This window comes from Cajanus cajan, chromosome 3, assembly GCF_000230855.2.
Source record: "Cajanus cajan strain Asha chromosome 3, NIPB_CcT2T_4, whole genome shotgun sequence".
Taxonomy (NCBI): Eukaryota; Viridiplantae; Streptophyta; class Magnoliopsida; order Fabales; family Fabaceae; genus Cajanus; species Cajanus cajan.
This window is the reverse complement of record NC_138519.1, coordinates 65,531,125-65,603,213: the sequence shown is the minus strand read 5'-3', so window position 1 is coordinate 65,603,213 and position 72,089 is coordinate 65,531,125. Positions and strand designations below refer to the sequence as shown.

General features: G+C 33.2%; 5 protein-coding genes, 1 long non-coding RNA gene and 1 other non-coding gene across 7 annotated transcripts in view; 4 read left to right on the top strand and 3 right to left on the bottom strand.

Moving 5' to 3' along the window:
* Positions 1-6,143: 6,143 nt before the first annotated feature.
* On the bottom strand, positions 6,144-6,225 carry TRNAS-AGA (transfer RNA serine (anticodon AGA)). The gene has a single exon. It is a non-coding gene; the product is annotated as a tRNA-Ser (tRNA).
* Positions 6,226-15,981: 9,756 nt separating this feature from the next.
* On the top strand, positions 15,982-16,714 carry LOC109787705 (10 kDa chaperonin, mitochondrial). Its single transcript, XM_020346257.3, has 3 exons — positions 15,982-16,204; positions 16,292-16,431; positions 16,512-16,714. The coding sequence occupies exons 1-3, from the start codon at positions 16,100-16,102 to the stop codon at positions 16,558-16,560; spliced, it is 294 nt and encodes a 97-aa protein (XP_020201846.1). The 5' UTR covers positions 15,982-16,099; the 3' UTR covers positions 16,561-16,714.
* Positions 16,715-26,972: 10,258 nt separating this feature from the next.
* Positions 26,973-27,846, bottom strand: LOC145955848 (mitochondrial import inner membrane translocase subunit TIM17-2-like). The gene has a single exon (XM_083071098.1). It carries the CDS (start codon positions 27,793-27,795, stop codon positions 27,184-27,186), a length of 612 nt encoding a protein of 203 aa, XP_082927224.1. The 5' UTR covers positions 27,796-27,846; the 3' UTR covers positions 26,973-27,183.
* Positions 27,847-36,217: 8,371 nt separating this feature from the next.
* LOC109787701 (O-fucosyltransferase family protein) lies at positions 36,218-43,373 on the top strand. The gene is made up of 10 exons (XM_020346252.3): positions 36,218-36,805; positions 38,129-38,198; positions 39,332-39,399; positions 39,502-39,590; positions 40,193-40,390; positions 40,797-41,001; positions 41,095-41,262; positions 41,470-41,637; positions 41,719-41,909; positions 42,509-43,373. Exons 1-10 carry the CDS (start codon positions 36,434-36,436, stop codon positions 42,669-42,671), a joined length of 1,692 nt encoding a protein of 563 aa, XP_020201841.1. The 5' UTR covers positions 36,218-36,433; the 3' UTR covers positions 42,672-43,373.
* Positions 43,374-44,684: 1,311 nt separating this feature from the next.
* LOC109787694 (uncharacterized) lies at positions 44,685-46,983 on the bottom strand. Its single transcript, XR_002238619.3, has 2 exons — positions 46,701-46,983; positions 44,685-44,949 (listed from the first exon to the last, which is right to left on the bottom strand). It is a non-coding gene; the product is annotated as an uncharacterized LOC109787694 (long non-coding RNA).
* Positions 46,984-47,448: 465 nt separating this feature from the next.
* Positions 47,449-51,298, top strand: PAHX (phytanoyl-CoA dioxygenase (PhyH) family protein). The gene is made up of 9 exons (XM_020346253.3): positions 47,449-47,605; positions 47,682-47,806; positions 47,901-47,961; positions 48,046-48,114; positions 48,860-48,978; positions 49,852-49,999; positions 50,110-50,254; positions 50,371-50,457; positions 51,094-51,298. The coding sequence occupies exons 1-9, from the start codon at positions 47,560-47,562 to the stop codon at positions 51,134-51,136; spliced, it is 843 nt and encodes a 280-aa protein (XP_020201842.1). The 5' UTR covers positions 47,449-47,559; the 3' UTR covers positions 51,137-51,298.
* Positions 51,299-69,901: 18,603 nt separating this feature from the next.
* The window catches only part of LOC109793166 (WUSCHEL-related homeobox 1), a 2,670-nt gene continuing 482 nt past the window's right edge, over positions 69,902-72,089 (top strand). The window contains exons 1-4 of the mRNA XM_020352629.2: positions 69,902-70,642; positions 70,889-71,179; positions 71,484-71,560; positions 72,015-72,089. The exon at positions 72,015-72,089 is cut by the window's right edge and continues 482 nt beyond it. Coding sequence (XP_020208218.1) covers positions 70,486-70,642; positions 70,889-71,179; positions 71,484-71,560; positions 72,015-72,089 — 600 coding nt within the window. The 5' untranslated portion in view covers positions 69,902-70,485. The remainder of the gene's footprint in view (positions 70,643-70,888; positions 71,180-71,483; positions 71,561-72,014) is intronic.

Here is a 72,089-nt window from a genome sequence, read left to right as displayed (position 1 = left end):
CGGTTACATTTGGTATCAGAGCCTGGACCCGGGCCGGTGTGCCAGCGAGGGCGCTGGACTCCCTTGAGGGGGGTGGATTGTGGATTGTGAAGTCCCACATCGGTTAGGAAGGAGAACGAAGCATGCCATATATATGGGTGTTGATACCTTCCTAGTGTGGAGCGTTTTGGGGTGGCATGCGTGCCATTGCCAGAAGCAAAACCGTGAAGGTTGCGGCCAAAGCGGACAATATCCACATGCGGGTTGCTGGGATGTTACAATACACCAATGATGTGTTGGGATAACTATGTTGACCAAGTTTCACCCTATACACACAACAGGTGGGAATGAGACTCCCAAACCCAGTTATCCCCGAGGTTATGAATCCCCAAACTTTTACACAAGGGGACTTTCCCTAATAGAGTATTCCATGTTGTACCCATCATAGAAACACATTATGCACATGATGCGTGTCACATAAGAATCAATGCATATTCATATCAATGCATATTCATATCAAGCATATTCATCATCACATACTTAATTTTAAAGTCACAACAATCACATCCTGGCTAGGCAATTTCACCTAGACTTTTACACTACTAAGTTAGACATAGACTTCGCAACATATGACCATTACATGGTTCACACACAACACACCACATTATTATCACACATGCAAGCACATTATGTCATCATCATATAGACTTCGATTAGCAAGTCCTGATATTTAAGATCAAATCTTAACCTACCCACTCAACTTATCACTTAATCATTCTCGTATCACTATTAATATTATGAATCATAATTCTAAGTCATGCAACAAAAATACCTCAATTAGAGTCAAATACTTAAAGAGTAAAGTTATTCATAAGATCAAATACTTAAATACTGTATTTTTGTAACTTAATCTTCTATGACCTCTTGTAGTCCAAACATGATATTTAGAGCTATATATATGTTATCAAGTTGATCTTAATTTCTTTTAGAAATCTAAGACAATTATCTACAACTTTTATGTTGACCTCAAAAGTTAAATTTTGTTATCTACTATTTTAAAAATTATAAAATCACATTGTTTCAACCTAATTTTGATAGTTTGACCTCCACTCACTAATTTGATCATAACTTAAATTCTAAACATCCTTTTTAGGTGATTTCAATGACATTAGAAAGCTACCATCCAAGGGTAAAACTATCATGAAGATTACAAAACCTAATCCGTTCATTAAGTCTTCTCGCAAGGCTTAAAACATATGCATGTTACATTTCATGCACAAAATATGATGTTCATCTTTTAATTCACATAACTTGGTCATTCCTTAACATTTATATGTGATTATTGAGTATAAACTATAGTCCCAAATGTCTAATTTCTAACCCAACAATTGAAGCTCAATATAATTTGGTTAATCACACACAAAGAAATTGTATAAATACCAAGGTATCATACTAGAATTTTCAAAACAAAGCACAACTCACACTCAAACTCATTTCGCTCAATCTAGTCGGTAAAAACATAAATTAAAGTCTAAAACTACTCTATTGTACCATAAATTAGTCAAGTCTAACTTTAATTTCAAAACATGTTCTTACGATTTCATTAGTACTATAGGGGTCTAGAGTATAATTAATTTGTCATAACCTTTAAATCTTCCTATCCACATTTGGTTTTGCTTTGTATTAATCCTAAGGGATTCACCTAAAAACTCACAAACACTCATAGATTCACAAATAGAAATAATCCCCCGTATAAAAAATGAAATTATAATTTAATAATAAATTTAGAACACGAGCAATCTATAGACAGTACAAATTTACTATTTCACTCAAAACTGGGGTTACTCCCTCATGCATCAAACAAAAACAAACGAAATGAGGGGCTAATCTTACTAGCCATAGTTTACCCACACCCCAGAGCAAGATTCTCACTCCTTCCGTTCACCTTGATTGATGCCAAACTCTAGATGTTGATCTCCAAGGTCATCTTCGGCTGCCTCTAAGTCACCCCCCCCCCCCCCCCCTTTTAGATCACAAGAGCATGCATTAATAAGGTGAGGCAACCATAGGTTTACTTATATGTGTGTGTGTGTGTTGTGTGTGTGTGTGTATATATATATATATATATATATATATAGAGAGAGAGAGAGAGAGTATAGAGAGAGAGAGAAGGGTAACTAAATCCTAGCTTTGCACATATATATCCCATCGGTAAAAGTCTGTTAATCTGTTGTTAGTTATTCCTCTCTTGAATTTCAAATAATTATATATAATAATTAAACTAAAAAATATTATTTTTTAACTTAAAATATCTTTAATTTATGCTGAAAAATTTAGGATGTTACAATACAAAAACTATTGAATACAATTGAAGTTCAAATCAAATGTATTATAAGCATGATGAAAATCAAATTTTCAAAAAAAAAATATAATTTCCTATTATTTTCTATTTATTCATGGGATGTATTTTTCACACAATTTTTACTATGTTTATAACCTTTTTGGATTCAAATGCTAATTGCATTTTATAGTTCTTATATAGGTAAATCTAATGTTATAAATTTCATATTTTGAATCCGTAAAAAATTGATTCAAAATTATATCACAAAATTGAAAATATTCATTGTTTTAAATGAACCAAATTGATTCAAATATACAAATAAATAAATAAATAAATAAAATGAACATTTTAATACATAAAAGATCAAAATAAATCTTAAAAAATAAGATAAAAGATTAAAAATATAATTTAATCTATTTCACAACTTTCATTTGTGAAAACCCTTTAGGTCAATGACAATTACAATACTGTAAATTCAATAGATTAGAGATTTTCAAAACAAAAGAAAAGAAGTGTTCACAAAATTCTAATACCTCCAATCCTTTTTATATAAAAAAAATCACAATTTAAAATAAAGTATAACTTGTTTTTATAATAATGACCAGAGATAATATCTTGAAGGCTTATCTTCTTATTTCAAAATTCAAAACTTAACAGGCTATTGCTTCACTCTCATCTCTATGGTTGGACTGTCCAATGCAATACTACTCTTGAAGTTCACTTGGGTGAAGAACATCTTCGTTGATGAACATCGCTAATTGATTGCTTATAACAATACTTCATCTTTGTAATTTGATTTTAAATTCCATTAAGGTTAATTTAGTGGTAGAGATGAGATAAATATATGAAAACTTAATCATAATTGACATTTTTAAAAGCATGGTTATGGAAACAGATACACTTTCTTCGGTTGAGAAAGGAAAGGAGAAGGAAATTAAGAAAGTTAAAAGAAAGAAAGTGAAAAATGAGACGATATTTTTACTTGTTTGATAGAGAAGAAAGTAGAAAAAAGAAAAATATAACTTTTCTTTTTGAAATTGATAATAAAATGAGAATAAAGAAAAGATATAACATGTCAAATGACATGAATATCCTTGAACAAAAATGAATGTAATAAAAAATAAATATAACATAAAATATGTTTTCAAATAAAAAAAAAAAAAACAAGACAAAACACAAGATACATTAAATAAATATTTTACCACTTAAGATAACATAAAATATAAATTAATTAGAGAATTTTTTGTCTTTTTAATTTAAATTCACGTAAGTGTTTTTGTTTTTTTTTTCTTTCTCAAATTGGAAAGAAAGAAACTTTGGTGTCTATCCAACCAAAATTTTATTGCCTTCCTTTATTTGCAAACCAAACCAAAGGAAACATATTCTTTCGGCTCTTCTTTTTCTTTTGTATTTTCATTTCAACCAAAACATAGTGTACAGTTGTAGTGAAATATCTTATACCTAAACTTATGAGAATGTGATCCACAACCCCTAAATTAAAATTGACCTAATAGAAGTATATATCTATTAACCGTCTTTTCTTTTCTTTTTTCTTTCAAGAATCCACAGTCTGAATTATAATATCACATATGCAACGATGCAAATGACTAAAGATTCTTTTTTATCTAAATGGAAATCATAAGCAGATATGAGACAGAGTTTAAAGATAATAATAAAGAAGGAAATTCAACCGATCGAGAGCTTCAGATTAATTAATAAAAGTTTAGAACGTTGACAACCTGGTTTGCAGATTTTGTTGTTGCAATTAAAATGGACTATAGAAAAATAGTTTAAGATAGACAACACATTCCATCAATTGTCACAGTGATTCACATGCAAACATACATATAGAGGATGAGCATGTGATTAGAAATTTGTCATTGCTTACTGACAAATCTGTGACTAAGCGAGCATGCTCGTTCAAATAATTACAATAAACATTTCACTAATCGAGGAACATTGTTTCTTGTTGTTTAACATTATTGTCATGACACAAAAAAGTTGAAACCAACAAAATGTGGCCTTTACGAGTTACAATAATGTTTTCAAAATGTTGCATGTAGATTAATACTACTTCTCTAACTGGATAACGCTATACATATTTTTCTATAAGAAAAGCAACTAAAAAGATATATTAATTATGGAAAAGTGTTGGATATGAATGAGATATATATGTGAAGACTGAGGAGTGAGACGTAAAGTGATAAAGGAAGAGGAATTGATTGGAACTGTGGGACATATCATATGATGCTTTCTTATACCCGCCCAGATTCTGTTAAAGGGTAACCGTCCATTGTTACTTTCGCCCAACCTCAAAAAATGTGGTTGTGGCTCACAGTTTAATAAGCATTTGTTGTTGCTGTTTGTGATTGTCACACCTTGATCCATTATATCCATAAATGTGTAAATCAAAAATTTAATGAAGTTCGGTTTCGATTCTTCTGTCGGGAAATGATGAAGAATCAGAAATATACGAGAGAGAAATTAAATTAGGCACACCATCTATATAGATAAAATTAAATTGGTTGGGGTCTGGATATCCTTAATTCAAAAGTAAAAGTTTGTATTAAATTAAACACTATTAAATTTTGATTATTTATATACTTAATTCAAAGATGATTCTCTATTCGACAGTCACAGGAATATTACTAGTATCCTCTATCTAATATTTTTACTCAAAAAAAAAATCATATACAACATGCACCTATTTTTCTCCCTCTTCACTTGTTTTTTAATCTTGCTCTAACTTCTAAAACAACCTTCACATGAAAATTGTTATTATTTGGTTCTCAAGTGAAGGCCAGGGTTTGATAGGACTTTTGCTTCATCAATTAGAGGTTCATCAATTAGAGGTTTGATACTATCATCACATAATGAACATAGTTGACCAGAATTACTTCCACTATCTTTAAATATAAGAAGGGATTGGATGAAAGGTATGATCGATATTTGTGTTCTCAGTTAGAGGTTCATTATTATTTTGGTATTGTCAATCAAGATGTTTCTGAACATAGAAATGACAGAAGAGTGGCAGTACACAGTTAACACGTGTAAAAGGAAGAACCGGATTGGAAGAAAATAAAGTCAACTTGTCATCAACTTTATGTGGTACGCAGTATACATCAACTTTAATCATAAATCTTCAAAAAAAAAACAAAGGGGGAAAAAACTTTATAAGTCAGCAAACCCCGTTTGATTAAGGTGTTTCTATCGTAGTGCATTTTTGTGCATGAGTTTCAGAGTTGGGACACATTATATATCTGTCGTGTGTTTGGATAAAAGTACTTTACAGTGGGCTAGTAATGCCCAATTAGCACCAATAATTGCCTTTGCTATGGCCTATAAGTGAAGAATCTCCAACGTGCTACTAAAGAGAGAATTATGAAAATGAGGGATCGAGCAAGAGTTTTAGTGGCCCCATGACCAAAAGATCAGCTTTATATATAGAGCTCCACTTCTTAGTTGGATGCAGTGTTAACTACATTAAAATTAGTAGAAAACATATGATTCAGCTGCAATTGACATTGGTCAACTGTCTAATTTATGTTGTTTCTTTTGGTAGTTGACCACCTTGTCATACAAGTCCAATAAGGAAGGAAGTACTATAGTAATGGAAGGGTTGATGCATTTTCTTCTTGTTATAATTGAACTCCCACTAGGAACAGGAAATTATGAGATCGGTTACAAAAGATCAAATATCATATTTGTTTTTTCTCCTCTTTCATTGTCAAGCTAAGTTATTGTTTTTTCTTCTCTTTTATTGTCAAGTTAAGTTAATAAATGTTGAAATAAAACATTGGGAAAAAGTAATTACTAAAATTACCGTGAGCGGCAGGATTCGAACCTGCGCGGGCAGAGCCCACATGATTTCTAGTCATGCCCGATAACCACTCCGGCACGCCCACTTTATTTGTTTTGTTAAAACTTACCCTAATTATACTTAATATAATATTATAAAGGTATATCAAAATGAAAGGAGATACATAACACACAACCAGCTAATTTTAAGAGCACTTATTCAAGCCATCTTTGGTTAATGCAGGAAAAAGAGGAATCTCTCACCAGAAAATCTCTCAAGTCTTACCTAACATAAAAATTTTAGAATTTTGAATATAGATTCATCACATGCCAAAATATTGTAGTAGGTGACCCTTTTCTTTCTCTAATTAGTCCTGCAAGCATTAACCACTTAACCACATAATATCAATATCTAGTGGACCAGTTAGAGATTCCGGTATCTATATACAACCCCACAGATATACCCTCAAAGGAAGGTTATGGAAGCAATAAGAGTCTTGCAATTCGTACTACTATACATTAGGGTTGAAACACTTTTTTTTTTGTTTGTATAAAGGTTATAAATGAATCTGACATGATGCACTAAAGTTTTCCCAATAAAGCTCATCATGTTCTCTTGTTTTATATAATGTGAATGTCAATCGGTTAATTGAATAATTGGATTAATCAATTTTGTATTTATCATGTAATTGGCCCACTTAAATCCTTGAATTCCTACATGTAATTATGGTTTAGACTCTTGGCTTTCTTAAAGCATTTATCGCCTAAGCAACTAAATTGTCAAATCATATACATATGGAACTAAATTATGACCAGAATCTTGAGAGATTCCTTGTCAAGAAAGAGGGACAATGTAGAAGGCAACGTCTATATGCACCAGAACCACATTTCGTAAAGTCACTGCACTCTTCAAAAGATAACACGCTAATGAAGGACGTGCAATTCTTTTCCTTGAGTTTAGTTTTGGGCCTCAAATATTGGCCAAAAAGCTGATGTAGTGACAAAGTGTGTTGGGTAATGCAAGAATTGTGGTCCTCAGAATTAATGTCAACCATGCCTCTAAAAGACATATAGCTGCTAAAATGAAGTGTTAAAGAATCTTTGCTTCTGCTACATAACAATATAGATTTGAGGCATATAAGATTCATGCATGTTTAACCTTAGCTCCAACCACTTGTTAGCATCATGCGTGGTATGCCAGAAAATTGGTTTTTTGTTGTTGGCTCTAATAAGAAAAACTTGGTGGGAGTGGGATAATGTTTATCTAGTTAAAAGTTAATATTGAGATCGTGGTTGTCCATTTCATGGTCTTTGTGGCTCTTGATATAAGTTAAGATGGGTGGATTAGGGTCACAATATGCTCAACTCAAACTAGAGTCGTATAGAGTATGAAGTGTGAAAATATGGATTTTGTTCTATCTAAGATGTTCCTAAAAAGTTACCTTGGGTCTCAATAAAATAGTCTGAAACTGAAATTTCTTTAATCTGTAGTTGCAAGCCAGTTTATAGAAGTTGCGAAAATCTAACAAAAGTAACAAGATTTGATCCTCACATGCTCGCTATTCCAATAGCTTTTGCCTTTTCTTTCGTTCCTTTCTTTGGTGACACTAAGAGCCCCACTATCACACTCACAATGGGTCACAAAACTTACTAAAACGGGGCAGGGGAGGGGCCGAGGGGGCAAATGCCATATGATTTATAAATAAAAAAATTTCTTAGATCCAAATAAAAAATATTTATTTGGATGAGAAATTTTAAAAATTTAAGAATTTTAAAATTTTAAAAATTTGAATTACTTTCATTTCAATTTTTATTATTCTTTAAATATTTTGTTTGGATAAGTTTATTTAAATTTCTTAAATTTTAAATTTCTAGTTTAAATATGAAAATTTGATTTTCATCATGATAAAATTAATTTTAAATATATATATATATATATAAAGATTTTAAAATTAAATTTTATAAAAATAAATATTAAATTTTTTAAAATATTTAAGTTTTCTTAAAAGTTAATATTGGATAATATTTAACAATTAAAATATTTTTAAATATTCAATAATAATAAATTATTGATTTTTTATGTTGATTTTTTTTTTTTAAAAAAAATAAGGAAGTACAAATTCTTTATTTCTATAAAATTTAAAATTTTACTATTTTAAAGAATTTCATAAATGCTAAGATTTCAAACTCTTTGTAAGTTCTCTATCCAAACAAAATATTTCATTTTAAAGCATTTGAAATTCTTAAAAAAAATGAATTACTTCATTTAAATTCTCCATCCAAACACACTGTAATTTCTGTTTGACGTAACATTTTTCATCTTTAACTAAAGATAAAATAATGAAATATGATTTACTTACTTTAAGGGTAAATCTTGATAGAGTTATTTTTCACTCAATAATGATTCTACATTGAATTTCAATAATTCAATCTTTAAATTAAAAGTTATCCATTAATAGATCAAGTTTATAATTTTTTACAAAATTTAAAAACTATTTGATATTTCGTTATATTTAATCAAATAAATGTGTATGCTCAAAAGCATACTATACGTTAATTTGAATCTACATAACAAAGTATCAAACAATTTTCAAACTTTACAAAAACTTGTAGACTTGATTTATTCATTGAGAATTTTTAATTCAACAATTAAATTATTGAAATTCAAAGTAAAACATGATTTATTGAATGGAATAACTCTACTAAGACTTATTCTCATACAAAGTGAATCTCTTCCCAATAATAATAACTAATATCTAATTAAGAAGTTAAAAGTATTTTTTTAATATAAATAAGGTATTTAGTAACCAACAAGTTGTAGATGCAAGTGGTATTGGGTTCCATTTGTTAAGTAAAGTTTCTTGTTCAAGTATTGTGAATAAAAAAAATGTGGTTGGAAGGGGAGATCATACTAAAGATAATCAACCAAGTTTCTTGGCAAAAATTAGTTATTAACAAAGTTGACGAATATTTCAACCTATAATATGGTTAAAAAAAACATAATATTTAATAATATCAATACATTTTCATACTGATCAATAATTCAATATAGTTTAATATGGTTGACAAATTACTATATCCTTTTAACCATGTAGATGAGTTTGATTTTCAAGTTTGTATATATAAAAGAACATTTATTAGAATATATTAGAGTAAGTTGTTGTTGAGAATTAATAGATGTAGTTTCCACCTTTGTGAAGGCAAAATATACACTATGTGAAAGCAAAAATAAAAATTAAGAAGTAGAAGAATAACATCATGATCTTTTATCTACACAAATTTTGTTTCTTTACATCTTGCTTCCACTCCTTTGTGTGCTCCTTACCATACTTTTAATATCCATATTCCTCCACTAGTATTTGATGGTGATACTTTCTGTATTTGCACCATTGTTAGTTTTTGGGACATGTGGCTTTACTCTCTTATCAAGAAAACTTTTGACACAAAAAGTTGCATCATCATTAGCTACTAGGATTTGTCACTTTACTCTCTCCATCTTGAGTTACACGAGCTAAAAACACTCTTAACTAGGCAAGCACCGATACTACTATTGGGAATTAATTGATCTAGTTGCCACCTTTGTGATTGCATAATAGGTGCTATGTAGAAGTGAAAATAAAAAACAATAAATAGAATAATAATACTAGAATTTTTATGTGAAAAATATTTTCAATGTGAGTAATGAAAAAACATAAGACCTAGTGAGTAAAAGATCTCAACTATGAAAATAAGATTAGAAATAATATTTGTTTATCAAAAGAATTACTCAAAGAATTTCACTCCTCCAACATTGTTATCTCTTAATTCTCACCAAATGTGGTGGGAACTATTGTCTCTTTCTCTCAAAGAGAAATACAAGAACTTTCTCATTCTATTCAATTGGACAGAATCAACAACTTCACCACTTCACAAGTCTCTATATTTATAGGGGATGGAATGACCCTTCATTCATTACCCTTAATTCATGGCTCTCCATGAAATATAATTCTCCATTCATGACTCTTCATGGGATATAGCTCTTCATGAAGTGTTTCATCAATTAAAGAATGAATTTCATCCATTATAGTTTTCTAAGGATCCAAATATTAGAAAAATTTATAGGATATAAGAAATGGGTGATTTTCACTATATTAGGAAAAATACCTATTTTTCTCATACGTAGGACTTCTATAAAATATCTAGTGCACCTTAATTTGCTTAGTGGATGAAGAAAAATAAGATTTTAGTTCTTTGACTCTTCTTATAAGTCTCTCATAATTTGTGATGGTAAGGGTTTTATCTCTTCATTCATAATGGTAAGGGTTAAGTTAAGAGAGCACCTTTTATATTGAGAAGAGACCTTCTCTCTTGTTAGTGGGCATTAAACCTTTTAAATTATTACTTTCATCACATAACAATTATCTTTAAAAAATATTCCAATTTAATTCATTTACAATTTAGTCATTATTTATTTATTTATTCATTTAATTCTCTCCTAATAAGTCATAAATCTCTCACATGATGTAATGACTCGTCATAATCTTTATACCTAATAATTCAACTAATAGTAGTGAAAAAACATATAGAATTACCTAGAATTAATATATAAAAATACTTGAATATATGCATAATATATATATATATATATATATATATATATATATATATATATATAAACACATGTAAATCAATGAAAGCAATAAAAAGTAGCCATATACAAGCTATACAAATATATGCAATAATCTAATACTAATAATAAAAATTATAAGTTGTAAGTCAAACAATAACTATACCAATTGATTACATCAGAGTAACCCAACCAATACGTCCTTATAAAAGAATCCCGTCTCCAGCCTAATCATGCCCTACTCTTATGTAAACATGATTATCAATGTCCAACCATCAAAAAATATGTAAGGAGTAAGCTAGTGTACCAAAGAATAAACATATAGTAAGTATAGAAGTAAAATAATTATACTATCAATAATCTCATGTAAACCACACACAACATCACCTTATGGCTTACAACATTCTAACACCACAACAATTACATTTCAACATGGCATTCAACTACCTAAAAAAGTAAAGAATCAATGTTATCCAACATTAATCAAATCAAACCAAACAACATATGAACAACATCAAAATCATCACAATATATGCATAATACCTTAATTACATGCATCATCACACATTCACCTACGAAGATCTCCTACAACAAAGGTGAGTAGTCTAAGTGGCTTGATCCTGCCAAACCAATATAATCTTTTTACACTTGCTAGATCAACAACCAAATTGGGATACAAATCCCTAACAACATTATTTTTCGAATGCCGCCACTTAAACTAGGAAGCCTAGTATTAATGTCAAGCTAGAACAGCTTAAGTATGAGCCTACTATGACATTAGCTTGCAACACTAAGTCCCCTATGAGATTATTCTACCGATTACCCTCCATATATTACGCCTTTCTAGTACTCAATTAAGGACTAAACCCCCAACTTTGTACCTTACTCGATTGGTTATTTTATACACGCATGTCTCAACCTTGCCCAAACATAAGTCAATATTGATCATTTATAGTCAATATGCCTTGATCTGGTCCACATACCACATCAAATAAGGTCTTAGAAGAGACTCAACTATCTACTTCAAGAGTTAACTACTCAAGAAAGATTTTTCAACAATTGGGTTCGTAGAGCACCACATCAATATCCACACAATGATATATTCAACTTTCAAAAACACCTACTCCTTTATTCCTAAGTTGATCAAAATAACATACCTAAATGTCTAAAGCATTTGCAACATTATGCCTCAACATTTCAACAATATAAACATATATATATATATATATATATATATATGTATATATATATATATAATTCCATATCAATATACATAGAACTAACAACTCCTATCAACATACAACATGCAATAGATTCACCTAACATATCCATTTTCACCGCTTAATCATTCAAACAATGTTTTTACAATGTAATTCACACCTGGCGCCATACATCTTATGCTTGGGGCCATTGATATAGGAAGCTCTCTATCTCACCTATGCCTAGCGTTATTCAACTTGCACCCGACGTGGATGAGCTAGGAAACCCCTAAACTCTCACACCTAGCATGGAAAAGCCCACACCCGGCCCTATTTCAAACAAAACACCTCTACTTGACTCACGTTCGGCATCACTCCATTGGTGCTTAGTGTCAATCCAAGTAGAAACGATTCATTCTCGTCACGTCCAATGTCATTCAACTTCATGTTCGGTGTGACCAAGTCAGAGACAATTCCCTCTCTTTATACTCGACACTACTAATCATGTGCTTGATGCGAGTAAGACAAAGGGCCCCTAATTTGCGCCACACCTGGCATCGACGTGATGGTGAATTTTACACTTGTAGATTCATAAAATTTCTCTTCCTTCACTTGAAAGACAGGAAACCAAATATGCATTACACCTCTACGTGACTCACGTTCGACATCACTCCATTGGTGCTTAGTGTCAATCCAAGTAGAAACGATTCATTCTCGTCACGTCCAATGTCATTCAACTTCATGTTCGGTGTGACCAAGTCAGAGACAATTTCCTCTCTTCATACTCGACACTACTAATCATGTGCTTGATGCGAGTAAGACAGAGGGCCCCTAATTTGCGCCACACCTGGCATCGACGTGATGGTGAATTCTACACTTGTAGATTCATAAAATTGTTCTTCCTTCACTTGAAAGACAGGAAACCAAATATGCATTACACCAAAACATATCTACAATCACCAACAACTCATATAAAACAAGAAATTCAACAAGAAACCATCAATTTGATCAAAACCAACAAGTTCACTTCAAACATGTTTCCAAGCACCAAAACTTAACTTTAATCCCAATCTAGCCAACATGATAACATTTTGATGAAAAACAATCAACATACATCTCAAATAACTTGAATTCAACTTTGAAATTAACATGCAACCAAGATCATTCAAATTCAATGATTTCTCCACTTTGGAAAACTAAGAACACCCAAGCTCAACCACAAAGCATCAACATTATGCAATCTCACCACATAATTACAAATCATTCATGCATAGCAACTTAACACTCAACAATAATTTCGGTTTTAGCTTCCCTTACATTGAAATCAAAGGGAACTAAGGAAGAAGGAAGAAGAGAAATAATGAGCTCTCAGAAACTCCAAAGCTTTGCACCAGTCTCAAATTCTCTACTCCAATAGCTTTGAATCATTGACTAGCTACTCGACTAAGAGCTCCTATGACTCTTGGGGGCTAGAAAGAAAAAGAAAAAAGAAAGGGGGGGGGGGCTTAGAACTCTATAGCTCCTCTCACTACTCTCTCTCTCTAAATTTCTTTGATAAATGAGTTTATGAAGCTCAAGTCTCAAAAGAAACCTTACATGTTTCTCTCTCCTCTCATGGTCAAGCTGAACTTCTACTTAGAGAAATCTTTTGAACCATCTAAACTCAACAAAATTCCTAAATTCTTAAAGTTTTTCAACGATCAATACTCAAAAAGCACCACAATAATATAATTATTAATAAAACAACAATAATTCACAAAATTGTACAGTGTTACACATGAGCCATTAAAATCTTACAATTAGTCCTTTAAATAAACGTTTTTATCTTGAAAGTTGATTTTCAATTAAGAAATTCTCCAAATTCATAAGAAAATATACTTTTACATTAATTTTACATATAAAACATTTAAATATAGTATTTTTAAAAACATTTATTATTAAGACCCTAAAAAACTGGGTAGAAAAATAGTTAAAATTGTTTGATAGATCGATGTTTTCTCTTAAATTAAACCTTCATGGCTAAACGTTCCATATTCATGTGCCCAAATCTCAATCTTCAATCAATTATTTGCATTGCCCAATCCCAAAAGTATCATTTGCCAGCCAATGTCTTTGAAGGCAAGCAACTAGACTATTAATGAATTGCCCATAACTATCACGAATGACCTGCGTTCTTTGCTTTACCACACCCAGCTTAAGCCAACTCGGTGAGTTGCCCATGATGTTTCTTGCCAACACACTTTTTATTCAAAGGTCGTGTATTTGAAAGAGAGACATCAGATAGGATGGGAAAAAGAAAAGGCAACTATTTTTTCTTTTCTTAATACAAGAGCAAACTAAATGCCAAATACCATCTATATCGAAACTCCTTTTTTGTCTTTTCTTCATTAAGAAAAACCTTTTTTTTTAACAAAGTTGTGTTCAATCCAATGTCTCCTCTTAACAAAAAATATGAAACATTATTTTAGGATACAAATTTATTATCACATGTCTATTCGTATATTACATTCCATTCATTTACAGTTACATCAACCACTTGAGAATAATGTCTTTTCTATTGCTATCATTCAATAATATATATATTTTGCATGATAACCTGGTTTTATGAATTGATCAATCTAAAAAATATGGCTTTAAGAGGGGTTGCATTTTGAAATCAGTTCTTATTGAATAGGAGACGTATATAATTTTTTTTAAGTGAGAAAGTTATTTGATTTTTTGTTATATAAATTGAAATTAATGTATATATATTCATAAGAGTATGTTATATGTTAATTTAAATTTATATAATATAGTATCAAATAATTTTTTATTTTTGTAAAAATTATATACTTAATTTATTCAATAAATTATTTAATTTAACAGTTGAACCTTTAAAATTTAAAATATATTATAAGTTATTACGTGTAGTAATTTTACTATAAATTATTTTTAAAATAATTAATTTGATCAATATCATATACATGGGAACGTAGATTTGTTAAGTTATTTAATTCTTAGTTAAAATACATCAACAAGTTACATCACACGTGTATTTTAAGAAAATTTTAGATTTAACTTATTAATCAGTCTAACTTAAAAAAAAATAAGTGGATATACGTCCGTAAATACCACAAACATTTGCAAACGTATATTAAGTTTTTAAGAAAATTAACTTTAAATATTTTAATTTTCATATTATAAATTCCTTTTCGTCTCAAATCTACGATACTTCAACTCTCAAATTGTTTAACTGATAAAAAAAACTCTCAAATTATTTTTATTCCCTTTTGAATTTTGTCTTTTTTTTGTCTGTGTTAATTTTCTTATTTTTCTACTTATACATTTTTATTAATTTCATATACATATCAATTATTTTTAAACATTTTTTTTATATATTTTTAAGTTGACTTTAATCATAATACTCATTCAATGTACTTATGAGAGAACAAAAGAAAAGGACAAAAAGAAAATAAACTTTTTTTGTAAACTAAAAGTATCTCGTGTATAAAAATTCTTCAAGTTCTTAAAAAAATGAGGTGCATACGTTGATTTTAATTTGTAGAAACTCTATTTACTTTATCTTTTTATTTTCTTCCTTTACAAGTGTAGATAGATAAATTATCTAAACAATACCCTAGACAATATAAAAAATTGGATTTTATAAATATGTGGAGACATGTCCATAAATTTGATTAAAATAGTTATTACACAATTTAATAATTTTACCTAATATATATTCGCGATGTATGATTAAATAAAAGTATAGTGTTTGTCAGTGTAAAGTTCTTTTATACTGGCAACTATATAATTAGTTGTTAAATGTAAAAAAAATTTTTACATTAATAGTGTATATGTGATTAACTCTTTAATTAAATTTAAAGTTTAATATTTATTCCTTAAAATATATTTTGGGCTTAAATAGACGGCATCTGTTTTTTGGGCTATCCAAATAAACTCCCACTAAAACAGTTCTGGGCTCTGAGGTGGGCCTTCTATTATGATTTGTAAGCCCATCAACATTTGAGCGTTAATAGGAAGTTACTCCAAAACCCTAAAAAGTTAAAAACCCTACTTCCTCCAACCCAACCTAGTCCCTAGAACCTAGAACCTTCCACTCTCATCCAGAAACGCTGATTCCGGTGTTTTAAAATACTTCACACTCTGCGCTGAAATCGCAATCTTATTCTTGCGGAAATGGCGAAGCGTTTGATTCCGAGCTTCAATCGCGTTCTCATTGAGAAAATCGTTCCTCCCTCCAAGACCAGCGCCGGCATTCTCCTCCCTGAGAAGTCTTCACAGGTTTTAATGCTCTCTGTTGTGAGTTTTGTTGTTGTTTCTGTGTGCATCAAATGTTTGAACCTAGGGTTTGTTGTGGTGTGGAAATAGCTTAATTCGGGGAAGGTGATAGCGGTTGGACCTGGATCGCGAGACAAGGCAGGGAACTTGATTCCACCTTCCGTCAAGGAAGGTGACCACGTGCTCTTGCCGGAGTACGGTGGCACGCAAATCAAGCTCGATGACAAAGAGTATGATTCTCGATCTTTTGTGTGAGGAAGTTTTTTTAATTGAAATTTTACTGAACTTTTTTTTTTTTTTCTTTTTGTAGGTTTCATTTGTTTAGGGATGAAGACATTTTGGGTATTCTCCATGGTTGATGATGAGCCTAAAACTTGCAAATTTTGATTAGTTTTAAATAATTTAATGTCTCAATTAAGAATGTAACTTGTTATAAGCACTTGAGAGATTTTTTTATGGTGTTTTGTATTCTGAAAATGGCAGTGAGAATGGAACTTCTTACTTTACTCTGCAGTTCATTTTGTCTTTGACGATTTTTTTTTTTGTTGAAACTTTATTTATGTTTTGATGTGCTAATTGATCTATTTTTACACCGTCATCTATTTTGAATTTTTGTTTGATCAGAAAAAAATCTCATCTCAGAATTATTGAATGAGCCTAGCAGTCCGAAGCTATTATTTATATTACTAAAATTTCAGAAACATGAACACAGTGGAAATGTCTTTTTCTCACGCAAGCCTAGTGAAAATGTGAACATGGAATAAGATGGACAAATTTGGAGACTAAGAGAGGTGTATTTTAAAGGATTTTTTTAGTTAAAAAAAATTTGTGAATTTTAAAAGATTTTGCAGAATTTTCATGACTTTTAAGATTTTGTAGGATTTTATAAGATTTAAAATTATGATTTTAATGGATTTTGTAAAATTTTTAAATCATAATTTTAATAGATTTCGTGGGATTTTGTAGAATTTTCATGAATTTTAGACATTTGATAAGATTTTAAAAAAAAATCATATATTTAAATTTAAAAAGAGTCAAAGATAAAAATAATAAAAAATAATAATGTCTAGATAAATAATAATAATAATAACTCTCCATAATATCTTATCCACTTAAATAACATTCACTTACATATCCATAATTATACTAGTCTTTTAAGCATTAGCGTCTTTTCGTCCTTGTTCCTGAGTTTGAATAATAGGTTCAAAAGTATGATCTTCATTAATTGGTAACGTTGAAGATGAAGGTTCATCCACTGCTTTAATTGAAAATTCATCGGAATGACATTCTATTCTTTACGTAGAAAGTTATGTAGTGTTGCACATACTAACACAAGTTCTACTTGTGTTTTAAATAAAAATGGAGGTATTAGACTTAAAAATTGTGAACCTTGATTTAAAAATACTAATTCTTTTCTCTATCACATTCCTTAAAGATGTATGACGAAAATTGAATAATTCTTTTTCATTTTCAGGGTCATTATCCTGACTTGCAAACTCTTGTAGATGATATCTTACTTATCGAAATGGAGCTAAAAATTAGCATCGATTAGGAAATTCACAATCCACCAAAAAAATATTTACCTACCTAATTACATATGCAATATATATAATATTAGTATAATAATAATAATTATAATAATAATTATTATTATTTTAAGAATAAGCATTTAGATATATAGAATATATATATATATATATATATATATATATATATTATTTTAGTTATATATTATATGATAATTTTTAACTATATTTATAAATGTAAATTATTCTAATAAATATTTTAACAATATTTCCTCTTTTAAAAAATAAGTTAATGAATGCATAAATCCTAAACCCTAAAAAATTAGATACTACAATGTCTTATGTTAATTTTCTTTTTTTAAAATATAAAAAAGTTCTAATTTCACAATATAAAAATAAAAAGAAAAATTCATAGTAAAAATAAAATAAAATAATTGTTGAGTCGTAAAAGGAGGGGGATAAGAGTAACAAACTTAAGGGGAATGAGAGAAATCACAGTTTTTATGCTGAGAGGGTTCTTCCCTAACTAAGATCCATTTTCATCTCATTCTACTCACAGAAATCCTAACAAATTCATCTTATATATATATATATATATATATATATATATATATATATATATATATTGTAGAGATTATGATATCAATTTCATCTTTCACCTTTTTTCTTTTTTTGACGTGTGTTATAAAAAAAATTACCACTTAAAAGTTAAAATTTCAAGCATTTTTTTGTGTTATATAAAGGAACAAATTCAACTACATAGAATAAAATAAAGCAAGTCAATTAAAGACAACGAACAGAAAAATAGAGCAAATCAATGATACTATCATTTACATATCGGAGTTTCACAAAATAGGGGAATGAGATGAGAACAATACTACAATATTATATATGAGCAATAAACAATAGTGCAGTATTATTAGCAGAGAAAAAATGGAGAAGACAAGAGCATAGAAAAAAAAAAGATGAAAAACTCACTTGAAAATTCTTGAAAAGTCACTTCAAACAATCCTTCAAAATCCGATGAGTTTGGATGGGATTGTTTTATGAATTTGGTATTTATAGATAACACTAGAAAGCCCTTCAAAATCTCTCTCACATAACAATCCTTTAAAATCCTTATATTTTTTAATACTAATAGATTGTTTTTAAGTTGTAAAAAATCTCAAATGAATACAAATAAATTTTAATGGACTTTTTAAAAAATCTTGAAAATCCAGATTGAATACCATTGGATTGTTTTTAAGTGACATAAAATCCTGATTGAATACCAATGAATTTTTTTACTCAAAAAAAGTCTTTTAAAATCTTATGAAATCCTAAACCAATACACTCCCTAAGTATCATCAAGGATGATGCTAAGAGTATAATTATGGATCTTTTGTGTGAGTAAGCTTTTTTAATTAAAATTTCACTAACTTGATTTTTTTTTTCTTTTGGTAGGTTTCATTTGTTTAGGAATGAGGACATTTTGGGTATTCTGCGTGGCTGATGTTGCGCCTAAAACTTGCAAAATTTGATTAGTTTCAAATAATTTAGTGTCTGGATTAAGAATGTAACTTGTTATAAACAAGTGAGGTATTTTTTTTAAGAATTTATGGTATTTTGTATTCTGAAAATGGCAACGGGAATGGTACTCTTATATGTTTAAATGGTTTTAGAGTTATATAACAAATTACTCCTAAATTGTATTACTATTTGTCAATTTAATTTTGTAATAAGACAGAATAGTCCTTCAAAATTATAATCATAATTGATATTAAATAATCTTAAGAATTAATATAATGAAAAAATAAAATTTTATAATTTTGTATCTGTAATTTTTAGAATAGTGAGGTCTATTATTTGATTACTTAATTATTTAGTAGGACTAGGTCTCGAATTTGAAAAAATGTGGTATTTTTTAAATTTTGCTCGTTAATATAGTAATTCAGTTGAGCAGTGAAAAGCATTTTTTACACAGTAATAAAATCATTCATTTTGGTTTTTTATTTGTTCGGATAAAATAAGCAGCTTATAATTACTGTATGAGCGCAGCAATTCAGTGTAGCAGCAGCTATATCGCGTCCAATCCAAAGCTATTTTAGAGTTTTTAAGCAGCAACTATATTGCATCCAATCCAAAGCTATTTTAGAAGCTTTTAAAACTTAAAATTTACATTAGATGCACAGGTCCAGGGGAGAACACCCAGAAACATAGTGGAAATGACCTTTCTCAGGCAAACATAAGTGGAAATGTGAACTCGAAATAAGGTGGACAAATTTGGAGACCTAAGCATCATCCTTACGATTCTAGTGATGATGAAGGATGATGCTAAGAACCGCGTGAAGCAACAATGCCTTGATTTTAGGAATTTCCAAAATTGTAGAGTAGTTGCCAGGTGGGTACTTAACAATGCATTTTGAGAATTTTTTTTTTTTTTTGGTATTGGAATGAGAAATAAAAAGAAGAAACTAACAAAAATACAAATAAAACTTAGCCTCTCTGAAATACAGTTCCCAGAAAGTCAGCTAGTAACAAACTAGAAAGAGTCATAGGATGCTCTTGTAAAATAACTAGTCTATCATTTCCTAAAGCTCCCATTCGAGCCAGAGCATCTGCGTAACTATTACCCTCATGTAAAGTGTGAACAACAGTGCAAGTCCAGTCACAATTGAGCAACTGATGAATCTCCATGAGCTAATTTCCGTAGCGATGAAACATTGGAATAGGTCCTTGTAAGAGAGATACCACCAAAGTAAAGTCTGAATAACAAACAATCTTTCGAAACCCTTTATCCCAACAAAGACGAAGGCTGTGGAGAAGAGCTAAGATCTCTGTTTGAATAACAGAAACCTCCCCCAAAAAGCCATAAAAGCCAAAAAGGAACTGTCCTTCATGGTTCCGGCACAAGCCACCAAAGCCCCCTCTACCAGGCGTGCCAATCCTACTCCCATCCACATTTAGAGCCACTGAATCCACTGGGGTTGAATCCAATGCACCAAACGGGGTAGAGGTCGATGCGAGCAGTCAATACTCGTAAAAGCAGAAACAGAGAATTGAAGTAAAGCATTTGCTTGAGCTAGAATAGATGTTAAGTTCCAATCCACCTTATCAAAGATGAGTCTATTCCTGTGGCACCAGATGAACCACATGATAATTATAAACAGAGCTTCATGCGTCTGCACCTGCTTCTCAAGCCAACTACGATGTGTCTCATCAAGAGTAGGTGTTGAGAAATTGCAACCAGATCGCTTCCACACCTCCTGCACCATTGGACAGGCAAAGAAACAATGCTCAAAGCTTTCAACGGCAGAGTTACACTTAGGGCAGGTATTGGAAGCCAAGATGCCACGTTGACAAAGAACCTCCTTAACAGGTAGAGCCAGATGACAACTCTGCCAAAGAAAGAAACACAAACTAGCTGGAAGTGGCAACTTCCAAATCCAATTCCAACCTGCAGAGGTTTCCAACCCATGATCCTCTGTTAGCCACCTGTAAGCTGATCGTACCGTGTACTTCCCAGAGATATCAGGTGCCCAAGTCCACAAGTCTGGCACACCTACGACAAGATGCGGAGTTAAACAATATATCTTGAGACGAAGAGCCTCAGACAAAGGTGTGTAAAGCTGGTCCAATCGCCATGAGGTGCCATCCCAAATATCTTTGACTCGCAACCCAGAATCGTGAATATCCACCCACGGGACAGACGTCGCTAGTGGTTCCTTACCCACCCATACATCCTGCCAAACATCGACCTCTCCATTACCCAACTTGAGAACTAGACCGTCTTCCAAAAGAGCCAACGCCTGAATGATGGCCCTCCAAGTTGGTGAACCTGACTTCTTCTTGGATAAGAAGAGTGAGTCTTGCAAGAGATATTTTTCCTTGAGTACTAAAACCCATAGTTGATTCGTTGGGTGTAGTAGATCCCAAACTAGCTTCCCCAACAATGCAGTATTTTGGTTTCAAGCGGTACGAATCCCCAACCCACCACAATTCTTTGGTCGAGTGAGCTTGTCCCATCCTACCATGTGTGGGCCTTTACCTTCCCTACTATGCCAGATAAAAGAACGCACTGACTTGTCAATAAAATTACAAATGTATTGAGGATACCAATATAATTGCATGCATAGGAAGGTAATGCCGTGAGAACTGCATTGGCGAGAGTAACCCTGCCTGCCTTGTTTAACAATGCACTCTTCCAGCCAGTCAACTTTGAGTTCACCCTTTCAATAAGTGCCATAAAATCTCGGCGATGGATTCGACCTTGAAACATAGGAAACCCCAGGTAATTTTCAATCCTAGAGGTGATACGGATTTGAGTAACAGTGGTAATTGCTTCCTTTCGTTGACTTGTCACACCCTTCGAAGCCAATGCTCGGGATTTTTGAATGCTAATCTTTAAACCAGACATATGACAAAAGCTCTCCAAAACTCTATTGATAGTGATAGCCTGCTCTTTTTCTGCTTTAGCAAACAACAACACATCATCTGCAAAAAAAATATGGGACAATTTTGGGCCATGTCTGGTTAATTGGATGGGTTTCCAAGTACCCTCTTCCACTTCTTGCTGAATCATAATGCCAAGGCGCTCCATACAAAGAACGAAGAGATAGGGTGAGAGAGGGTCGCCTTGGCGGAGTCCTCTGATAGATTTGAACCCATCCAATTTGTTGCCATTCCAAAGTAGAGACAAACTAGTAGAGGTAATGTCATGCATGATTAGTGAAACAATTCATTCCGGAAACCCATATAACTTGAGGGTTTGTTCAAGGAAATCCCAGTCAAGCCTATCATAAGCTTTCTTCAAGTCAAGCTTGAGTAAGAAGTCACCAGTTTTGCTCTTTGATTTGTGCATGTGATGAACAACCTCTTGAAGAACTATAGCATTATCTTTTGTGCTTCTTCCTGGAATAAAGCTATTCTGCCACGAATGAATAATGGAGTCTAAGTAGGGGCGTAATCTACTCACTAGGACCTTAGACACTAGTTTGTAAATTACATTACAAAGGCTGATCGGGCGAAAGTCTTTGAAAGTGCGTTGACTCTCGCCTTTAGGAATGAGAACCAATAAGGTGTTAGAGACACTAGCCAGAAAGTTGCCAGTGGAAAAAGCCTTTGCGACAAAACTCCAAACCATATCACCTACATCCTCCCAATACATTTTAAAGAATATAGGTTGAAAGCCATTAGGTCCTGGGGCCTTGTACGATTTCATGCTTAGAAGAGCCTGATACACCTCTTCTTTGGTAATTGGGGCGAGAAGATGCATATGAGCCTCTGAAGGAAGACCTCCTGAACTCCAGGCCGTGGCCACAGAACTAGTAGTGTCTTTAGAACAAAATAGAGCCTTGAAGAACGTGATAGCTTCCCGTTGGAGTGTGCTATCATGAGTACACCATTCTCTTGAAGGTAAGAAAAGACCATGTATCTTATGACGTTTTCTACGAATAATAGTTTGAGCATGGAAAAATGATGTATTTCTACTACCCAACCGAATGAACTTTTCTCTAGACTTTTGGAACCAAAAGGTTTCTTCTTGAAAGAGAATAAACTCATATTCCTGCAACAAATCCCTGTGAAGGAGGGAAAGTCGAACAGAATCAACAGTTTCTAATGTGCGTTGAATCCCGCGTAATCTGGCTTCTAATTCTCTTTTCTTGTTAAAAATATTCCCAAAAACATCATGATTGAAGACTAAGGAGTCCTCCGACACACATTGCAAAGCTTTGACCACATCCTCCCCACCTTTGTGCCAAGCACGCTGAACTACTCGTCCATACTCTTCATGAGTGCACCAAGCCGCCTGGAAGCGAAAGGGTCTCTCTTGAGAACAACGCACGAAGAGTGGATTATGATCTGAATGCCGTCTTACCAAATGCTCCACAGTAGCTTCAGGAAAAGCTATTCGCCAAGCCTGGTCACATACACCTCTATCCAATCTAATCACATTCTATAATTTCATATTTTTTTTAGGCGACGTTGATGAAGCACGAGAGTGTAGGGAGATCACGACTTCAACCCCCTCCGAGGCCTCCTGACAGCAGGCAAGAGAGGGTGTCTACACATGTCTCTTTCCGTGACAAGGCGATGGGTCGCTCGGCTTTTCCAAGGAAGGAGAAAGTGGATCTAATTGCCCAAGAGAAGTTTCATATTGAGTATGAAGGGGGCGATCAACTTCGACCGAAATGCTTTGTGGATGATTCTGTCCTCCAAGACCTCTGGGAACCGTGGAAAGACGCTGTGATAGTGAAGCTATTGGGGAAGTTTGTCAATTTTCTCACATTAAAGGAGAAATTACAATCCATGTGAAAGCTACAAGGCGGGTTTGATATGGTTGACGTCGGCTTCAGTTTTTATGTGGTTAAGTTTGATCTGCCTCAGGATAAGGAGCATGTGATCGGTGGAGGGACGTGGATGGTTTTTTATCACTATTTGGCTATTCGTCCATGGGTTCCAGACTTCATTGCTTCTGAAGTCAAGCTTGAAAGCACTTTAGTTTGGATTCGATTCCCATGTTTGGGCATGGAATATTATGATGAAAGCATTCTTCTGGCTTTAGCAACCGCAGCAGGCACACCGGTGAAGGTGGTCATACGTACGATTGATGCATCTCGAGGACGCTTCGCTAGGGTGTGCGTGGAGATTAACTTAAATAAACCAGTGGTTGGAAGGGTGTGGTTCTGTAACCACTGGTTTAAAATTGAGTACGAGGGACTTCATTTAATCTGTAAAAAATGCGGGATGTATGGCCATGTTGCGGCCAAGTGCTCGGTGACCCAAGCACCAACATCGGTGTCTTCAATGGGACTGCAAGGGTCGATAGGTAAGAGCGTGACTTAGGAGGTAGGTGATGATGGCAATGCGGTGACCCCTAATTCTTTGGATAATGCTGTAACGGTTGATAATACGCACATCACGGATATTGCAGACCCTGGAGATCTTTACGGGGACTGGATTGTGGTTACAAAAAATAAAAAACAGAAGCCAAAGATTAAGGAAGGGGCGTTTTCAAAACCTGCAGTTAGCAAAATATTCGTGGGCTTTATTCCTGAACATGCAAACAAGTTTAATATTGACAAAGGTTTTATTTTTGATTCGGACAAGCTTGCTCATATGCATAGCCATAAAGCTCACAATATAAAGGGCCCACTTTTAAACAAAGATATGACTCACGAGGGACAACGAGTCAAGCGACCACGTGCAGACGCAAGTACGGATATGATGCCAACCGATACTCCACATGATCATCAACTATGACAAACTTTGCTAGCCTCCCCTTCGCCAGTGAAGATTCACCCACCGACTCAAGAACCTAGCTCTTCGAGAGTGAAAGACACACAAAATCTCATTTTCTCAAACAACGAGGTGGTGGATGCCCAGCTTAATCCCAAGTTACAAAGTGATGATAGCTTGACTCGGACATCTTCTACGCAAGCAGGTATGACCGCCTTAAGGAACCCTAAGGACCATCTGCCAGATCCAACGGCTATGCGTGCATGGCCACATTCGATTGATCAGGAACCTACCAAAGGAATTGTGTTGGAAGTGTGTTTGGCTTCTAAGTTGGGTGAGAATCCCAACAAAAGCACCGAGATGGAGATGGCGAGTTCTTCGGATGACGAGATGGATGAAGAGATCCATATAGAGTCGTAAGGTTTTCCTAATCCTCTCTAATGACTAATATAGCTTTAATGATTGGGTTTCAGGACTTTACGATTCTCTCTTGGAATGTTCGTGGATTTGCGAGCACACGGAGTCGCAATCATATGCGTGAAATCATTAACCACTTTCATCCAACTATGATTTTTTTGTTTGAAACGCATACATCTTCTTCGGGTTCTAGTGGTTTTTGGAATAGACAGGGTTACAAGATGGTCTCGGCAGAAGAAGCGACTGGGCACTCAAGGGGGATTTGGGTACTTGTGAAGAAAGGGATGGAGGATATTGTGGAATGTGTAGACACCATGCCTCGGTGTGTTACTCTGAAGTTCTCTCGTGGAAGTCATTCTTGGTATGGGACAGCTATTTATGGTAGCCCCAACTTTGCTCTCAGAAAGAATCTTTGGTTACATTTGAAGAACTTGCGAAGCACTTTACACCTTCCTTGGATGTTAATCGGGGATTTTAATGATACTCTTCTACCTTCAGAACAAAGAGGTGGGGTCTTCTCAAAAGTTTGTGCATCTTTGTTTGCTGAGGGCTTAAATGCTTGCAATCTTATTGATCTTGAGTTCTTTAGTAGTAATTTTACCTGGCAAAGGCGGTGTGTGGGTGGGATGATGATTGCAAAGATACTGGCCAGCCGAGTTGCCGACTTGTCTCTCACCAATCTGCTGACTCAGTCAAAGGTTTACCAGCCTAACCAAGCAGTAAGCTCATTATTGTCGAGCTCCTCAGCTCGACCATGAAACATAGACATCAGAACACCACATCGGCCCAAAGAGGCCACATCATCAAACAAATAAAAATATAATCTTGTCACCGCGCCGCTCACGCGTTATGGGAACGAGGTGACGGTTATGACACATGGCGTCATGACAAATAGACGTACGCGAAAAGTCACGACCCCTTTGTCTATAAAAATATATTTTTTTCAATAAAAAAAATTCAAAAAGATATTTATAAATTTGTATCTAAAGAGCTTTTTAAGTAAATTTCAATCATTTGAGAGCATAATCACCGCACAAACAATAACAGGCCGATGGTGTTTTATTAACTTTGCCCTCCCTGAAGTTAATCACCAACCACAAAACATGAAAAATAGGAGAAAATACAGATTACACCGGTTTTGTCATTATCAATTATATGTATTGATCAAATTGAGCATTGCTATTGCACTACGGTAGATAGAGCCGAATCATATTTCAGATGAAAAACTTGAAGAACTGCTGAATAACTAAAAAACCCAAATCCATGAAAAAAATTCCCAATATACAAAACTGTGCTCGAAATACATTATGTTTGCATAAACGCTTCAAACATTAGCTTTTAGAGAACATTAGGAAGCAATTCTCCAAAGCTAAGGAGTGTTTATTCTGGTTTGGCTCAATATATTTTAGCATTATCAGGTGGTTTCAGTATTCAAGCCAGCAAATATATCTTTACACACAAATAATAAGTATACAATGATGATACACCAATAGATAAATATAAACCCCTCCAAATTTTTTTGTTCGTTCAAGCACTAACCTCCACAGATTTAAGTAGCTAGCGAAAAAGAGGGCTTATGTTTACTGTTACCATTTACCAACAATCAGGAATTCAGTTCGCAGAATGATGTCAATCACATTGTTAAGTACTAAACCAAAAGCATGGTAACACAACCTGCTATTTTCTTATATTTATCATATATCAATATCATAAGAAAATAGAAAGCCATGCGAATCCAAACTATACTCACTGATACAATAACAGAAGAAAGGTTCAGAAAGAACCCAACTAAAAAAACCCTAAAACCCTAAACAAAAATCTTCACTTGTACTCGAAATTGGGGACAGGAGGGGCATCAAAGCTCTCCAAAACCTTGGTCTCGCTTCCTCCAGCACCCACCGGCTCGTCCTTCTTCCCGCCGCCGAACCAGCCGCCGAGCCACGACGGCGGAGGAGGAGGAGCGGGCATCCCGTTGGGGGGTAACGGCTCGTCGATGATGATGGGCATGGGCTGCTGGGCGCTGAGGAACTTGTTGAGCATGATGCCGGCGCCCTCGATGAGGGCGAGAAGAACGCCGCCGAACGCGGCGGAGCGGGCGGAGGCGGGGAGGCCCTGGCGCATGGAGAGGAAGCCGCCGGTGGCGGCGCCGGCGAAGATGGAGTTCCAGGGGTCCTCCTTCTGGCGGAGGTAGACCATGGTGCAGTCGAAGGTGGAGAAGAGGCCGCCCCAGACGGCGAAGCTGCCGCCGACGCGGGGGGCGTTGAGGCGGACGGCCTGGGAGGCGGCGAGGAGGCGGTCGCCCTTGGGAGCGTTGTAGAGACCCTTGAGGAAGTGGAAGGCGGACCCCCCCACGGCGCCCATGCCGAACGCCCCCCCTATGTCGTCCAGGATGCGATCGGGACACGGCTCCCTTGACGTCTCTGGTGTTCCCATTCTCTTCTCTTCTCTTCTCTTTTCTCCTCTTAGGGCTTTTCGATTTCCCAATCTTTTATGCTTACGGAATTTTAAGATCTTTTTTATTTATTTATTATTATTATTATTTTAAGTTTTTTACCCGATTAGGATACGATTATTATATGAGATGGAATAATAAGGGCAACTTGATCGTAGTATAATAAAGCTGTTTATTTTAATTTTTTTAATTTAAATGTATCTTATTTAAGATTACTTTAACTTGTGAAAATCTTACTATTATACATAATTGAATAATAAAAATAAAGTAGTATATAATTATTTATTTTTTTCTAAATTATACATATATTTCTTTATTTCATCTATCTATAGTTATAATTTTTTATTTTAAAATAAAGATATTTAATTTTTTAAAATTTAAAAATATAAAATTTTGATTAATTGACATCTATTAATCATTAAATATTTGTAGATGGAGATAACTATAATTTTTGGTAACCTTTGGAAATAGGAAATGAAGATGGATTAGTTGACAAATTTAGAGGAATTTCTTGAAAAAAAAGAGTTTGCTCATAAGGCTACTCTTGCTCCAACCACATAAGCCAAGGAGCATAGTGATGAGGAAAAAAAAGATGAAAGCTTTAATTTTTTTGGTAAAAAAGTTTGAAAAGTTCTTGAAAAGGAACAACAAAGAAAGAAAAAAAACATCTCCTACAAGGAAGGCTTTCAAAAGGAGTGACTCTCCTACTCTCACTTTCACATATTTTGAATGTGATAGAGTTGGCCATATCAAATCCCAGTGCCCCATCTTGCAAATAAAGTCAAGTGCCAATAAAAAGTTTAAGAAGAAGGGCAAAAAAACTTACATTGTATGGGAGGATAATTGCAGTTCCTCATTAAGTAAAGAAAAGAAATATTTAAAGGTCAATATATATGTCATTGGTGAAGTGAGTGGTCAAGATAAAGAGGATGTTGCAAGTGGTTTTGAGTTTGAGGTAGATACTTCTTATGAACAATTGCAAAATGCATTCATTGAGTTGTGTGGTGAAACACAAAAAAACTCGACATTTCTAATAGCAAGATAAAGAATAATTTGACATGACATATTAACAAGCTATCATCTTCACGAAATGAACTTAATGATTTGAAACTTGAAAATGATATCTTAGTTAAAATGAAACATGAATTTTTCTTGCCCTTGTGCTTATTCATCTCAAGAAATGGAAAAGTTAGCATTTTAAAGGATGAGTTTGAGGCTTTTAAGAAGGCACATTACTCAAGTAATAGTTTTGCAAAGTGAAGTTTCATATTTCAAAAACCTTTCTTGATAGGTTTAACAAGGGGAAGAATGGATTGGATATGATTTTATCGAAGCAAAGGAGTGTGAAAAACAAAGTTGGATTAGGTTATGTATCTTTTGCTAAAAGTCAACCTAAGAAAACATTTGTTCCATTTATTAGAGCCTCTAACTAATTTAGATTAACATGTCATTACTATTACAAACAAGGACATGTCATACATAGATGTTTGATTAGAAAATTTAGAGTACCTTCTAAAAAGTATAAGTGGATTCCAAATGCTTAAACAATAATTAACCTAAAAAGACCATTAATTAAACGAGTATCTCAATTCTCATTTTGATTTATGTGTTGTATGTGTACTTGAAGGCCAATAATTTTATGTGGTATCTTGATAGAGGTTGTTCAAGACACATAATAGGGGATAAGCCCAATTTTTCGTCTTTGAAACCTAACAATGAAGAACTTGTCATCTATGGAGACAACAATAAAAGAAGGATCCATGGAATAGGTAACATTGGTAGCCTTAAGCATAACTTGTTAAGTATTATTCAATTAACTGATAAGGATTTTAAAATTATTTTTAATAAAGTTGGTTGCATGATATATGATGAAGTTTAAAATGACACAATTTTTGAAGGAACTTGAAACTGTGTGGCACTTACTACTTAGTCCCTCAAATTGGTTCTTAGGTGGATGGTTGTTGATTGACATCATTAATGGAGTTGATATGGAATGTTAAGTGTCACACTAGTAGCTATTGTTCATCTTATGTGGCATGTCACATCACATGGACCAAATTGGAAAAATAGTCACATTATAGGGACCAAATCGAAGAATTTTGTTTAAATGGTATTTTTATTATAAAAAAATGCATGAAAAATTTCAAATTGGTTTCTACATAATTCATTAAAATTTGTTTTAGTCCTTGAAAGTTAATAATTACTTTTGCATTGTCCATAAACAATAATAATCAATTTTTAAAGGTGATTGGGTGATTGGGTTATTGTGATGAGACTCTTATTAAAGTTAGGTGTTTTAACTAGTTTGGTTAAAGTTCACTTGGAGAAGATTTAGGTTAGCAATGTGAGACATCTTTGGGGTTAATATTTAACTATTTGGGAATAGACATTTTGCATGTTTTGAAAATCATTAAGTGGTATAATGTGCAACCTTTTGTGATTGCTAAAAGGTATAGGTTGTTGAAGGTTCACACCGATAGGTGAAGGATGAAAAAGATTGGTGATAATGGATTGATTATGACTGCCAAACACTTTTCTAATTTACAAGAGCTTATGTTAATTGATTTTTATCCCATTTTACCCAAGTGCTACATTCAATGCCTTTATTTAAAGAAGGGATTCATTACTCAATCACTAAGTACAAACCAAGTATTCTTAGCTTTTTTAGGTGTTACAAACTGTCATCACAATATTGTAAGGCTTCCAAGTATTTTTTTCCTAACAAACATCTCCAGGCTTATCAACATATAAATGTTGAAGGTTTACAAGTTTTTAACTCACTAGGGTAAGGATATGGGGGTTACAAAACACTTGGGATCACTAAACACTCACTTGCAATTGTCTAGTGGAGATAATCCACTCAAGATGGCTTAAGTATATAAAGGAATGATAACTTTTTTGGTTAAACATTTACAAAACTAATTTTGTTTCTTCGTTGTATAAGTGTGACTAATTCATAGTGAACTTACTTTTCTACATAAGACAAAATGCAAAGATGTGGCATTGTTGATAAGTTTATTACACTTAAAAAGTTTTACACTATGCCTTGTATCAAATGCTAGGATCGAAACTCTTGCTTTAGGGGTGTCCCAATTTGGCTAAAGTTAAGGTGAAGAAGTTCAAAAAGATTATTGGTAGAGGGGTAGAATGAGTGTGAGAATAATGTGTTTCTTTGAACTTGGTTAAGGAAGATTCAAAGGAAAATAAAAAAGCTCTCATAGTTCTTCTACTTCACGTTCACCATCACTTTTAGCTGAGTATAATAGGGGAAGCTTCATTGCAAGCATTTCAAGCTCATGGATATTGTTACATTTCAAGTTTGTGATATCATAAAGTTTCATTGCAAACATTTCAAGTGTGTAGATATCATAAAACTTCATTGCAAGTGTTTTCAAAGTCAATCATGTTAGTGATTAATTTAAGGATAACTTTGAAAGTTATTAATAACTTTTAGGGACTTCAATGAATTTTAATGAATTGGTGTAAGAACCAGTTTGAAATGTGTGTATTGACTATTATTAGATAGTGACCAATTTAAAAGTTATTATTAACTTTCAGGGGATAAAATGAATCTTAATGAATTTGTGTAGGGACTAATTTAAAAGTTTGAAATGTGTGTATAACTATTATTGTATAAGGACCAATTTGAATGTCATTATTAACTTTCAGGAATTAAAATGAATTACTGTATGGATCAAGTTGAAAGTTTTCAAGCATTTAAAAATATACTATTAAAACAAAAATTTTCAATTTAGTCCATATAATGTGGCATGCAATATAGGATGAACAATAGTTATTAGTGTGACAGTTCGAGATAGAAATAGGCCAGGCTTTTGTAGCTTAACCTATTTAAAGCACGAGCTGACTTATTTAACAAAAATGTTAAATTTAAGTTTTTGAAAAACCTTTTTATTTAAATATGTTAAACTTACATTTAAAAAAAGTATGTTAGACCTAATAGGTGGCCTATTTATCTATATAATTAATAACAATAAAATAATATATATATATATCTATATATAACTAAATAAATATTTGTAATACAAAAAATTAAATTATTAATATTTTGACATTTTCACCAACTTAATTACACATTTTATATTCATTGTTCATACAAATCAAGAAATATAAAATAGAAGTTGTCCCTCTTATGTTAATTTAAACTTTTAATTTTAATACTAGAGTAATCATTTTTTTATCACGAAAATTAAAAAAAGAATCACAAATGTATTTAAAAATAAATTTGTTTGTTTATTTAAAATTAAATTTATTGATCTATTTAACATTGTTAATGTAAAATAGACTAATAGGTTAAACTAAACTTTTAAAAAGGTTAGGTTAAACCTAAAAAAAACCTGTGATAGATACATTATGCTTAGGCTTTACTTTTATAAAATAGGTTCAGCCTATATATTTAAAAGTGGATCTAACCTAACTTGTATATTCAAAGTCTGATCTATCTATACCTAGCTTATGTCCATCTTGAATGATACTTAACTACCATCCACTTAGAGACTAACATGAATGACGAAAGATTCTTTCGAAGGTTTTTTAAAATTTAACATATTTTAGAGATTGAACAGGAGGCATTTCACGCTTTAGGGACCAAATTAGAATTTAACCTTCTTATATATGAAAAAAGTTATAAATAGGTACAATCAGGAACATAACTACATGCTCATACCAAATTAGGGTTTAACCTTATTATATATGGAGAAAAATTATAATTAAGTACAATCAGGAAAATAACTACATACTCCTATATAGGAGCATCACCACCCCAAAAGTATTCAAATGAGTCTGCATCTATACTTAAAAAAATAAAGTTCACCCCCTTCTTTCCCAACTTTTGGTACAACTAAATAAATTTAGAAAGAAACAAGATTCCCCAACCTCCTATCAGACAACTATCCAACTGTAACGTACCAAAAAAACGATGGTTAAATGTAAAAAGAAAAACTATGCCTTTGCACAACTTAAAAAGTGTGTTTGTTTCACGAATTAAAAACTTATTCCTCGAAATATTGAGTTGAAAATGTCATATTACCATATTTGTTTAGGATTTTGAAAAAATATTTCCAAGTATAATTTATTCTTGGAAAAGTAATCATAACATGATTCACTTCATTTTGATTCCTATTGTGGAGGATGAGAAAGTTGTATTTTCATGAGAATGTAGAAAGTTATTTTTTAACTCACTTTTTCTACTCATTTTTGTTTTAATTAATTTAAACTTTTAAATATTTTCAGAAATGTTAAAATGCCACCAAACAAATTTTTAAATATTCTCATTAATAACATTCCAATAATAATATCCTCAAGAATGTGATTCTTGAAAAAATAGTAAATACCTAGAAACAAACGCCCCCAAAAGAATTACACTCTCAAGTTATTGAAGTAGTTACTTTAAAAAAATTGATAACAAAAAAAATATTTTTTCTTAGCTTAGGTCCCAATTTACCTTATAATAAGTAAAAAATTAATTTACAAATTTAAAAAATCTTTAAATTTCTATTAACAGTTTACTCTACATATTAAAAATAATATATATTTTTTAAAATATAGCAAAAATATTTTTACTTTTCAAATTACAATTTTAAATTTTAAATTTTAAATTTTTAGTCTAGTTTCTTTTTTTACACATTATTTATCGTCAAATCTTCCTTTTTATTTTCACTGCTCTACATTTTTAGGCTTTAATTCTCTTATTATCCAACAAACTCAGTAAACGTGGAGCTATCAAGATGGGTTAACGTTACGTGATTTGCTTTTGGATGAACTAATTAAAATGAATATAACTCGACTCATCATGAATTGTCAAGTTAAATAAATTGACATAATTAAATTAAGAAGAAAAAAAAACTTAAAATCTCTTATAGTTTTATATCTTAAAATTACAACCATCAAATTAAGAATAAAAAATATCATAATCTTGATATCTAACAAGATTTTTTTTATATATTTTTTTTTAACATTAAAAGTATCTATTTTTACTTTCATGACATATATGATATTTTGTTTTTTATTAAACAAATATTTTATTAGGTCATATTTAATGAGAGATTCTTATGAGTTCTTAAAATAAAAAATGCTTCTTATTTGTTTTTACAATTAGAGTACAGTGACTTGATTATCATGTGTAGAATTAGTTTTTATATAAGAACACACAAGAACTAGGTTCTTCCAGAAAAAAAAAATGATTCTACCGTGAAATTCACATAAAGTAGACCAAGAACTCAAGTTAGGTTAATAGATTCTTCTATTTGATAAAAAAAAAATATCAAAAAACGTTTTTAAAATAACATTCAGGAGCCCATAAAAAAAATACTAAGAACTCAAAATGAGTTTTTACTATTAGAGATGTTGTTAATCATCGTTAATTTTATTATCATGTAATCAATTTTTGTCTTAATATCTTTTTTTACTTCAGCTCCTAGGTAATGTGTCAAATGGATCAATTCAACCCATTTATCCAATTTACTAAAAAGTTTCAATATAATTTTATATTAAAACTTGAATTAAAAATATTAACCAAATAAAACCTAACCTATAATAGATAAACCAGTTGGGTTGGGTTGAATTAACCTTTGAACTCATTAAAAAATTTATAAATTATTTTTTTATTTTAAATTTTCTTAAATTTTATGATCAAATATAATTTTAAAAAGTATTATAAAACTAATAATAATTCAAATGTTTAATAAAACACATATTTAATAAATTTATTACTCATTAACAACATTAGAATATTAAATAAATTAAAATTATACTATTATTACTTTTTTTTATATATATATTATTAATGTTTTTCTTATCGTGTTACAATTTTATCATACTCTTATGTCCTTTCATATTTTAACCACTAAATTTATGTTTTGGTTTAACACGCCAACCAAAGATATTATTGATTTATACACGTTTATGACAAAAATGTATATGGAGATAAATGCATATCCTCAAGCACTTTTGTCAAAAATAGCATAATTAAATGTTGTGTAAAATTGTCTAATTAGACAAGGTTCTGTAGAAAACTTGCTTATCGCAGAAAATTAATGATCAATTTTGAGTACTTTCAAGATTATTCAACTATCCTTATTTTTATATTATTTTTTTCTAATGATTTCCCTTTTCTATTTAATTTTTTTTTTCATATGATTTCACTATCACCTTAGTATTATGACCCCTCATATCACAAAATCAAATTAACCGTTTTTAAAGTTTAACATTATCACATACTATTTATAGCACGTTTTAATGTTTCCTTATAACAATCCCTAACGTGCTTTCAATAAATGGTCATGGATCATAATTTATTTTTACCAATGAAAATTAGGATTAATTTTCAAGTAGTAGATGATATAAAACTAAATCAAATATTTGATCGCGCAGAGTCTTTTCAACCTCCATTTAAAGTCGTAATAGTGTGTTTGGATGAGGAATTTAAATGGATTAATTCATTTATTTGAAGAATTTCAAAATTTTTGAGGTAAAATACCTTGTTTGGATGAAAAATTTATAAGGAATTTGAAATTCAAGCATTGTGAAATTTCTTGAAATAGTATAATTTCAAATTCTCCCAAAAAAGTAAGAATTTGAAATTTCTCATATTTTTTTTCTTCTTATTTCGCTTATATATTTTATCTTATCTCTTATCTCTTCATATTTTTAATTATTGAATATTTAAAAATATTTTTAAAATTATTAAATATTATCTAATATTAATTTTTAAAATTATTAAATATTTAAAATTTAGCTAATATTTATTTTTGTAAAATTTAATTTAAGAATCTCAACATATATATATTTTTAAAATCAAATATTTCATGGTGGATCAAATTATCATATCCAACCCAATAATTTAAAATTTAAAAAATTTGAATTGACTTATCCAAACAAAATATTTTAAGAATGATAGAAATTAAAATCAAAATAACTCAAGTAACAAGAATTTAAAATTCCTTGAATTTATAAAATTCCTCGTCCAAACACACCATAAAAAAAATAAGAATCCTTTTAAATAACGCGATTAGGACATTCCAAAAAACATGTCGACAACACGACTTCTTATTCTTAAGAATTATGAGTTACAAAGTACACATGTTAGACAAGATTAGTCTCACTTAAAAAAAAAAAAGAAGAAGATAAGATTAGAAAAAGAACAAGGAAATCGCAGACGACTCATCAAACTCTATGTTGCAGGGTCAAAATCCAAAATCATGGTACGAAATAAAATTGCAGGAAGCAGATGAAGTTTTTGTTGGCTCAATCTCATGCGTGATAGATAGTAATAGTACCGACTACCGATACCTTTCTTGACGCACCTGCACGCACAATTTAAAAAAAAAATAAAATAAAAAAAGGAAAAAGAAAAAAGAAAAAAAGCTAAAAATAGGTGCATGCCTTTCTTTGGCTTCCCTCTCCATAAAAGAAAAAGAAAAGACTGCATTGCGTTTTCCCTGGGAGAAGCCTAGCCATTAGCCAACGCACGTGGTCTCTCTCTTTCTCTCAGAAAATCAAGCCCCAAACGGTGTCGTTTTCTAGGAACATTACATCGCGGTCGCTGCGGTGCGGTAAGAGAGAAAGAGAGAGAGAGTTGTGATGTGGAAAGGTTGATCCCAAATGCACCCGTACAACCGGCTACCGAGCAGTGGCCACTCGACGCCGTCGCCGCCGCCGTCGCCGCTCCGGTCGCCGAGGCTACGCCACAGCCGGTCCAAGACCGGGCGGTTCTCTCCCAACCGGGGGGGCGGTCGGACCGCCGCGCAGCGGCTCAGCTGGATGTTCCTTTCGGTTCTGCTTCGGCGACAAGGCGTTTTCCTCTTCGCTCCTCTCATCTACATCTCCGGCATGCTCCTCTACATGGGAACCGCCTCGTTCGACGTCGTTCCGGTCATCAAGCACCGCCCTGCGCCCGGCTCCGTCTACCGTAGCCCTCAGCTCTACGCCAAGCTTCGCCTCGACATGGATTCCGATAATTCCTCCGCCGATGCGGTTCGATTCTTTTCAAATCTCTACCTATTTTTTTCTCTCTCATTTATTCGTATTTCGATGGATTTCTCTGGCTATTTGGAAATTCGCTTCGAACTCCGTTTTCGCTCTCTTGCCTTTCCTAATGTGCCTCTGGCGTCTGCGTTTTGCGTCTCGATTTGTCGTTCGTTTTGCATCTTGATTTCGAATGTATTTGATTGACTTGCCATGGAAGAGCTTTTTGTGATGCGTTTTTTTTTTTCTGGTGTTAGATTTGTGATGTGTTTTATTTTCTTCTAGTTACCGTGTGCTTTAGAACTGCGTGGTTGCGGAATTCGAATAGAGGAAATTTGTTCTAATTGTCAAAGCTGCTTGATGAATTGTTTCTGACAATGTTAGGATTATTGTTGTGTCAGGGCTTGGGAGTGTTATCATTTTAGGGGTTTTGGTGGACCGCGATTGTATTAGTTGTACTGCATATATTTGAACTCGACCTTGATTATCGTTATGAATAGGAGTACAAGGTGTTAATGTTTTATGTTATGCATGTTAGTTAAGTGTATTATCGCCTTTTATATACGATAACTGAATTTCAACAATGTGTATAAGAAAACTATAGTGATACTGTATAAGGTTGATTGAAAATTTGAAATGGCCGTACTTGCTTTTTTGTGCTTAATTTTGGGTACCGAAGTTCCTCCATTTTTTTTTTCGAGTTATAAGGGTAGGTCATAAGACCTGGTGATTTGATAGGAAATGGTGGTCTAAGCTCGACTTTGAGATTCACATTGGGTCAAACCTAACATGAGATTCTTGGTAAGGAAGCTGGGTGGCACTAGAAGAAAAAACCATTGGCAGAAGCATCAAATTTATTTTTGCTGCTTGTTCCTGTGCTTAGCTTCTAACTAGATTTTTTTTTCATAAAAAAACTAATCTTGGCCCAACTTCCAAGGGATTCCTTTGAGATGATAATAATGATTGTTAAAATAAACGAAAGGGAATTATGTGCTTATGTATATTGTATCATGTATATATTAAGAATTGACGTGTCTTTTTTATAAGCAGAGAATTCATGCATGCACTTGGGACAAAATTTCACGTTTGATGGTAATATTTGGTGAAAGGAGGTAGATGCCATGTTCAAAACTTGGGACAAAATTCATGTCTTTTTTCCTTTTCTTTTTGTAATTATTATATTCTTTTAAAATCTGGGTCTTTTGTTGGTTTCTTCCATGGTACTTTACAAATTTTCATATTTTTTCAATTTAATTTGTTTGTTTGTTTGTTTTTTTTTTTTTTTTATATGACTACTTTCTTTTAGTGACAAGCTAGTAAATTTCCTTTCAGATATCAACAATATGGAAGAGTCCATATAGAGGTGGTGAGTGGAAACCATGTGTGAACAGATCTTCAGAAGGTATACCATAATCTGTATTGATGCACAATAAATGATGACATTTTCCTTTTTCTCATTATTTGTTCCATAGTGCTTTTGGTACCATTGATTTGTCTATTCCTTGTTGATACTCATTTGGTTCCTTCCATTGGAGCTTTATGCTTGCATTTTTTAAGATGTTTTTTTTTGTTAGAGATATCACACAAACCATTAGTGTGTCTTCACCTAATAGCTTAAGCTTCTGGGATAGATGGTTCAGAGAACATCTAGTATGATGTTGGCCCCCTATAGATGTACATACTTGCAAACTTCATGCATCAGATGTTTAGTCCTTGGTGTGAAGTGGTGTGTTAAGGTGTCCTACATTTGGATAGGAATATGACCAAAATACTCCTTAAAAGGTTTGGGCAATCCTTCACCTTGAGCTAGCTTTGGGAGTTGAGTGAGGTTCAATTCATTTCTAATTTGGCATAAGACCTCTATGACCAGATTGTCTAGAGTTTTATCCTTGCTGCCCCTATTCTTCAAATAAAACTTGAATTAAAGTGCAAGGTAGACGAGCCTATACATTATCGACACTTTAAGCCTACAGGCCCTTGTATAAAGGAGCATGTTAGAGATATAATATAAAACCATTGACTTGTCTTCACATCACAGCTTTAGCTTTTGGATAGATGGTTGATGACATCTTTTTACCTCTAAACTTATGTTTATGGCATCTCTTGGGTGTTCGGCTCCAGTTGTGTGAGCTGTCAAGGTCATGTTCTTACTCGCATTTGGAGATTGGGCAGCCTTGCTACATTCTTGAGTCTTTACAAACTTTTTTGTCATGTGTAGTATTTTCTTGTTTGTAGGGTATTTTTTCCTTACCCTTGTATTTTTTCCCTTATCTGTAATAAATTTTTATTTTCTATCTAAAGAAAAAAATGTTGGGAGGTAATTGTTTTTTGGTTGAAAGCACTGATTTCCTGTTAATGTATGAAGTATAGAAATGGACCATTCTTGTCGGGATACCTTAGGCACAAACTGATATTGTTGGTGATTTCTTTGTCTGTGTGCATATATATATATATATATGGGAAACCATGTCTGTATCTTTTGCAGTGTACTGTGTTTTGTTAACAATGAAAGTATATTTCTTATGTTGTTGCTAGGCCTACCTGAATCAAATGGATACATATATGTTGAGGCTAATGGTGGGTTAAATCAGCAGAGGACATCAGTAAGTGCCTTCTGTATATTCTGTGTTTCCACATATTCAAAGTGTGCTTAATGTATTTTTACTTAACTCATTTATTTTGTGAATGATATCAATTTTTTGTAGGTATGCAATGCAGTTGCTGTGGCTGGCTATCTTAATGCTACCCTTGTGATCCCCAACTTTCATTATCATAGCATATGGAAAGATCCCAGGTTAGTTTGTTGTGCTATCGATAAGTTTTTCAGGACTAGAAAAATCTTAATGTCTTATGCTGGCATAAGATTAATACATTTTAGACTGTTAATTCAATTATGTCATATATATATATTCCACATGCTATTGTTAAAAAAAATTGAAAAATAAAATTATTTATAAAGAGAAAGGGGTAAAGCACAACTACTAGAGGATATTAAATCCTCCAAAACAGGAAAACTAGAACAGTGGAAAACCTTTATCCAATGCAAGATATTGTAATCAGGTGATGAAATTGGATTACCAAAATGTTTGAGAGATTACCATTTGAATTGAAACTACTTGTTAAGATTTTCTATTGTGTCAGTTAAGGAGTTAAAACATTCAAATGGTGAAGTCTCACTATATTTTGTTAGTGACCATCCCTTAATAGAGGAAACATCCATTTCCAGTATTGAATACAGCTGTTGGTAGGCTGTTTTGTCAAATGGAATATTTTGCATTTATATTATGCTTTATAAATTTCTTGGTTGCAGTGAGTTTCTTGATGTTCTTAATGATTTTGATCAAGGTATTCATTTTGGTACAGTCTAGACTGATCTATAATGTTTCATGTGTCCAGCAAATTCAGGGACATATATGATGAAGAATATTTTATCAAAATCTTAAAAAATGATGTACGGGTGGTTGACAAGATTCCTGAGTACCTAATGGAAAGATTTGGCAGCAACATGACAAACGTTCACAATTTCAGGATCAAGGCATGGTCATCTATTCAGTATTACAAAGATGTGGTACTCCCTAAGTTACTTGAAGAAAAGTGAGTATACGTTGTTTGTTGTATAAATTATTTTCTTATTGATCATAAATAGTTTTCGATTAAACCGAGTAATTAGTAGTCCCAGGTATATGGCAGAAGAGAGTAGTATACAATGTTGTAGTGTTGTAGCCTCTTTGCTGTAGTATGGTATAGCTGGCTTCATTCACAGCTAGTAACTATTCCTTCTCGCTGCTTTTCCATTTGGATTAGTTTTAGGGGGGGTGGGGGGAGTGTCTTATATTATAGCTTAAATACCACAATGAGGATCCATCTTTACTTAATGTGGGACATAACAAACAACAGATAATTTTGCTGTAAAGTTGATATTATCAAATATGTTTATTATCTTGAGATAAGGAGGCTGGGAGCTCTAATGTAGATATTGAACTTAATTTTATTCATGCAGGGTTATAAGGATTTCGCCTTTTGCAAATAGATTGTCATTTGATGCTCCACCAGTTGTCCAGCGTCTAAGATGCTTAGCAAATTATGAGGCTTTACGGTTTTCAAGTCCTATATTGACCATAGGTGAAACTTTGGTTGAAAGAATGAGAAAACGTAGTGCCATTAATGGTGGCAAATATGTCTCCGTACATCTTCGTTTTGAAGAGGTTTGTTTTGATCAGATATGAATGTTAATATTAATTATGAGTGTTGACATGTTAATCTTTGTTGCAACTGATGTACATGGTTACCATGGGCAGGATATGGTTGCTTTCTCTTGTTGCGTTTTTGACGGTGGAAAACAGGAGAAAGAAGACATGGTTGCTGCTAGAGAAAGAGGCTGGAAAGGGAAATTTACAAAACCTGGAAGAGTTATTCGTCCAGGGGCAATCAGGATCAATGGGAAGTGTCCCCTTACCCCATTAGAGGTAATTGTCTCCTTACAGCTCTAGTGATTTTATTCTGTACGAGGAAGAAAATTTCTGGGAGTGCTTCTCTCTTTTTGGAAATTGCTAGTCTAGCTAGAAGTTTCCAAAGTTTTCTTGAAGGTGCTCCCTATGCAACAAATTTTGTTATGTTTTACCCCTAATTGAATTTGTTTTAATTATAATCAATGCCTTCACCCATCTCTTCAGGTTGGCCTTATGCTTAGGGGAATGGGTTTCACGAAGAACACATCTATCTTTTTGGCATCTGGGAAAATATATAATGCTGACAAAACAATGGCTCCACTACTTGAAATGTTCCCTAATTTGCATACTAAGGATACTCTGGCTTCTGAAGAGGAACTTGCTCCATTTAAGGTTTACATTTGTACTCTATATTAATTGTCCACTCCATCATTGGTTTAGTGCTATGATTTTGACTTGAGTTATTTCTTCTAGAATTATTCTTCCAGGATGGCTGCCATAGATTACACTGTTTGTCTTCACAGTGAGGTGTTTGTTACAACTCAGGGTGGCAACTTCCCTCATTTTCTGCTGGGCCACAGAAGATACTTGTACGGGGGACATGCTAAGACAATTAAACCTGATAAGCGGAAGTTAGCATTACTGTTTGATAATCCCAATATAGGGTATGTTACGTATTGGCATATTTTGTTTTGTTCAATTTTTACATGGATAGATAGAATAAATTGGATAAGTTCCCTATATCCCTCAAAAAAATTCCCGTCCCTTGGCATATTGTCTTGTTGAAATTGAATTTGAAAGTAATTATAGTTACAATTCAGGATAAGTGGCATCAATACCAGGTTATTTTGAAGAAAATGTCATTATTATTATATTGAACTGGAGGGAATTTACTTGGAAAACTCTTGGGTAAATTAGGTTATTGAGCTATGTTTTGGCCACCAAGAAATATATATATCCTATATATAAGAATAATGCAACGCTTGCATTTACAACTATACACAACTGACTTTGACTCCAATTGAAACTAAGAGGTCTGTAGAACATGTTTGGTTCATAGAATTGCTCTTTATAGAATATGTTTAGTTCCTGGTTTTGTTTTTGAAGAATCATATAGCTCGGCAATTCTGCTGTTAAGTTCTTAGACATTGTATACAATCCTGACTGTTCAATGAGAGGTCTGTAGCTATTAGGAAGTGCTAAACATTTTTTTTCTTAGTAGTTAGTATATCTAAATGTCCCTCCTCTATTGTCATTACTTCAGATGGAGAAGTCTCAAGCGTCAACTGCTTAGCATGAGGTCGCATAGTGATTCGAAGGGAGTTGAGCTCAAAAGACCGAATGATTCTATATACAGCTTTCCATGCCCAGATTGTATGTGCCGTGCCAATAGAACCGATGATTCAAGATCTTCATCAGCAACTTGATCTACTCACAGAATATGATGGTGTCTCGGTTCCCTACGATTTTGTGAGCATGCCTTGCTGCTGACTGTATTTCTGATATTGTGATTGTTTCATTTTTTCCCCTTTCCATTTGATGGGAGGGCAAACACTCCATTTTCGGAGGTCAAAGGATTTTGTTGAAGGTCTCATTGATCTGATTATCTATTTGGATTGAATTTCAATGGAGTGGCATCTTTTTTGTGCATGATGCCAATTCAGAACAGAATGGAAACTGTTCCTTTGCGGGAATCTCTTCCAGAACCAGAACATTGACAGAGCCATGTTTCATATATGAATGAGCACCTGCTGTATCGAACAAGTTGTTTAAAGAGCTAAAGGGAAAACTCATGTTCCTTCACACCCTGCCTGTACATTACCTGGACTACGATATTCATGTGTTAAGGCTGTAGCAAGCTCTCTGTACATTTACAAAATTTCAGGGTGTCTCGCCATACTATTTTATTGTTCTGTTTTAGATTTTTTTTTTGTTCCTGTTTCAATTTTGTATTTTGTTGACCCTCCTATTGAGGGTCCCATTGTTAGCTACGTAGGTGTATGGCTGTACGCATTTGTTATTCTTTTACATTGGTGCCCATTGTTTTGGTGATGATACCAGTGGATGTAATTAGTTCACCATTCATATTTCATACCATATCACACAATGATAAAACCCTGCACCAACAATGCCCTAGTATATATTTAATTACACAACGTATATCACATTTAATAATATTTAAAAAAATCCTATCATTTTGGTTAACGAGAAATGTGTTATACTCTACGGCAAAATAGACGCTACGTATATGCTCTCTAGTTACATAACTAAGTCTATACTAATGTTTCTAATATTATGCGCTTCTTCAAAGCTCCATTGAAGAAATAAATGTTGATTAAGAAACCATATTAATAATTTTCGTTTGGCAATATTCTCCTTACAAAATGCAATGAAATATACTCAATAAGTCACAAACCTCTAATTTTTTTTCTCTTTTAATATTTCATACTTTTAAAAAAGTGAAGCATACTTTATCATATTTATATGTAAATTTTATTTCTTTTACATTCAATCTCCTAAAAAGCAAGGTATAAGTTCAGAAGAGAATCAAGGAAATTAACAAAAAAAAAAAATTTCTCTCTCTCTCTCTCTCCCCCCCCCCCCTCTCTCTCTCTCTCTCTATATATATATATATATATATATAATATTTTATATAAACTTGAGTAATCAATCCATTCCATATTCAATACGATGTTATTTCAAACATTTTTTTAAACAAATAAAGCAGTTAACTTATAAATAAAAAATAAATGAGAAGTGAATCACTCAAGTTTACAAAATTAATATTTTCCTTAAATCAAATTTAAATAATATCATAAATTAACAAATTAGATTAATACTTCTTACTTCAATTCAAATTCAAATCCAATTAATTAAAATAATAGTTAAAATTACAAAATAAGGTTAAAATTATAAAAAAAAAAATGAAAAAAAGAGTACTCAAATATCAAATTTACTTAAAAAAATTTCTATAAACTTTATCTCTTTTAAAAATAGATACTTCAAATTTCAAATATAATCACAACTGATCTTTAAACTTTACTCTTTTATATAAATAAATACCTTAACTTTTATTTCATTTTAATTATTTCTTAAAATTTATCTTATTAAAATCTTCTCTTTAATCACATGGAGACAAAATAAGGGTTAAAATATATTTTTTTAATTATAGGAATTAAGAAGATCAATTTTAAATTTGAAGAATTAAAAATATATTTAAATTTGTAACATATTTTTATTTATTATAATTACTTATGAATTAAATTTACATTTTTTAAAATAAATTATCAATAAATAAAGTAATCTTGTGTTACAATATAAATTATTTATCACAAATCTAAAATATAATTTATGTATTTAAAAATATCTACTTTGTAACGACCCGTCAAGTCTCACACAGTCTATAGCGTTAGTGAACAATGTATCAATAACACAGTCCATACCATACAGATACATGCATAAAATAAAATATCACATCCCGACAACTATATACATAATGAGAACGAACAACTTTAAATCCCATATACATATATACAACTCAGAGTATGATATGATATTCTATTCAAAACAACTAGGCAGCCGATCATAATATGAACAACAAAATATTAACTCCTTGACTAAGTCACAGCCAAAAGCTTGCCTTCCCAACACTGTCAAGCATCTACCCTTGATCTGCTCGCATATTAAAGTATGGTCATCGCAATTCTAACCACAAGGAAAAATAGTTAGGGTAAGCTCACAATAACAATTATCATAAAACAACATCATCATAAAATAAGCAACAATATAGAATACAATCATTTAACTTTCAACTTTAACTTTAAAACACAACACATACATCAATGTATACAACAACATATGCAACATCAACTAAAGTTTCATCATGCATATACCACTTAGGAGATCTCCAACAACTGAGGTTGAGCAATCTAGGTGGCATAAATCCTACTGAATCCAACTTTAGACCTATCTCAGCCAGGTCAAGTATAGAACAACGTTAGGAACTTTGAAGAAAACTAGGTATAGACAATAATAATTAATTGCTCAAGTGTGCCACTTAAAGTTGAATGTACAGTACTATTGTTAGGGTAGAAGGGTTGGGTATGAGCGTAACACGACCTTGGTTTGCATCACCAATCCACATGTAGAGTTAGTCCACCTATTGCCCTCCAAGTACCATGCACCCTCTCTAGTACCTAATCAAAGACTACATCTCTAATTAGATACCTTACTTACTTTGGTTTTTCAACCATAATATGGATTGACTACTTTCATGTTGTCCACATAGTACTAAGGGATTCAACTATAAAACAACTTTCAACTTTCACCTTAGTACTATGTATCTCAACATAAGACATATATCATCAACCATATGTCCTCAACTTAACAACTTTATAACTATATTCTTCATGGTATCAACTTTAATAAACAACTTAACAACTTTCAAACAACTTTAATTAACTTTATGCAACTTAACAACTTTCATACAACTTTGCAACATAAATAACTTATAACTTACACATCTCAATATCATTATAACATCATCAACTTTAATACAACACATCAATATAACATCATCAACATTAAACATGTAAACATCCTCAACCAAAAACTATACAACTCATGCTCATCAATTAAAAGTCAACCAAAGACAACACACACATGTACTAGTATTAGACTAGGTCGTGTGATATGTGCCCGGTGCGACCCAACCTACGCCCAACGCCAAAGACACATAGTGTCTTTTGGTGCTTAGGCGCCCGACGCAGCTCCTCATGCGACCGACGCCCCAAAGTCAAAGGATCAACTTCTAAATTGTGCCTGGCGCAACTATCTTTACGTCCGACGTAATTCAACCCAAGACTCTCTATCTCATTTGCGCCCAGCGCAGGGCTTCCCACGCTTAACGCTTAAGAGAGTGTGGCTTTCTACCAGGATCGCACTTGATGCTTACTTCTTCATACCCGGTGTGATCTTAGTAAAGACTCACACTTCAACTTTACTGATATTGTGCCCGATGCATCTCAAGTTACGCCCGACCGACGCCTTTCAACCAGAGGCTCAAATTCGAGCTCCTGCCCGATGTGACTAGCTTTGTGCCCAATGCAAAAAAGAGATTTGGCTGTGTCAAAAGCCCGCCCGATGCCATGAATGCGCGCCCGACACGTGCTTAAAACCAACACATATATAACTTGCAATTTTCATCCACAACCTGCATTTCAACCATTCCCAACACATGCAACTGATTTCTAAACATTTACAACCATATAGAACAACTAAAACAACCTAAAACATCAACATGCAAACCAAAACAAGATCAAAACCAAGAAATTAACCATTTGGCCTGAAAACCCCGAAACAGAAAGATTCCTCAACATAACCCATTCAATCAACCATTCATACTTCCACAAACTAGAAATTGATCCAAAAGTGCAGAAATGTGAAGCTTCCTTAACCTTGATTTCGAAGTTCCGTGAGAGAAGAAAAAAATGGAGAAGAAGAAGAAACTTCCTCTGCAACCTTGGCTCAATAATGTTGTCAGCCCCATTTTCACTCTATGGAGCACCACTCCTCAAGTGTTCAGCCTTAAGGAAGATAAGAATGGAAGAGTTAGGAGAAAGTGAAAAAGAATAGGGAGAAGAGAAGAAAATCCGAGGCTTACATACTTATTCAAATTTTAAATATAATTTATATATTCAAACATACTAGTTATTTATACACATAATTTATTTTAAATTTTAATTATATATAATAAACATTTAACTTATATATTATACAAACTAAAATAATAGTTAAAAAATAAATTCAAATTTTAATTTATTATTATTAAAATATTAATTGCCCTCAAAATAACATGATCTAATTTAATACAAGAATTAGATAAGTTATAATTTAACTTTTCACTTGTTTCTTGCACAATAATTTTTACCTTTTAGTTCTTATATTTAAAAAATTATTTATTTAAAAAAATTTAATAATCATTTTTAGTTTTGTTTCGATTTCTTTCATTAAATAAATTTTAACACTGTTAATAGTAAACGACAAAAAATTGTAAAATTGTAAAGATATAAAGATCACCAATATTAAATTTTATTTAATGACATGACGAAAACCAAATTGAAAGTGCAGACACTTAAATGAATAATTTTTAAATGTAAAATCTAAAAGATAAAGATTGAAAGTATAATCAAATGATTAATTAATGAGGAAATAAATTATCCAAAACGACTTTTGGAGAATGGAGAGTGCAATCATATTCCTAGGCAAATCGAAACTCTTTTCCGTTGCGAGGCAAAGCAGAAAGCACAACACAAGATGGGTATACTTAGTTCCGAACAGCTCCAATTCTTCAACTCTCAAGGTACCCTTCTTGGTTTTGAGCATAATTCCTAGTTCTCAACCTATCAAAATCAAATCTTTGATACTACATGTCGCAGGTTATCTTGTGATTGAATCGTTCGCAAGTAACGATGAGATTGAATCCATGATGAAGAGGATGGAGCAGTTGGTGGATGACTTTGACCCTTCTTCCACCGCCTCTATTTTCTCCACCAAGAACCAGGTTCCTCCTTGCGCCTTATTTTTTCCTCGTAATTCTCATTTTTAAATTGGACTATTTTTCTGTTCTCTTATTTTTGCTTTTTTTTTTTCTTCAGCAACAGTTGACTGATAATTATTTTTTCGAGAGCGTGGAGAGGGTTTCTTTCTTCTTCGAGGGTATTTGAAAAAATTAATCTTTTCAGTTTTAGAGTATTTGGGGTTCATTTTAGTTTAATCTTTTCTCCTTTTCACTTTTGGTAGAGAAAGCTTTTGGTGATGATGGTAACTTAAAGCAGCCGAAGCAACTGTCCATTAATAAAGTTGGCCACGGTGAGCCTTTTAGACTCTGATATTTCATCTCTCACTTTGAAGTAGAAAGGATAAAATTTAGATGCTATTGTTTATATGCTTTTGGTGTTGTCCTCCCACTAGAAATAGATTTTTACTTCAATAATCTGCATAATAAAGATTTGTATTAAAGATAGTGTAGGTTATCAAGGTGAAACTTTAATTTTGATTAGAAAACAACACAAAAAACATCTAAGAAGCTGCTTGTATGTGTTGTGCAAGTAGGTGTAGAGTACTCTCTATTCACATATCATGTAGTTGAATTAGGGCCTATTTGGGTATAAGTCTCCGAAAGCATTTCTAGTTTGAGAGACAATAAGAAAAAAAATGAAATAAGCTTCTCCTTTAGCTAAAATTAGCTTATACATAAGTTAAAAATAAGATTTTGGAAGATCTAATAAGAGAACATCTACAAATTAAGTTATGTGCCAATTTTAGCTTATTAAAAAGCTTATTTCATTTTTTCATATTTCTCTCTCTTAGAAGTACTCCTGGAAAAATTTATCCAAATAGACCATTAGTTAGTTTATGACCGCGGGTGCACTATTCTCAGTTTATAAACTTTTTAGTCTTTTAACTTTGATGGAATGGAATCACCTGTGCTGCTGTGCTGACTTGTGAATGCATGAGCTGTGAGAGTAGCATTCTTACTTTTAAATTGATTCATTTTTCTTTGAATCTAACCTTTCTTTTTTGTGGGCTGGGGGTGTGCTGTGATTTTGTGCAGCTCTACATGAGATTGAGCCGGCATTCAAGAAGTTTTCTTCTTCTGATAAAGTTTCAAGTTTGATGCACTCCTTAGGTTACAAGAGACCTGTAGTCATGCAGTCCATGTATATATTTAAGGTGTGTTTTTCTTCTGTCTCTGTTACATTCAGTTGCTGATCATATAGTTGAAATAACTTAAGTTCAATACATTGTGTTGTGTCATTATGTATGAGCAATAGATATGTGAATCAGCTGGACGTCATGGATGTGTTCTTTTTCTTTGTAATTTGGCTCTTATATTTGTATTCCGATTTGGAAAAATCACCTTCCCCACTTTAATATTGTTATCCTTGGAAAATGTAGTGTTATGGTGGTTTAATGCGTGGAAATTTTTGGTATTGAGCTATTCACCGGAGAATAGAATTTATATATTTCTTTGAAACTGACATATCTTGTTAAATTTTGAATGACTCTTGAACGTAGGTTTTGTTGATATTCAAACTTAGTTAAAGTTGCTTTTGATTTACCATTAAAGTTTGTTTTCTTATTTGCATACTTTTGAATTTGATATTATTTTATTGTCTTTTGGATACATTATAGATATATTTTGGGTTGGTTATTTCAACATTGCTGTGGTTTGAACTTGAGTACCCACCCATTCTATTATAAGTAGTTAACATATTAAGGCTGGTTGATTTTTTTTAATCATGTTATAATGAGTATTTTGGGCTCAGACCTGGTTTTTTTTGGGAGTTTTGTATGCATGCTACGAATTTTCTTTTTAAAATGTATTAAATTTTAAAATGAATGAGAAGAACCTTGTGTTTCTTTGGCCTCACCTTAGTTAGCGCAGTTGTATACTTCGTTGACTGATGGAAGCTGCAATTATAGTTTATTTTTATGCATAAGAACTTGCTTGTTTTAAGTATTTGAAATTCCAAGTGTGATAAAAATTGTGGTTATGGTCATTACTCATTATCATTACACGGTGATGAAATTTTGATCTAACAGCAACCGGGCATTGGGGGTGAAGTAGTGCCACACCAGGATAACTCCTTTCTTTATACTGAACCACAAACGTGCACAGGGCTATGGCTGGCCCTAGAAGATGCAAACATATTAAATGGTTGCCTTTGGGCAATTCCTGGATCTCACAAAAGTATATTTTTCCTACCTTTTGGTTTATTTCTTACCTGAATCATTTATCCTTTGCTTGGTTCATCTGATCTAATGTTTTTTCTTTTCTTTTTTATTCTCTGTTTCCTGTAGATGGGCTTGTTAGAAGGTTCCTAAGAGATGAAGATGGTGTCAAATTTGATCGACCATCACCATCTTATGATCAAAAAGATTTTGTTCCTGTTGAAGTAAAAGCTGGGTCTCTGGTTGTCATTCATGGGGATCTTATCCATCAAAGGTTTGTTCAAACAATTCTCTCCAGATTTTGTGTATCATGAAGAATATAAATAAAGTTGCCTTTGAAGGTGAATTCCTGATAATTCACCCTTGTTTGATTGTCTATGCAAATGACAGCTTTGAAAACCAGTCTCCAAAATCAAGACATGCCTACAGCTTGCATGTGGTGGATACGGTTGGCTGCAAATGGGCACCAGAAAATTGGTGAGTTTAGATCATGGGAGCAATTTGTTTATTAGCACTTTTTTCCACTTTTAGGAGCTTTGTTATAATTGAAAGGTTTATTTACTAAAAGATATCTCTGATTTATATGATCATATTAATAATACACTATTCACCTCTGCCTTGATTGAATCTCTTACACAATGCCCACTTTAATTTCTGCCTGAGTTGTGTGTTTAGTAATTTGTATTCTTTGCCACCTACATCTGTCTGAGTTTACATCATTTTTAGACTTTTGCATGTACCATCAGTTCTAAGTTTTTCTTGATCATAATGATAGATACTTGCAAGTGCAAAACACTTGTTTGTTTTATGAAAATGGTAGGTGTTCCATGTTTGTGACGAAAAATACAAGAAAACTTTGCCAAATGTCACAAGTTTGTAATTTATTTGGCGAGTGGTGTTAATGAATAAACCATTTTGCCAATGGTTTGCACCCTTGCACTTCCTAAAATATCAAAGACAAATCACTATATGAAGGACTAACCACCGCATGATACCTCTTTATTCTTAGAGTCATCCACGTAGCCCAGCTATACAAGAGGAGCCTATGGATTGTAGTGTTTTCTGGGTTGATTTTGCTTAACACTTGTTTTTTTCTGTCAAATTTTCTTTCAGGATCAGACGAAAAGTGGAACCGGAACCACTCTTTGTAAGCTGACCTTCTATAATCGCTTTATTTCTTAACCTGAAAATTTCAAATTGAGAGAGACTGTATTCTCTTGCAGTTTAATGTTTATTTTGCATGCTTAAAGCATTGTAATAATGTCAAACCCGCTGTTAAAATTGAACAATAATAAAAAAGTAATTCATTTTTAGTATATTTCAAAAAATATATATTATGTTAGTTTTTTTTTATTTGATAGGAATATATAACTCAACTCCTTTCCTCTGATATATATTATATGAATTTTATTTTATATGAATGAGATATCAAATAATTGTAGATTAATATAAAATTTTATATTTATGACTTAGGTAAAAAGGACTTTTAATTAGATGATGTTTGACCAAAACTCTATTGTTCTTATGTCAAAAAAAAAAAAAAAAAAATTGGTAAAACATCATCTAATTAAAAGTAATTGAGTAATTGAAAGGTGTAACGATAGCAAGTAAAAATTACAGCTATTTATGCAGGAGTTTAGACTTATTAGATATTGGTAGAAACGAATTTCCTACCATCCAAATAAATTGCAGGCTTGCAGCTCGTATATTAACCGGTGAAACATTTGGACCATATTTCTCTTAAATATCTCATGGGCCAAGATTTTCTTTTCTTTTTTGAAGGCCCAAGATTTTATGCAACTTATGTAAAATTGTAAATTGCAAGCTTATACAGGATCTTAATCAATTTTTATATATTAAAAACGAGTTTTTATCTTGTGTTGGAATATTTTTAAATATTTTAATTTTTTTATTTAATTTAATTTTTATTTTTCACAATTAATTATAAATCAAATTCTCATATTTTTTTTAAGTAAAATATTAATAAATAAAAATAATATCGTGTTATAATATAAATTGTTTATTATAAATTTAAAATATAATTTATGTTTAAAAGCATTGATACAAATTTCATATATAATTTATATATTAAAATATAATATTTATTTATATATATAATTTATTATAAATTTTACATATATAATAAATATTTAATTTACAGTGAACATACTAAAATACTATTAGTTTGATATTATTGTTTCTGATTGGTAAAGCTTCTTTATGAAGTTGGATATTTTTGAAGCTGGATGGCATTTTGGTAAGATTATCAGTTTACCACAAACACTATAATTTGCTAAGATTACCCCTGCAATAGTGCAATCAGCAAAAGTTAGGATTATATGGAAACTATTACTACTATAATCTAATGCACTAGATTTAGCTTCATGCAGTAATTAAGTTCATGCCTTGTTTTTGAAGAAGTATCATCACCTGTCATTTTTTTTTCTTCTATATAAGTAAATATTAATTGATAGTTGTTATATTAGTGGAAAAATTTGAACCCACTTTCTCCTTATTATTCCAACCTAATATCCCTCTCTTTAAACTACCAGACCACCTTATTTATAACTCCTAAATGAGTTATGAATTTGAATGAGTTGGATTTTTTTTAGTTATAATTTGTTATTTCTACCATGAATGATCTTTTAATCATGTAAATTTTTTTATATCAATATAAGTTTTGATACTTGTATTGATCTTTTTTAGTCCCGACCATTAAATTTTTATTATTTTCAATTCAAAATCTTCATAAATTATGTTGGTTAAAGTTTTCTACTAAATTTCATCAATTAAAACATCAAATTTTACCCGATAAAAAAAATATCAGAATTCTCCTTATCCAAACCTAAATCTCACATTTTACAAAAAGTGATAGGGAGTAAATACTATTGCTAAATATTCTAAGACTATCATTGAAGAAGCTAGAAAATAAAATAAATAGAAAGAGATATACTTATACATAATTTTAATAAATACTAATAGATATGTTTATTCATAAGTCAACAAGCTATTATTATATGAGAAACATCTTCATCCAATATAATATTTTAAACACTTTAATTTTAGAATAGTTTTGGCCTATTCATTTTTTTTTCCAAACTTCTAAAATTAGTACATATTCTAAATTCATGATAAACCTCCAAATATTATGAATAGAAAACAAGAATTTAAGAGCTTAAAATAAAGAAAGTCAACAAAAGAAATTAAATTTGTTTAATTTTATAAATAATAAAGATTTAATTTACTCAATAAAAACTTGAATGATTAAAACCATATATTAAAAGGAGAAAATTAAAATTAAGCTTATTTAGAAATTTTCTTATCATGTACCATGGGAATCTTATGCATGCGTGCTCCAAGGGACCATGTCTATGTGATGCTTATAAAGATATTACTCAATTTTTTTACTTTTTCCGATCATAAATTTTCTGTGTGAGCATGCTTATAAATGAATGTAATATTAGTACTTTCGAAGATAAAATATAACAATGGATGAGATTGTGATAAAATACACGCTTGGGTATACGTATAACATGAAGTTATGAAAATGTAAATCAATTGTTGGGTTTTTAATTAACAAAAAAAAAAAAAACTTTGACACTTTAGACGAGCTAAATTCAATGGTGAAAGGGATACGTGTAAATTGTAATGTCCTCGTGTGAGCTGAAAACAATTGTGCCTAATGTTAATATTCTTGTTCGATGACCATAAATTATAAAACAACATTCATACTTTTTTTTTTTTTTTTTTTGCAGTTATACATATTTTTTAACATCTGGACGCTTTAATGTTAATTTTCTGAACGAGTTTAGTTGAATCACCACATGGAAAAATATTGAGAATGAAATTACAGAACAATGTGAGTGGTATATATATCAACATGAAATAGTCAACATGGTATTTCACTACATGATTAGCATTTTTGAAAAGCTTAAATTCTACATACTCTTAAAACAATTGCGTAATTAACCATTTTCCATCTCAACCACATGCAAAACAGACTCTTCGGAAGACATTTGTGTTGTCAGTGTTAAAGATATATATGAAATACATATGCTAAATAATATTGAATAGCATAATACTAGCTACATTTACCAAAAAAAAAAAAAAAAAAGTAATTGGAAAACAAGAATCCGTACCTTCTTTATGCACCATCATGTTCATATTTACTTCAAATATGAGATCATCATATCATATTCCGTTAATTATGTTTTATCTTTTTGGTATAAAACTTTAACGTGGGTATTGAATATGTAGTAACTTGTAAGTATAAATAAGTGTAAGGCAACAGTATTATTGAGTTTGTAAGAGATGGTCGGGGGACAAACACCAATCTATTATTCACCACAGTTAATCAGCTTCCAAACTTGAGACAAAGGATTGTGTTTGAGGTTGGCTACGTGGTATAGCCTATTTACTGTATTGGGTACAAAGCTAGTTATTCTACACGTGAGGTACGCAGCCATGCCTTAATTTTACGATAAAGTTTTTGCTTTACATTCAATAACATCAGTATACTCTACACGCAAACTCATTTTTATGACACTGGTGGATGACAAAATAGGTTGGTGGTAATTTGATTCACGAACAAAGAATAATCCCACTTTACTTTCCGAGTTGTCTTTGCATGATTGCCTTCGTGTAAAATGTTAATATGTATTTTGAAATAATGTCCAATAATTCATCATGTATAATTGACTACTGCAGTACTAGTGAATTGCGATAACTTTAATAATTAAATTTAGGTGGAACTTTCACACACGAAAATGAAAATCTACAGCACATTTTGGAGTGTACAACGGTGTAAAGAAGCGAGAGATAATAATAGATGTGATGAATAAAAGAAAAAAGAAAAAAAAAATGAGATAAAAGGAGATAGAAGAAAAATGAGTGTATATATTTTGAATTACTATCTTATAGGTATTCTTTCTCTACGATATATATATTTTTTTCAATCACAAACTTAAATTTTAAACTTTGCTTAGAGGATTTAAAATCAATTTTACACCCACCAATGTAATGTTGACAGTAAAAGTGAGAGTATATATATTTATAAATAATGTTTACCTAACTATATGTTACTCCCAACTCAATGATTAATCTTAATTATATATTTGTCTGTATAAATATCTTACTAAAGAATAAAACGAAAAATTAAAAAATAAAGTGCATATTTAGATAACTCTTATTTATCATGCAAGTATTATTGTTTATTCAATACTTTTATATTTTTGTCACCAAGTAAACAAAATAAAGAAATTTTTAATAACACACATTACAAGAAATATTATATACAATGACATACAAAAATGGTCATTATAAATATAATACATGTAAGTATATATCTATTTAATATATAAATACATATAATTGTAGTATTAATTTTAGATGAAATTTCATAAAATATTGTATCATTATGACATACACACTTTTTAACAATATACCAACATATATGATATATATTGTGTGAGTAAAAATAATTTTTAGTGATAAGTATTGTGTCACTATATATAAAATATGTGTTATTATTTGACAATTTTTATTTGTAATGATACTTCTCATATACTATTTTAAACACGTTTCATTTGATTAGTTAGTTAAAATTTATTGAATCAAAAAATTTGATGGTCTCATATCTATCTACTCTTTACACAAACCAAGAAAAACTAATAAATTGATGAAAAAATAGTAATTTCACAAATATAACTTTGTAATTAATTTTTTTTTTGCCAATTATACAATACAACAACCATTTTCTACATAACATAATTACATGTATAAATGAAAAAGAAACAATTAATACTATATTGAGAAAGTAAGAGCAACTCCAATGAGAGTTGCTTGTCCCATGAAGCAACTCAAGCCCCGGTTTCTTGCCATTAGAGGACTCATGAGTTGCTTGACGAAGAGAGAGAGTTGCTTCCTCAAGCAATCATTCCTTACTAGATTTCAAACAAATCTTATTGAACATATTTGGGAACGTTTCAGAAATAATAATGATGAAAATTAATTTCGTATAATATTTATGTATTTACTATTGCTTTATTTTATTTTTAATATCTACTTGTTGTGTATTTTTTCTCATAATTTATTTTTTCATTGTAGTGTAATTATTCTTTTTAATAAAAAATTAAATTTGGTTCATAAATGATTAGAAAAAAAATTCTAAAAGTTGAATGTCTTAAAGTTTCTTATCATTGGAGTAAATTTGTGTTTGAGTTGCTTAATGCTGACATAACATACTGGAGACAACTTTTTTCATTTTTCAATGCATGAAACAACTCTTTAAGTTGCTTCCATTGGATTTTAAGATAATTTTTTTTCTTCTAATACGACACTTATTATGAGATGGAGGGAATAATAAATTTCTCTCATAATTATATAGTTTTCAATAAATTTTAATTAATAAAAAATGTGTCTTAAAAAGAATGTGTTGCTAGATAGTATTCCTCAATAATACATATTATTTAATTTTAACAAAATTTGACATAAACATAAAGATGATATGAAATTATAATTCAATGGTTAAATCAACAAAATTCATATTTAATATAAAGTTATTAAACAATATAATAATTGATAAAAGTTATATTGATATTATTTAATTATCTTATATATATATTGTTCCAGCCAAAGGTTGGACTAGGGTTTCTTCCTAGATTAAGCCTCAAAGCCAGAGCTTTCAAAAGTGTAATCTACCGTCTTAACTCTAGGGTTTTAGGTTTTATATTTTCTTGTTTGCGGGCCTCATGGGCCCCGAGAATGAGGAAATTTCCTTAACCGTTTTCATAGAGAACATTTGATTATTAGAAGATTTCTATATATCCTTAATTCTCAGATCAACGTGAAAAGTGAGGCTTGTTCGGATACTGGCCGATACCATCCAGACCGAGTCCATACTGGCCGATACCAACCAGACCGAGTCCATCCACCGACTAGGCCAATTCCATCCTGGCCGATACCAACCAGGCCGAGTCCATCCGCCAACCAGGCCGAGTTCACCAGCGTGACCGATATGGGATCGGGCTTTTACCAAGATCACCATTGTTGGGGGGGGTATCAAGTTAAATTCTGATTGCTCCTACGCATGGGCCAGAACCAGGTCAGCCGTATTCCGACTCCTCCCTTGACCGTATCGGAAACATACCGAGACGGTACACTTGCCTTCCAGCCCTGAGCATTATAGGCGAAAGGGCTTGGCTAGTCAGTTGTTTTCCGATGCCTCTGTTGAACGTATCGGAACCATACTGAGATGGTACACTTGCCTTCCAGCCCTGAGCATTATAGGCGAAAGGGCTTGGCTAGTCGGCTGTTTTCCGACTCCTCCCTTGATCATATCGTGAATGGCGAGTTGGTGGATCCTCCCGAGGATGATTGAGCTTTACTTTAGAATGTTGTGTTTTTCTTTATGTCTTCGTGTTTTTACTAATTGTTGTCAAGAACTATTGTGATCTTCTTTCTCGAGTCCTATATGAACTTTGCGCGTTGCTCTTGATATTAGTTGAACGACTTTATGTGTGTGTGGAGTAATTGCCGAGATGTTGATTATTGTAAAAGCATGATGAAAATTCTAAGTTAAATTATTTTCCAAGTAATCATCCAAATGCCGACTCAAATTTTAAGTGTAAAATTTCCCAAGTAAAATGAAATTTTGACTAGTGAATCGTCCAAGTACCGATTCAGGTTTTTAATGGAAAATTTTCCAAGTTAAAATGAAATTTTGGCAAAATCAGTCTCCCAAATTTCGACTGGTATAACAAGTGGAAAATTTTCTAAAGTTAAAATGAAATTTTGGCAAAACCAGTCTCGCAAATTCTGACTAGTATAACGAGTGAAAAATTTTCTAAGTTAAAATAAAATTTTGGCAAAACCAGTCTCCCGAATTCCGACTGGTATAACGAGTGGAAAATTTTCTAAGTTAAAATGAAATTTTGGCAAAACCAGTCTCCCAAATTCCGACTGGTATAACGAGTAGAAAATTTTCTAAGTTAAAATGAAATTTTGGCAAAACCAGTCTCCCAAATTCTGACTCGTATAACGAGTGAAAAATTTTCTAGGTTAAAATGAAATTTTGGCAAAACCAGTCTCCCGAATTCCGACTGGTATAACGAGTGGAAAATTTTCTAAGTTAAAATGAAATTTTGAAAAGCCAATCTCCCAAATTCCGACTTGTATAACGAGGGGAAAAATTTCTAAGTTAAAATGAAATTTTGGCAAAACCAGTCTCCCAAATTTTGACTGGTATAACGAGTGAAAATTTTTCTAAGTTAAAATGAAATTTTGGCAAAATCAGTCTCCCAAATTCCGACTGGTATAACGGTGAGAAAATTAAGCTGTGATTGCGAAAGCTCTGACTCAGAGATGTAAGTGCAATATTTTGTTAAAATCAATAACCAAGATAGGAGATAAAGGAGATTAACCCAGCTTGAAAATCAATCGTATGCATAAGTCCTTCAAAAACCCGACTCACCTTAAGGAGAAAATGACCAGGTTAAAGACTCCCTTTCGAATACTGAGAGTCGTTCGGATACCGATTTCCAGAGTTTGATGGGGGTGAGCCAGCCTTTTTGATTTATACTCGCCCAGTCGAATTTTTACCGATCCATCACGGGTTTGGTCTTCGAGTTATTTACACTCGCCCAGTCGGAATGTTACCGATCAATCACGAGTTTTGGTCTTCAAGTTATTTATACTCGCCCAGTCAGATTTTTACTGATCAATCGTTATTTATACTCGCCCAGTCGGATTTTTACCGATCAATCACGAGTTTGGTCTTCGAGTTATTTATACTCGCCCAGTCGGATTTTTACCGATCAATCACGAGTTTGGTCTTCGAGTTATTTATACTTTCCTAGTCAGATTTTTACCGATCAATCACGAGTTTGGTCTTCGAGTTATTTATACTCGCCCATTCGTATTTTTACTGATCAATCACGAGTTTGGTCTTCAAGTTATTTATACTCGCCCAGTCGGAATGTTACCGTCAATCACGAGTTTTGGTCTTCGAGTTATTTATTCTCGCCCAGTCGGATTTTTACCAATCAATCACGAGTTTGGTCTTCGAGTTATTTATACTCGCCCAGTCAGATTTTTACCGATCAATCACGAGTTTGGTCTTCGAGTTATTTATACTTGCCCAGTCAGATTTTTACCGATCAATCACAAGTTTGGTCTTCGAGTTATTTATACTCGCCCAGTCGGATTTTTACCGATCAATCACGAGTTTGGTCTTCGAGTTATTTATACTCGCCCAGTCAGATTTTTACCAATCAATCACGAGTTTGGGCTTCGAGTTATTTATACTCGCCCAGTCGAATTTTTATCGATCAATCACGAGTTTGGTCTTCGAGTTATTTATACTCGCTCAGCCGGATTTTTACCGATCAATCACGAGTTTGGTGCCTTTAAAACAACACACCTAAATGTGACACCCTTACTACCCCAACACATATATAATATAATTTAATTAAGAAAAATAAACTTTCAAAGGGTTCGTAAAAGGGTTCACATAAAACTTCAAAACTGTTCTTTCTTCAATATAAGAAAATGACTGAAAAATAAAACTTGAAAGGTAAAATTTAAGAGTTTACAATTTTAAACACATTTATTACAATACCAAATCCATATAAATATTCTGTCCTAGAAATCCTCTGCCCCGATGTCACATTATCAGAGCATTCCCATAATTTAACTGTTGACATTCTAGATGTCACTCGTAGCCGGATCTTCTTCACCTAAAATATCCACAGTTTATACGGTGAGAAAAGAAAATATCTATATGCAAAATACATACAAACACATCACAATATAATCTCATCATAATTCATTATTTAATAATATATATATATATATATATATATATATATATATATCAATCATTCATCATCTTCACATCTCAATTCACATTTAACATATCTCATTTCACATACATATCTCAATCCGTCATAATCCACACCAATTATACAATTTACAACATCATTTCCATATTCATAATTCATGTCAATCTTACAATTAACAATATCATTTCCACATCCATAATTCACATCAATCTTACAATTAACACTATGCCAAGACCTCACCACATCTGACACAAGTGATACAGGTTAATTGCCTCTCACACCAAACCAGGGTCACGCCCTCCCTGTAGCATCACTTACCTAGGGGCCGTGCCATCCCTAGTCATTAAGGAGTACGCTCGTCCCTGAAGCATCACCTACCCAGGGTTCGTATCATCCCTGATCACCCGGGAGTACGCTCGTCCCTGAAACATCAACTACCAGGGTTCGTATCATCCTTGATCCTTTAGTGTGAGGAACCACAATCAAATTACAATTCATACAGTCTCTTGCAATTAACCCTATGTTAGGGCTGCCATAATCGACATAAGTGGTGTGTGTTAACTGTCTTACTCCTCCCACACCATGTTAGGGTCACGCCCTCCCTGTAGCACCACTTACCCAGGGGCCGTGCCATCCCTAGTCACTGATGTGAGGCACCACAATCACAATCATAATCACATTCATACAACATCTCATCTCATAATTCAAATTCACATCACGTACACAATTCTACCTCACATACACAACAGATAAGCCCAACAAAATAAGGGTTTACACACCCCTCAAGTAATTCACATCAAGATCATTCATTCTTATCAATCAATACAATAATAACATTCATAAATTAATATTATAAACAATGAAATTATCAATTTAATATAATTCAGCATAAACAGTAAAACCCTTAATTAAAACCTATCTCACAGGCACTTTTCTACAATTTCGTTCTCTCTCCCAGATCATCATTCTTACAAATTATTAGCATATTTATAATCCTCAACACATACCGAATCTAATGGTATAATTAGTTCCTCAAACAGAAATAATTCAACTTTTCCAAAACCTAGCCTACAAGCACTTTTCTATAATTTCATTCTCTCTCCCAGAGCATTATTTTTACAAATAAATCATATATTCGTACTCCTAAATTCATACAGAATCAAATAATGCCAATAATTTTTCAAACAGAAATAATTATAAAATTGCTCATAATCCTAAGGGTTCTTCTTCTACCCAATTTCCTCATGTAACTCCACATATAAATAATCTCTTTTTCCCCCGTACCTGGATACATAGGAACTCGGGCAGAACCTCCTCTTTTTCCTTAAATAAGGATCGGAACTAAGACTGGAGCAGAACTTCATCCTCTGAGTTCCCCTTGGTCTTCAGAGAGAAGAAGAGGAACGAAAGAGAGAACAGAAGAGAAGAAAGAGTGAGAATGAGAGGTGTGTAGAAATGAGAGGATTTGAGGCCTATTTATAGGATTTTTCGCCCACCTACCACTACGGCCCGTTCTGGGCCCTTCAAACCTACGTAAATTTTTCAACCGGAACGGCCCGTTCCCAAACCAGAACGGCCCGTTCTCAAACCCAGCCGAACGGCCAGTTCTGCTTCCAGAACGGCCCGTTCTCCAAACCAGAACGGCCCGTTCTCCCTTTGGAACGGCCCGTTCTCCAAACCGGAACGGCCTGTTCTCCCTCCAGAACGGCCCGTTCTGCTTCTCAAATTATGGGCCTTTAACTTATTCCAGAACGGCCCGTTTCACTTTTGAAACGGCCCGTTCTGGGCAACGAATTGGGCCTACGGCCCATTGAAAATTGGGCTGTTACAATACTTCCCTCCTTTATGAAATTTCGTCCTCGAAATTTTTGCAATGGTAGACTCCTCGCTTCTTACTTTCTAATTATTATGCAACCTCACTACCTTATTGATATACAACTCTATCAAAAGATATCTAAGGGAAAAACAAGTAAACTTGGCAAGCCTATCCACTAAAACACAAATAGAATTAACCTCTTAAGCATCTCAGACAAACCTACAATTAAGGCCTATCCACCCATCATCTCACTTCCACAATGGGAGGTCTGAGTGCTACAAAATTCCTAAAGACTTCTAGCATACTAAACACAAGTATACAATTTCTCTACTCCTTTCTTCACCTTAGGTCACTTCACTTCCGCTGCGCTATTCAGATACATCCTCCTAAGGTCCCGATACATCTCATTAGCTCCTAAATATATATATATTAAGAGTACTGTTATGTACTTCCTCTAAAATCATCTTCCTTAATTCAAGGTTACTATGCACCCAAGTTTGTTCTTGCACCTCAAAACAATGTCGATTTCTACTCGTAAATGGTTATCTATACTTCTACCAATCTTCTCCACTTGGTTCTCTAAGAAAGGATCTGACTCCTAGGCTTATCTAATCTCATCCATTAATTCACTAGTCACTTTTAACACAATCAATTCAATGCTTCTAAGGATAATCTCATACACCAAGCATAAGTCTTTAAATTCTTCAATCAAATCCAACCCTTAAATCATCATAAATGATATACTAGAGGTCATCATAATCAAGGCATCTGCCACAATATTGGTTTTACTTCTGTGATCATCTTTAAAGATTAAGCACCTAAGCGTAAGTTCACTAGGTATACATATCAGATCTCTAATTTCACCAGTTCATCTACACCCAAGTCAAACTCTTATTTATCACCTTATCATATAGCCTCATATCTTGTCACCAAAATTAATCAATTAATTATACGTCTCCAATTTTCTTCAACAATTCACTCGTTACTCAAGTTATACCTAGTTTCATATTACTAGGAGTAATCTCATAAGTCAAACTTAAATCTTTAATTTCAGCCAAAAAGATCCATCTCTCTAATCATAAGAAAAAATAATGTAGAGGGTTCCTACTCAAAGCATCAACCATCACATTGACTTTATGCAAATAACAACTAAGATTGAAATCCTAGTCCACAAAAATTCCAACTATCTCTTTTGTCCCATATTCAAGTCCTTCGGGTCAAACAAAATTTGAGGCTCTAATGATCACTAAATACCTCCAACTTAGAATCATATAGGTAGTGTCTCCAAATCTTAGTGTAAATATCACGATTGCTCACTCAATGTCATGGGTAAGGTAATTCCTCTCATAAATTTTCAATTGCTTAGAAACATAAGTTATTACCCTTCCTCCTTGCATCTACACTATCTCCAAATTCATCTTAGAAGCATCACGGTATACCACATAAGACTTACTAAAATCCGGTAACATTATCCAATCTTTCCTTAAGAGTTTGAAACATACTCTCACATTTATTATCCCATACAAAGGCAGTCTTTCCTAGTCAATCTAGTCAAATAGTAAGCAACCTAGAGAAGTAAGCGACGAAATGCTTTGGGGAGTTGAAAATAAGCATAGGTCCGGGGATCCTCGATATAGGTTAACCTTTTGAACTACTATTGAATTCATGGGTAGGCAAAAGACAACTTAGTGAACTGAAACATCTTAGTAGCTAGAAGAAAAGAAAGCAAAAGCAATTCCTATAGTAGCGACGAGAGAAACGAGAGCAGCCTAAACCGTGAACGGCTATCTTAAAAATTTACTCAATAAATTTCCTATAAACTATCTCAATAAAACTTCTAACCTCACAAATTGACTTTTGATATCTCCCACTTAAGCATAACTTCTACCATAGGTAGATCTATGTTATATCCGCGCAAGAAATTACAAGGCCTAAATCTATCTTGGATATATCTTCAAAATTAACTCTAATATGATGATCTCACATCTTAAGGTCAATCTCACTAAACACACAACCATTCACTAATTAATCCATAAGGTCATCTATCCTCATATCCACATACATGCATATCATATTAGAATACCTATTTAAACCTTCATATATACATCCTTCCCAATCATATATATAAATCTATCACTACTTTACACCATATAACATGTGCATGAACTTAACTTTACCACATAGCATCATAAAACCTTGAATAACCTTACAATCCACATGACAACACCTCAGAACATCATAACAAAATCACTTTTATCCTTGCATTGCCTAGTAACTCAAAAACATCATGATAGCATACATATCCCATCAATAACTGTCAAGGAAAATGATACCTAGAGAGTTACACTTGTCCAACGATCTCAATCCTATCTCAAAAGAAAGATAAAAGAATAAGCTATAACTCTTATGAAAACATGAGATTCTGAATAGATCCTCTTCTCAGCTAACAATTCAAAAATCACAACAGATATATTTAACGCTTATAACTAGCCTCTGATTACCAAAACAACTATAATTGAAGTTCTAAACCTTCATTTTACCTGATTCCAGTGCCATTGAAAAGATCACATCCAAGACTACAACTTCCATGAAGACCACAAAATCCAAATCTATCAATACGGTACTCCTACTAGCATAACAAAACTACAGTGAAAACATCTCCTACACTAGACAACAATAGTGCACTAACAACCCACAGAATACCTCAACCCTTCCAAACTTACTTCTTTCTACCTTAAACTCATATCCAAGCTTCCAACTACAAACCCTAAACGAAAAATAATTCACCTATTCCACACAAAAGACTTACATCTAAAGTAAAATCCCCATGCAACCTAACCCCTAACTAGGTTAATATGCAAGCACTAAAACTTAAGGAAATCACCAAAACTTTGACCTTTCATCAAGAACACTCAAAGCTCTAATGCTCAACACATAACCTCTTAGATTCAATCACTAGAACTATAACTTTCAGAAACTCTACAAATCGTAAACTCTTAATACACTCGACAAATCAATGTCTCGCCCACATTCAAGGTTCTAATAGTTCTAGTTGGTTAGCACAAGGTTTCGTCCACTACTACTAGCACATATGCTCGCAACACGAGCGATACCACTCAACCACTACTTCTTACATAAGCAAGAAGTATCAAAACAAATAAGCAATTATGAATAGCATCAACTAAGCTATATCATGTCTTTCAGCCAAACTATGAGAAAATAATATAAGTGTAAGCACAACACTAACAACACAAGGGAAACATCATCATCATCATCATTATCCTCATCATAAAGCAAAACATATTTCATCATTCATCTACCAAACAAGCATAGTAAACTCATAACTCACGGCCGATTGGATCGACCTGCTCTGATACCACTAAATGTGACACCCTTACTACCCCAACACATATATAATATAATTTAATTAAGAAGAATAAACTTTCAAAGGGTTCGTAAAAGGGTTCACATATAACTTCAAAACTGTTCTTTCTTCAATATAAGAAAATGACTGAAAAATAAAACTTGAAAGGTAAAATTTAAGAGTTTACAATTTTAAACACATTTATTACAATACCAAATCCATATAAATATTCTGTCCTAGAAATCCTCTGCCCCGATGTCACATTATCAAAGCATTCCCATAATTTAACTGTTGACATTCTAGATGTCACTCGTAGCCGAATCTTCTTCACCTAAAATATCCACAGTTTATACGGTGAGAAAAGAAAATATCTATATGCAAAATACATACAAACACATCACAATATAATCTCATCATAATTCATTATTTAATAATATATATATATATATATATATATATATATATATATATATATATATCAATCATTCATCATCTTCACATCTCAATTCACATTTAACATATCTCATTTCACATACATATCTCAATCCGTCATAATCCACACCAATTATACAATTTACAACATCATTTCCATATTCATAATTCATGTTAATCTTACAATTAACAATATCATTTCCACATCCATAATTCACATCAATCTTACAATTAACACTATGCCAAGACCTCGCCACATCTGACACAAGTGATACAGGTTAATTGCCTCTCACACCAAACCAGGGTCACGCCCTCCCTGTAGCATCACTTACCTAGGGGCCGTGCCATCCCTAGTCATTAAGGAGTACGCTCGTCCCTGAAGCATCACCTACCCAGGGTTCGTATCATCCCTGATCACCCGGGAGTACGCTCGTCCCTGAAACATCAACTACCAGGGTTCGTATCATCCTTGATCCTTTAGTGTGAGGAACCACAATCAAATTACAATTCATACAGTCTCTTGCAATTAACCCTATGTCAGGGCTGCCATAATCGACATAAGTGGTGTGTGTTAACTGTCTTACTCCTCCCACACCATGTTAGGGTCACGCCCTCCCTGTAGCACCACTTACCCAGGGGCCGTGCCATCCCTAGTCACTGATGTGAGGCACCATAATCACAATCATAATCACATTCATACAACATCTCATCTCATAATTCAAATTCACATCACGTACACAATTCTACCTCACATACACAACAGATAAGCCCAACAAAATAAGGGTTTACACACCCCTCAAGTAATTCACATCAAGATCATTCATTCTTATCAATCAATACAATAATAACATTCATAAATTAATATTATAAACAATGGAATTATCAATTTAATATAATTCAGCATAAACAGTAAAACCCTTAATTAAAACCTATCTCACAGGCACTTTTCTACAATTTCGTTCTCTCTCCCAGATCATCATTCTTACAAATTATTAGCATATTTATAATCCTCAACACATACCGAATCTAATGGTATAATTAGTTCCTCAAACAGAAATAATTCAACTTTTCCAAAACCTAGCCTACAGGCACTTTTCTATAATTTCATTCTCTCTCCCAGAGCATTATTTTTACAAATAAATCATATATTCGTACTCCTAAATTCATACAGAATCAAATAATGCCAATAATTTTTCAAACAGAAATAATTATAAAATTGCTCATAATCCTAAGGGTTCTTCTTCTACCCAATTTCCTCATGTAACTCCACATATAAATAATCTCTTTTTCCCCCGTACCTGGATACATAGGAACTCGGGCAGAACCTCCTTTTTTTCCTTAAATAAGGATCGGAACTAAGACTGGAGCAGAACCTCATCCTCTGAGTTCCCCTTGGTCTTCAGAGAGAAGAAGAGGAACGAAAGAGAGAACAGAAGAGAAGAGAAAGTGAGAATGAGAGGTGTGTAGAAATGAGAGGATTTGAGGCCTATTTATAGGATTTTTCGCCCACCTACCACTACGGCCCGTTCCAAAATCGGAACGGCCCGTTCTGGGCCCTTCAAACCTACGTAAATTTTTCAACCGGAACGGCCCGTTCCCAAACCAGAACGGCCCGTTCTCAAACCCAGCAGAACGGCCAGTTCTGCTTCCAGAACGGCCCGTTCTCCCTTTGGAACGGCCCGTTCTCCAAACCGGAACGGCCCGTTCTCCCTCCAGAACGGCTCGTTCTGCTTCTCAAATTATGGGCCTTTAACTTATTCCAGAACGGCCCGTTTCACTTTTGAAACGGCCCGTTCTGGGCAACGAATTGGGCCTACGGCCCATTGAAAATTGGGTTGTTACACTATCGATCATGGAAAGATAAAAGAGATGGTATTTAATAAAATGAGAATTATTGGTTAGTCTTTCACATTTTTATAAGGAATAAAATGGGAATTATTGGTTAGTCTTGATGTAACTTAGGGTGAAAGCCCTCACCTCCGACATCGTTTGGAAATTTGCTCTCTCTAGCGCGATGTCGAAAGCACCAGACCTTAACCCCTTTTGAAACGCAATGACGCCATCCTTTCATCCAAAGACGCTATCCTCAAAGCAACCTCGTTGAACCTTTGCAAAAAATCTTTCAACAACTCCTCGCGCTGCTGTTTGAGATCAAACAAGTCTGACGTGTTCGGCGATTTCTTTTTGTTGGCTGCGAACTGCGCCATGAAAAGCCGACTAAAGACGTCGAAGTCGGTGATTGATCGGTCAGGAAGACCACTAAACCAATCAAGGGCTGCTTTTTTGAGCGTGCCCATGAACAGCTTGCAGTGAATTTCCATGCTCCCACCACAAATCAGCATTTGTGCTCAGAAATTCGTCAAGTGTTGACTAGGATCCTGGGTTCCGTCAAAAGGTTCCACCTGGGGGACCCGATGATCCCTCGGGATGATCTCGGTCTCTATAGCCTCCGAGAAAGGTTGAAAATCCCTAGGAACTTCCATCATGACATCTTCCTCCGCCGTTCGGGTATTGGCCGTTATCATAGCCTGCATCTCATCTGCTCGCCTCCTGATCTCCTCGTTTTCTCGCTGGATGGCCTCCTCCCTTTCTCTGGATCGTGCATTCTCCTCTCTCAAGCCATTGATCAATGCCATCATCTCCTCCATGGTAGGGTGTTGTGGGTTGTTGTTCGATGTGTCGCCTCTCGCCATGGTAAAGTGCAGGTTCTTCTATATGATTTGGGGCGCAGGAAAAGTTTTACCGTAGCCCCACGGTGGGCGCCAAAATGTTCCAGCCAAAGGTTGGACTAAGGTTTCTTCCTAGATCAAGCCTCAAAGTTAGAGCATTCAAAAGTGTAATCTGCCGTCTTAACTCTAGGGTTTTAGGTTTTATATTTTCTTGTTTGCGGGCCTCATGGGCCCCGAGAATGAAGGGATTTCCTTAACTGTTTTCATAGAGAACATTTGATTATTAGAAGTAAGATTTCTATCCTTAATTCTCGGATCAACGTGAAAGGTGAGGCTTTTTCGGATACTGCATACTGGCCGATACCAACCAAGCCAAGTCCATCCTGGCCGATACCAACCAGGCCGAGTCCATCCTGGCCGATACCAACCAGGCCGAGTCCATCCACCAACCAGGCCGAGTTCACCAGCGTGACCGATATGGGATCGGACTTTTACCGAGATCACCATCGTTTGGGGGGTATCAGGTTAAATTCTGATTGCTCCTACGCATGGGCCAGAACCAGGTCGGCCGTATTCCGACTCCTCCCTTGACCGTATCGGAAACATACCGAGACGGTACATTATATAAATAAAGAAAATCGAAGAAAATTTGAGAATGTGTCAAGTATTCAAGTTTTAATTAAGGACAAGCTACTACTTTTATTGTAAATTCACATCGAAATTGGTGTTTTTTTTTCCTAACTATACGCTCGGGGATCGGATAAGTATTTCCCTAGCTACTCTAAACTTTTATATATACAAAAGCAAATTATTAGAAGCCTCTTATTCCCAAACACCTGTTGCAGTCGAGATGAGGTTGATCAAAAGATGAAAAAGGCTACATATGATCACGTCAGGTAACAAAAATTGTGACATCGATTTTAACTTTTTAAGTTCTGTTATTTCAAGTATCATCTAACTGTACTGGAAAGCCATAAAAAATTTCAACAGATTGATTTATTATGTAGTTGCTGTCAAGAAATCATAACTTTATTTTAGGAGTCGTCCAAAATATACCGAGTTACGTAAAAGTAAAACATTTTGGCTGAAATTAAATAAGCAGACCTGTTTGTTCACAATAAATTTGCTCTACTTCTATTTGTTTAGTTAAATTCAGAAATTTGCTCTGGCTCTCTCGATTGTAAACTTAATGCAAAAATTTCTAACTCAAAGATCAGTTAAATTCAGAAAACTAGGAAAACCGAGACAAGCTACAGTTATACATATCAGACCGAATGACTAAAATAGCCTTCACTCAACATTTTGCCTTTAGAGACTATCTTATCCCTAGTCTCATAAATATTCGTTTCTCCAAATATAACTTGTTTGAGATCTCACATCTCCTGATGACATGAATATAATATTATATATAAATTCTGATATCATGTTATGAAAGTAAATTTAAATTTAACTCAATACTTATATTAGCTTTGTTAACTCAAAATTGTTAGTGTAGGGAGAGGAATTGAAATATTTGGAATGCGTGTTGGGCCACGTAAGATCTTAATTTAGATGTTTTGGTCACTGTTTAATTTGAACCTTTGTAAAAACATCACATCTTAGATCACAAAATGGTTGGAGTTGGTTATTGTTTAGCAACATTTAGATAATTCTTTTTTCCCAATAGTGGGTGTGAAAGTTGTGATTGTCCAAAAGTGTAGTGTGTACATATACAGTGTCAACTGTCAGGTACAAGACAAAGCAAAGAAGTGCCCATACGAAACAGGCTTCCTTTGTGTATGTACTTGTAGGTTGTGTGTCTCAAATGGAGAGGATGAGAAATTTTTCTTTTGAATGATCGGAGAAAGGAAGAGTGAAAGGCACCAAGCACTGTGAAGGGAAGAAAAAAAAATATATAACCATGTGAGCGTGTTGTGTAGGAAGAAAGAGACATGGGGAAGAGGCAACTTTAATAACACACGACATCATCATCATTATCATGCTGTGTCCTTTTTCAGAAACACACACACCTTCACTCTCCAAATCTTTCAGAATTCTACACATTCCAGTTCATTCCCATTTTCCACCTCTCTCTCTCTCTCTCCTCTCATAATTTGAATACATAACTTAGTTTATGTATTATTACTATTGTATACTATTATACAATATTGGTCAACTCTTTTGTTGGTTGCTGCTCCACCTAAAGCTTTTACTACAACGTTCCCTCTCCCTATAAATACACTATTCCTCCCTTAACTTCATCCCATCATTCATTACATCTTTCTCACACAAAAACCCTATTTTCAAACCACAAAAGGCAGAAAACCTTAGTAGCCACTAGCCAATATAGCAATATTATGACAAAAACCTTATAGTTTTAGACATCATCTGATTCTCAACCTCAACATGTCTGATTCATTCGCTAGTACCTTTCCCTCTTCCACTCCAAACTCCACCCACAATTCTCATGCAGCCCCCAAAATCGCCACCTTCTGCTCAATAGCACAACCTTATTGTATTTGCACCCACTGTAACCACATCCTCACCTTCAACCAACATGTTGGTAAGCCTAAGCTAGATATTAATTAAGGGCATGTTTGGATAGCCCTTCTAAATAATCTTTTATTCTGACTCCTGAATGAGTGCAATGATTATCCAAGCATGTGCTAGTTCTTTAACTTGTCATACTCATAGTATAGCCTTGTAATGTTTTTTAACATGTGATTTGGTTATGGTAAGAAACTTGGTGATAGTGTGAAGGGTGAATTTACACTTAGGTTAACTAATTTTCATGTGTCTTATTGTGCAGGTCATGTAGCAGAGGAAGGGACAAATAACACAGGGTCCCATGTGCAGTCTCAGCAAAGCACCAGGTGGAGTCCAACACCAGTTCAGTTACTAGTCCTTGAGGAATTGTATAGGCAAGGAACAAAAACACCATCGGCTGAACAAATTCAACAAATAGCTTCACAGTTGCGCCAGTTTGGGAAGATCGAAGGGAAGAACGTGTTCTACTGGTTCCAGAATCACAAGGCGAGGGAGAGACAGAAGAGGCGTCGCAGGGAGATGGAGGAAAACGCTGCAGCTTCATCTAGTGAAGGTAAGAAAGAAAGAAAGAAAGGGTATAGTAAAGTAGTACGTTATAGGAAAATCAGAAAAGGCAATAAGATAGAGGCAGCAGGTACATATACAGCTAGATATTATCATGTGCTAATAGCATAACGTTTTTGGGGACTTTGGTGCTATTCAAGGTTCTTTTAGTGGTCAAAAGATTCCTATATTATACATCACTCTTGCACTGATGATTACAACGAAGAGAGAGAGGGTGTGTGTGTGGTTTCTTATGATTTTTAGGATGCAAGATTTGACGTTGAATTTTGGGGGTGTTTGGATTTTGGCCACAGGGTTGAAAGAGACAGGTTGTGGAGTTAAAGAGACAAAGAAGTGGGCATCCACTTCAAACTGCAGTGGACATGCAGAGGTCTGTAATTACTCTTGGCTTTGTTCACGGTACTGCTACAACATTTTATTCAGCTTTGTTAACCAAAGATACCCAAAAGATTATAGGAGCCCAATAATAGGGTCTAATTATTTAATTACAGGATCAAATAAAAGATAAAGCCAAAAATATTTTTTTTACTCGGTATTGAGGAAACAAGAAAGAAATGAAAGAAAACAAGAGCTTTTGGGTGTTGGAAAAAAAGAGAGGTTTCAAAAGCAGCTTTTTTGAACTTTCTGTTGGGGCTGTTTTGTGCTAGATCAGTTCAGACTTTCTTGGACTTGTTGTGAATTGAATGTGAATTCAGAATTCAGAATTCTCACCCCCCCCACCCCACCCCCTCATTTTTTTTTCTCTTGCTCTATCATTCTTCTCTCTCTTTTTTATTTTAAATTGTTTTTACTGCCAACTTTTACTATCCGTACTTATTTTACAGGAATCTGCTGCACTGGACATAGCAGAAAAGGGATCAAATGGGTGGACTCAAGTTGATGAGAGAGGCATGCAAGTT

What these genes read in the sequence shown, in the direction of transcription:
- PAHX (XM_020346253.3), top strand. Translation starts at nt 47,560, where the DNA reads ATGGGTATACTTAGTTCCGAACAGCTCCAATTCTTCAACTCTCAAG. An exon ending in CCAATTCTTCAACTCTCAAG is followed by an intron (nt 47,606 to 47,681) that starts GTACCCTTCTTG and finishes TACATGTCGCAG; the next exon opens with GTTATCTTGTGATTGAATCG. An exon ending in AATTCCTGGATCTCACAAAA is followed by an intron (nt 50,000 to 50,109) that starts GTATATTTTTCC and finishes TGTTTCCTGTAG; the next exon opens with ATGGGCTTGTTAGAAGGTTC.
- LOC145955848 (XM_083071098.1), bottom strand. Translation starts at nt 27,795, where the DNA reads ATGGGAACACCAGAGACGTCAAGGGAGCCGTGTCCCGATCGCATCCTG.
- LOC109787701 (XM_020346252.3), top strand. Translation starts at nt 36,434, where the DNA reads ATGCACCCGTACAACCGGCTACCGAGCAGTGGCCACTCGACGCCGTCG. An exon ending in TAAATCAGCAGAGGACATCA is followed by an intron (nt 39,400 to 39,501) that starts GTAAGTGCCTTC and finishes AATTTTTTGTAG; the next exon opens with GTATGCAATGCAGTTGCTGT. An exon ending in AGCATATGGAAAGATCCCAG is followed by an intron (nt 39,591 to 40,192) that starts GTTAGTTTGTTG and finishes TCATGTGTCCAG; the next exon opens with CAAATTCAGGGACATATATG.
- LOC109787705 (XM_020346257.3), top strand. Translation starts at nt 16,100, where the DNA reads ATGGCGAAGCGTTTGATTCCGAGCTTCAATCGCGTTCTCATTGAGAAA. An exon ending in TCCCTGAGAAGTCTTCACAG is followed by an intron (nt 16,205 to 16,291) that starts GTTTTAATGCTC and finishes GTGTGGAAATAG; the next exon opens with CTTAATTCGGGGAAGGTGAT. An exon ending in ATCAAGCTCGATGACAAAGA is followed by an intron (nt 16,432 to 16,511) that starts GTATGATTCTCG and finishes TTCTTTTTGTAG; the next exon opens with GTTTCATTTGTTTAGGGATG.